This window comes from Urtica dioica, chromosome 8 (assembly GCF_054948205.1).
Source record: "Urtica dioica subsp. dioica isolate 48M chromosome 8, U.dioica_male_clone48M_v1_H2, whole genome shotgun sequence".
NCBI lineage: Eukaryota > Viridiplantae > Streptophyta > Magnoliopsida > Rosales > Urticaceae > Urtica > Urtica dioica.
In genome coordinates, this window is record NC_142763.1 from 44,013,484 (window position 1) to 44,074,431 (window position 60,948).

Here is a 60,948-nt window from a genome sequence, read left to right on the forward strand (position 1 = left end):
AAGCTTGGTACTTGATTGAGGGGAACAATCATGGCAACAAACCGGGTCTCTGTCTCCAAATCCCTGAGCACATCCACTCAGTATGCTAATAGGATTTTCCATTCTGCTGGATAGCATACAATTCGCATTGGAGTTTTCTTCAGCGACCAGACCAGGATTTATAGGCGGTTCTGATAAAATCCGTGAAACATGAATTGCTAGCTTCTTCCCATTCTCTTCTAGCTTTTCCTGATAGCAAATTGCCACGTATCACAAAATATAATAATATTTCAATAAACTTTAATTAGCGCAGTCGAAATTTCCAAAACATACTCTTATGGAAACAGCTCTCTCTGATTGAATTTGCCTCTTTATGTGGTTCATCTTCTGTGCAAAATTTCCCATCCCATCGCTTTGCTGTTTACAATAGGTTTGAGCAGATAACATAAAAGCTTCAATCCTTGAACAATTTCCTTAGAAACGTGATGAAATAGAATATCGAAAAAATTCAAAGAATCAAGCGTATACAAGTCCATCAGAGATTTGTAAAGATTGCAAATTAAACGACCATATTTTATACGGATTCCGTTGAAAATCACTAAAAGATTCTAAAGAACAGAGACGCGAAATGGAACTAGTTATAATTCGATGATGATCAAAAGCAATAATTTGTAAAGATTACAGAGACAGAGTCTAACTTTGAGTTTTGAGGTAGAGTCGGTTGACTTGGATACCATGACTGATTATCAGAGCTCTGCTCGGAAGAAGAGACCATGAAATTGAGTGAATCGTTCAGAGAGAGACTGACAAGTGAAGAGAGAGTTAATAAATAAAAATTAGAAATAGAAAAATCTTGGGCTTGACACGTGTGAGTGTCATCTGACGTGGATCCCGTGCTGACTGGATAATGAGAATATTATATGGTGTCTCGCACTGCACTGGAATCCTCACCTCTAAACGCCACTAAGATTGTTTTTTTTTTTATGTTCTTCGTCGCCTCTTTTTTTTTTTTTTTTTAAATTTTTTTTTAAGATAAGATCTGTAATTAGAGACGAGGATGTTGTTTGGTGGAGATTATAGACTCCATCAAAGTAGAGATTTCCTCCAATACGAGTTCATTGTCTATGATAAAAGCAAAAGTTGTCAATCTATGAGTAGTCATATTAACTTCTTTATAAATACGAGACAAATTAACTCCTGAAAAGACAAACAACAAATTAGACACTCCAGAAAAAATAGTTCCAACCTCATCATTAATAAAGAAGAGTGAATCTCCAAAGCTTGTATCATCGTCTTTGCATCTGACTTCATGTAGTAAATGAACAATCTCACATCTAAAGCCCACAATAAGGTAAGACGTAGAGCAAGCACCTCTGTTTCTTTGACTGAAAAACTACCACGTAGATTTTGTGCTAGCGCCGCTATGACAAAACTAGTGGAATTACGGATGATAGCTCCAATCCCAATGCAATTTGAAGAACGTTTGAGTGAAGCATCGACATTGAACCAGTAGTACTTGGATAGCGGCGGTACCTAACAAATGAGGGAGCGATCCTGTTTTTTAATAGGACCGCTCAACATGCCAATATTACTTATTTTTTGACTTGAGAAACTTTGTACTCTTGAACGTATCGTTCTCTCCAAGCGGCAACTTGATTTGCTGGCATGTTTATGTTTTTGTAGATTCTTTTGTTCCTATCATTCCAGATACACCCAAAAGATACAAAAAAAATCAGGTAAAATCTCGATACCCAATGAACTATATACCGAGTGGATTATATTTGCAAATCTTATAGTATAATATTTTTTGAACGGTAATTTAATGGAAGATGTTTTCCATATCTCTTTTACAAATTTGCAATGTATAAAAATATGAGACACTGATTCCCATGGACGTTGTGGGGGGTAAAAACCAATTCTTTTATTTAAAACAAATATCTTAGGTGGGCTTCAGATCAGCCAAAGCCCATTGTCTATTTTGCAGGTCGGCCTGCGGAGTCAATCTTGGGCCTAATTCGATCTCGACAGATCGGCCCAAGTCCAATCACATCTTCCAGCTTGACCACATCCTCCTGGTCAGAAGAATCGGTCAGTCAAAGAAAAGACCACGCTGTGAAGACCAGATCTAAGACGACTTCAGCCCTGACGAGGAGTACGGATCGAAGAACACGTGTCTTCGGCAAGGAAGCTCCATCTCGCCTATAAATAGAAGAGGAGACGACAATTTTCGCACATGCAAGCTTACAATTCTAGCTCTCAGCCAACCATTCTTTATATTCGTATATTTACAGTCTTGAGCTCGTCATATTGAGTTCGCCACTTCGTCCTACTTTGTAATTCAGTTTCAACAATAATAAAGTTTATTGTTGTTTTCCTTTCGTTAAAGCTTTCTATTTCTTTATTGTTTCTTATACGACGTCTTCTGAGACCCTTATAAAATAAATATCAAATATTAGCATATATTATTATTTGTGATTGTTGAACAATCCAAAAATCGGCATCAACAATTTGGCGCCGTCTATGGGAAAATTCAGAAAGACCAACCTCGAAAGAAACAGTTCTTAAAAAAAAAAACTTTCTATCATGTCTTCCACTCCGACTCATTATGAATCTGGAGAGGAGATCCCTCCGGAGATCAGGGCAATCTTGGATATGTTAACCAAAAAATTAGACGCACAAGCAGAGACCAACCGTGCTCTTAACGACCGGTTGAATACTCTCTCGACTCCTCAAAACACTCTGGACCCTCAGGCGGGATCCGGAGATACGACCGCCTCGGAATCTGCTCGTCAAGCAGCCTCGGCTGTGCAGACGAGCCGGGCTCTCCCTCCCGGAGTCCGTCTGAACTTCTCTGGGATCCAGGTCACCCAAGGAACAGACCAGTCTCCCGGCACAAGCTTCCAGCTTAGGGGGACTGCTGGCGAAGTCGCGACATAAGTCACGATCGACCCTTTCGGTCTCCTTACGCCCCCTAGGGGGAGCGCCATCCGGGTCTTTTCCGACTAATGCGGGACCTCGCCCTTCGGCCACCTATCGAATGTTCACCCCCAACATTTTGGTGGGATGAATCAGACCCGTCATAGCCCGGTCGAGGCAACCGCGGTCATACCTACCCGTACGGGACCTCGCCTCTTTCACGGGGCGAAACCAGCATGACCGAACTAGACCAATTTAAGGAGTCAATAACGGCCAAACTGAGAGCTGTTCGCTAAGAATTTCATTCCGCAACCAGTTCGGCCCCCGAAATAGATCGCCTCGTTGAAGAAACGAGGAGAACTCCTTTTGCCAGAAACATTACCGAAGTGCAGTTGGGAGATACCGAAAAGGTCCGCCTGCCGCGGTATAATGGTAGTTCGAGTCCGAAAGCTTTTATCTTGTCCTTCAGAGTCGCAATGGGACGGGTTATGCTCGCAGAGAGAGAATTGGAGGCGGGTTACTGCCAACTGTTCGCAGAAAGCTTATCTGGGTCCTCTTTAGAGTGGTTCTCCAAACTCGAGCCGAACTCTATCGATAGTTTTGACAAACTATCGGTTGCATTCCTGAAACACTATTCGATGTTCGTGGAGGACGATTTGACCATAGCAGATTTATGGGGAATTCAACAGAAAGAGAACGAATCCTTGAAGGATTTCATGATCCGTTACAAGGATGTGCTCTCAAAAATCTCTAACGTATATCACGAATCTGCCATAACCTCTCTTAGGAACGGGTTAAGGCACGACTCAAAGCTGAAACTAGAGATGACTGTTAACCGTCCCCTCACGTTGGAAGATGCGATTCACAAAGCCGCGAATTACGCAAAAGTCGAAGAGGAATTCGCTTCCTACGAGAGGCAACGTGCGGCTGAAAAGAAACCGCCCTCCAATACTTGGATAAGACCTGTAAATGCTGGGAGCAACCCTCGCATGGTTAACCCCCACGACGCTACGCCTCACGCCAGAAAGCAACACGCCTCTCCTAATTACACCTTCAACGTCAATGAAGATATTAAGGAGGGAAGTCCCCAGGCAAAGAAATGGACACGGGACCCCAATGCGTATTGTAGTTTCCATAAAGCTAACGGCCACGACACGGTTAATTGTGAAACCATGCGCAAGGCTCTAGCAGAAAAATATGCAAAAGGGGAACTAAAAGATGTTGATCTAGGATCCCCGCCAAAGAAGAAGGTCTTTAACAACAACAACAGAGGAAGGGGCAACCCATCCCCCAAGAGAGCAAGACCCGATGAGGAAAAGGAACCAAATTCCCCACCCACCATCGCAAAACACAGGGTTGACTTCATAATGGGTGGCTCGAAGTTCTGCAACGGATCGGTCAACTCAATCAAAGCATATCAACGTCAGTTGAGCAATCAGACCACTCGAATCAGACCAGAACAAGACGTCCAAATCTCGTTCTCCAAAAAAGAAGCCATAGGGACAACCGATCCGCACGACGACGCACTCGTAATCACGATTGACGTATCGAACTATGAGGTCGCAAGAGTCCTAATCGATGGAGGCAGCTCCGTAAATCTTATCTTCAAGGATACCCTGGCCAGGATGGGAATCAGCGAGGACGAGATTGAAAGAGAACAAACCCAATTGACAGGTTTCAATGGGTTAACTACTCCATCCTTAGGAAAGATCAGGTTGCCCGTAAAAACAAATGGAATTAATAAAATAGTAGAGTTCCAAGTACTAGACTGTCTCTCCCCCTACAATATTATCTTGGGAAGACCATGGATACATAGGATGAGGGCTGTGCCATCAACCTTTCATCAATGTATTCACTTCCCTACGCTTGAGGGGATAAAAGAGATCCGAGGCAATCAGGCGACCTCCCGCAGCTGTTATCTCACTAGTCACAGACATTGCGCTAAAGCAATTAAAGAAGAACAATAGCAATTAATGAACGTGGAGTCGGCCGACATCATTTTTGCACTGGAAGAACCCGACTCACTTGATGCGCCAAATACTGAGATGACAGTCCAAGTGCAGCTCGATGGCTCCGATCCTTCCAAGTGTGTTGGAATCGGAGCCGAGCTTAAAGGCGGTATCAGGCGAGAGCTGATCTGTTTCTTAAAACGAAACAAGTCGACCTTCGCCTGGTCAACCGAAGATATGCCAGGAATAAGCATCGACGTTACATCTCACCAACTTAACGTTGATCCCAGTTTCAAACCTGTAAAACAAAAAAGATGAAAGCTCGGTCCCGACAGGGCACGGGTCATCAACGGCGAAGTCGAAAGAGTGTTCAGTGCAGATTCAATCCGCGAAGTAAAATATCCGGATTGGCTGACAAACACCGTCGTCGTGAAGAAAAAGAATGGGAAATGGAGGGTATGCGTCGATTTCACCGATTTGAATAAAGCATGCCCCAATGACAGCTTCCCGTTGCCCCATATCGACCAGCTAGTCGAAGCAACTGCGGGACATAAGATCCTGTCGTTCATGGACGCATTCTCAGGATATAACCAAATCCTGATGCATCCGGACAACCAAGAAAAGATAGCTTTCATCACCGACCGAGACACGTATTGCTACAAGGTCATGCCTTTTGGACTAAAAAACGCTGGCGCCACCTACCAAATGTTAGTCAACAAAATGTTCAAAGAAAAGATAGGAAGAACGATGGAAGTATACATCGATGACATGCTCGTAAAATCCCTAAGGGAAAACGATCATATATGGCATTTGGAGGAATGTTTCGAAGTATAGAACAAGTACCAAATGAAACTTAACCCCACCAAATGTTCATTTGGAGTTTCATTCGCAAATTCCTTGGATATTTAGTTACCCAACGAGGAATTGAGGCTAATCCGGATCAATTACACGCCTTACGAGAGATGCCTTCACCCCGTAATAGGCGTGAAGTTCAAAGGTTAATGGGACGCATTGCTGCCCTTAACCGTTTCATCTCTCGATCCACGGACAAATGTCTCCCTTTCCATCGGCTCCTTAAAGGAAACAAGAAGCTCGAACGGGACGACAAGTGCGAGGAGGCATTCAAAAAATTGAAGGAGTATCTAGCGACACCCCCGATCTTGGAAAAACCCGTTGCGGGAGAGCCTCTCTGCCTATACGTCGCCGTCTCTCAAGCGGCCGTTAGTGGAGTACTCGTCAGAGAAGAACAAGGGGACAAACGACCGATCTTCTATACAAGCAAGTCGCTAGTCGACGTTGAAACTCAATATCCTGTTGTGTAAAAGTTGGCCTTGGCCATGGTTTCCGCCGTGTGGAAACTTTGGACATATTTCCAATCTCACACCATAATAGTAATGACGGCGCATCCACTCAGAAGTTTCCTACACAGCCCAATAAATCGAGAAGGTTAACTAAGTGGGCTGTTGAGGTGAACGAATACGATATTGAGTACCGAGTGAAGACATCCGCAAAATCGCAAGTTTTGGCAGACTTCATCATCGAACTCCCAATGGAAGACCCCGCCGTGACCGAAGTCGAAGGCACCTGGACACTTAAAGTGGATGTGGCATCGTCAAAGCAAGGGGCAGGAGTAGGAATAAAGCTGACGTCCCCTCACGGTGAGACCATAGAACAATCATTCAGGCTCGACTTCGTTGCATCAAACAATGAAGCCGAGTACGAAGCACTAATCGCCGGACTTAGGTTGGCCACTGCAGTCGGATCAAAGAAAGTGGAAGCTTTCTGCGATTCTCAACTCGTAGCAAACCAATACTCCGGGGAATACGAGACTAGGGATGAGCGAATGGAAGCTTACCTAAAAGTCGTAAAAGATCTTACAAAATATTTCGAAGAATTCTCTGTGACACGAATCCCTCGAGGCGAGAACACTTCAGCAGACGCGTTGGCTGCCTTGGCATCTACCTCGGATCCAGACCTCAGAAGGATCATACCAGTTGAAACAATCAAACAACCTTCTATAGCCATGACCATTGCTGCAATCATAATAATAGAAGAGGAGGATTGGAGGAATGAAATATTGCATTACATCACAACTGGTACGGTCCCATCCGACGAGATGGCTAAACGTAAACTCGTGCTGAGAAGCGCGAGATTTCGCATCGTAGATGGAAGTCTGTTTATGAGAAGCTTCGCAGGACCCTACCTCAAGTGCGTCGAGGTAGAGGAGTCTAAACGAATCTTGGAAGACGTACACAAAGGAGAATGCGGAAGTCACGCAGGCGGGCGAGCGCTCGCCATCAAAATAAAAAGGTAAGGCTACTTTTGGCCGACCATGCTGGCAGACGGCGAGGCACACTCACGCCGCTGCAACCAATGCCAATGCCAACGCCACGCCCCTAACATAAAAAGACCCGCTGAAGAGCTGTCCTCCATCTCAGCGCCATATCCATTCATGAAATGGTCTATTGACATTGTGGGACCAATGCCGGTCGCCCCTGGCGGACTAAGATTTTTGCTAATCTTAACAGATTATTTTTCCAAATGGGTCGAAGCAGGCGCCTTCGTCTTGATAAAAGATGTCAACGTCACAACATTCATTTGGAAAAATATAATCTGTCGACATGGAACTCCCCACGAGATCATAACGGACAACGGGTCACAGTTCATATCAAAAAAATTCAGGAACTTTTGCTTTCACAATAACATTGAGGTAAGGATGTCAACACCACGATATCCTCAAGGAAATGGACACGCAGAAGCTGTAAACAAAACCATAGTAGATTCCATAAAGAAAAGGCTCAATGCTAAGAAAGGACGGTGGGCAGAGGAGCTGCCAGGTGTGCTATGGGCTTACCAAACTAGTCCGCGGAGGCCGACAGGGGAAACCCCATTTTCCCTAGTCCATGGAGTCGAATCCGTCATCCCAATCGAACACCAGGTGCAAACCCTTAGGGTGATGCACGCACCTGAGGATGAGCCAAAAAACGATGAGGCACTATGCGATGCCTTAGATCTTGTAGAGGAAAAGCGGGATTCGGCCCCAGCACGGCTATCCCATTATAGACAATCCATCGCCAGATTCTACAATAAAGACGTTAACACGAGAAGATTTGACGTAGGGGACTTGGTCCTCCAAAAAATCTTCCAAAACACTGCCGAGGCAAACGCCGGAAAGCTTGGGGCGAAATGGGAAGGCCCCTAAAGGGTCACCAAAGTAGCATACCCCGACGTTTATGAACTTGAAACACTCAACGGAATCCCAGTTTTAAGATAATGGAACGTCTTGAAACTTAAAAAGTACTACTGCTAAAACTAGTAAGAATCGAACTACGCCCGACTTGATCCCTACATAAGGGTACGTAGGCAGCCTTTCTTTACAAAGGCACAATCCCCCACTTCTTAGAATCCCCTGACCCTCCTTTTTGCCAAAAATGGGAAGGGGAAAGAAAATATATATATATATATATATATATATATATATATATATATATATATATATAAAGATATTTCTGAGCTACGGAGCTCGCATCTCGGCCGACAACCCCGACCTCGGACTAGGCCAACAATGTAAATACCTCACGATGTCTCTGGCGAGATCCGACATCACACAGCGTCATCTATATTAGAGACCGGACTCCAAAAAGTCGACCTCTTCCAAAAATCTTAAGGGAAACTTTTTAGATCTCCGACGATCTAAAAAACTTAACGGAATCTTGATTAAATTCATTTGCGGACTTCGGCTTCAAATCTAAGGGGAAATGTTTCGGATCAGCGGTGATCCGAATGACTTGACAGATTTTGAACAAAGAACCGTTACAAAACCTCAACCTAAGGGAAACTTTTTAGATTTCTGACGATCTAAAAGACTTAGCGAATTCTCTGAAATAGTTAAGGGAAACATTTTAGGTCAAATACGGGCGATCTAAAAGGCTTAACGAATTTTGCGAGTCCAGGTTATCTCGGGGGCGAACTGAATAATACTGTGCACATTCAAATCGGCCGGACGGACTGAATATAAACATTCATGTATACAAAAGAAAATTTGGCGAGCTTAAAGACTTGGCAGAACTTAAGAAATGAAATTGCATTGCATAAAATATAATAATAAAAATAATCCAAATATAAAATAGGGGTACCGAAGCCCCATATAATTGTCTCAAAAATAATAAAAACTTCGCCCAAAACACACGGGCCCTAAAAATAAAGTAAACATTTTACTGAAATTAAAACAAAAAGAAAAATGGAATTATTGCTGACGACTGGAGAAGGCTTAAGCTTGATCCCGAGGTTCGACTTCGACGTCTCGACGCTCTGGAGTGGGCGTGAACGCCGTCACCTCTTCGTTCCCCTTCGGGATGGAATTGAGGACCTCGTCAGTTCGATCGAGCATCGAACCATTCTCGTTGATGGCTGCGGTCTTAACTTCGGTCACGGAGGCGTCGGCGGGAGACCGGTCCGAGTACGGGGTGAACGGGATGTCTTTGACCTCAAGAATGGCGATGGCCGCGTAGTCAGCCTCATACTGGGTGATGTCATCCCTAGTATCCTTCATCTCGACCGCCCAATCTGAGATCTCGCCCTTCAAGGCCTCCGAGATCAATTCCTTGTTCCCCCGACATTGTTCGAGTTTCTTTAGGACGAGGACGGCCTTGTCCATATTCTCCTTCTGCGCATGATGCTTATGTATCTGCTCTCGATACTTTAGTGAAGTCGCCTTCTTCGTCGCATGAACAACCCGGTCACGATCCGCCTTCGCTGCCCTCTTCGATCGGGCTCCTCGAGAGCGTCCTTTAGCTCTTTGTCCCGAGCTGCCTGATCGGCTGCCAACTTCTCTTTCTCCCTTTCAAAGCCTCCAGAACGAGCCACCCACCCCTTGATTTTCTCATTCTTGTCATCAAGGTCAACCAACAAGTATAGAACCTTGCCGTTGAGGCGTTCAATCTTGCCGTATGACCTCTCCAAGAGGGCGTCCTTAGCCAGGAGATCGTCTTGAAGAGTGGCGATCTTATTGTTCATCTGCTGGAGCTCGCTTTGAAGAGACTCCATCCCCTTCTAAACCTCGGGGATCTTTTCCTGCTCGACCTTCGCGTCGCAGAGGCGCTTTTCGTAGCGAAAGACACCTCGGTTCAGTTGAGTTGACAGCTGAAAGAACAAAATAATCGTTAGCTTGACCTCAATTACAAGTCCCTGAATTCTTACAAGAACAAAAGGTCAGCTAAACGCTTACCCCAATGATGGTCAAAGCCATCATTCGGTATCAACCCGATTCGGCGAGCTCAGGCACCTTTGGAAGGGCCATATCGGACCAGGTAAGCTGGCGCAAAAAACCCTCCGAGGAGTAGATGTCGTCGCACAACATATGATCTTGTGCATAATGGAAGTTGACGACATGCTTCTTCTTGCGAGAAGTGGCCGGGGTGGTCTCAGCTCGCCCGCTACTCCTCGACTTTGATTGGGCCCTACTGCCCTCGGCAACAGCTTTGCCCTTGTCGGCCTGAGCCACCTTGGCCACGGGGGCTCCAAGGGCGGGCTCTTCTTGTTGTCAATGGTGCCCACAAGAAGAGTTGTAGCATTTACTTTTGTACATTTGATGTAATAAAATCTCACGAAGACTCTTGCTTGTAATTACTTATTCATCAATAAAAAGTTGAAACGTTCATTCATTATTTCTTGTCTGTTTGAAGCTTTATGATAAAACCTTAGTCTTTAGTCCATAAACAAACTTAACAAATTACGAAGAGACAAATGTAGATTTGCATGAACAAACTCTTCGTAGTTTGCTTAAAACGATATATTCGCAATCTAAGGGTCAAATGACTGTTGAACTCAGTACGATTGTTAGGAGAATCTATGATGTCTGGTTATGGGGCATTGAGAGTTGGAGACTCTATAGTTCTTCTAGGTTCTTCCGAAGGTACTGAATTGACTAGTGCACTTCTAGAGACAAGATAAGAACAAACCATTTAACCTCTTATGTCTCGAAGTCACTACGTATGAATTGCATCATGCCTACCTTAATCCTGAAATGAGACATGCCATTTCACAGCTTACGTATTCTCATTTGAGAAAGTCAGAGTTCGGACTCACTATGTGATTCTGAACAAGGCCTACTAAGTTGTGAAGATGTCATGAGTAACTTTGTGAAGTTCTCATAGATATGGAATTCATGTACAAGATTGCTGAAATGCAATGTATATCACCTTATGCTTTGTTCCTTGGAATGTGAATAAATGAACTGGCCAGTGTCCAAATTGAGTCTTGACTCTTTTGGATGAAACAATGTGACTTGTTAGCTCCTCGTCAATACATTGTTTCTAACTTATTCACAAGCGACAAAGGAGTTGAGGAAATAACAGCTAGAAGGGTAAAATGGTAATTTTGTAAATCCCGACTAGCTGATGATATTCATGAAGGGTAAACATAGATAATATTCAGTAGATCCACTCATTACAATTAGGTTGAATTCTTGATTAGAAAATAAATTCATTTGAGCCGAGAGATTTTCAGTGTGAACTCTTTAGTGGAGTCAGTTGGCATTAAGCTGAAATTGGAAAAGGTTTGTGAACTTTTGTGTCCAAGTATTTAGCTCAAGCTATTTTCATTTGGATCCATGAGGTCACTGTCACAAATCACATCGAGTAGGAATAATTAAACTAGAAGCTAAGTCAAAACAAGAGCGAGACAAGTTTTACGAAAATTGTCGAAAGGGTAATTTTATCTTTTTGGACATAGCATGAAATGAATGTCAATAAATTTTTTGACATGGTCATATGATGACTAAAATCACTCGGCCATGATGTGTTCATTGGGCCTTGTGAATTAATTTCATTTCATAGAATTTTACTTGAAAATTCTTAATGGGCTTTTCTTATGTTGTCATGAACAAGTGAAGAAAAATCTAGAAAGCCTTTCTAGAAGCCTTTTGGTCGTCCCACCCAAGGGAATGGGAGACTAAAATGTGCATTAATGTATGAAAATACTTGCCAAAAGAAAAAGAGGAAACAAATTTCCTTTATGAGGAAGGTGGGAAATCGGCCAAGCAAGGCAAGGGAGCAAAAGAGGAAACAAATCCAAGCCTTCTAGAAGCTCTCTTGGATGCCCAAATGAGAAAGGGAAAGAGGAAATATTTTCTCATGAATATGTGATATTCCATAGAAGAGGAAACTACCTTATTGAAGGTATAGCCTCTCCTATAAATAGAGCCCTCATTCTTCACATTTCATTCATCCCAAGTTTTAGAGATTGAGAGTTTCTCTCTATAGACTTGGCCGAACTCCTCTCTCTCTCTCTCTCTCTCTCTCTAATTTTCTTTCGTTTTTGTTTTGGCACCTAGGTCCTCATTTGACTTAACTTTTTTAGCTCTTCGACTTTGAGACTTGTTCTCGAGTCGTCGTGTTTAAAAGTGACCACTCACTAATTCCTTTTCTCTCTAGTGATTATAGTGATAGAAACTTTCGTGGTTGCTCGAGTTGCCGAGGAAAGAAGAGAGACGTGCTGCGAGGGGAGACGAACGTTTCAACTTTTCGAAGGCTCATCAACGTTCAAGCTTCTCAAAGGATAGTAAATTATTTTATGCTCATAATAGTTTTTATTTATATGTACTCGCTCTTTGTCTAGGTTAGTAAAATCGTTTTACTTGTCAAAAGAATTTTTTTTAAATTCCCCCGCTTACCCGAAGCGTTAAATGTTTCTTAAACCCTAGATCAATTCCAACACTTCTCCGTCCCTGCCGGCGAGGTCAGGGGCTTGATCTTTCTTCTTCTTCTTCTTCCATTTCTCCCCTTCTCCAGAGGCTCTGTCCTCAGAGACCCGATTCGCCGGCATCTTCCTTTATTTGGGTGCCGCCACGACCTTGGCCCTTTCTGGGGCACGGCCTTCTTCGGTCCTGGGGGCTTCGGCTTCCTAGACGTCTGTCGGAGCGACCTCAGCTGTCTCAGGTACCTCGTCAGAAGGCACCAGGACGACCGAGATCTTGGACGTCAAATGAACCCCGGTCACTTCGACCTCGGGATCGTTGACGGAAACCGACGGGGTTGGGGTCGAACTCGAGGCAGCACCCCCTTCTTGTTTTTCCTCGCTTTGCGAGCACTGACCGAGGTGTTCATATTATCCCCTACGTCTAAAAAAGAAGAAAGAAAATTTTTTAGCATAAACGCAATTGACCGCAAGAAAGAGGACGAAATCGAACTTGTCGAACTAACCTTCTTCAAAGTCCTCTAAAACAGCTGGTGGGCGAGGCCAAAGTTTGGCCGAAATAAATCTATGAGAAGTAAAGTTTGACCACTCTACTTCGCCCTCCTGCAATATCGAGAGCTTCTCGGCGAACTCTACTCCTTGAGAAGGCGCCTTGATCTATTCTGAAAAACAGAATAGATAAATGTTAGTTTATCTCGCTTGCCTATAAAAGTAAATAAAAGAATAGAGTAAAATAAAATTTTCATGCATACTCGGCGAGCTCGCCCACTTCGAGGAGAAAGAACGAGCTCGATCCCCGAGGGAATGCTCGTTTACGGCGAAGTAAAAATATCGCCTCCCCCAAAATTTATCCTTCGATGGCAGGCCCAAGATCACTCCCTTGCCTGTAGCCCTCGAAAGATAGAAACACTTAGAATCGTATTTCGAATTTTCATTAACAACACAAAGACGGACTAAATCCATCAATGTGAGTTCGACTTTTTCCTCATGGGCCACTACTATCAGACCTATCACCATCCTGACAAAATTCGGACACATCTGGGACAAGGTTAACCCTAAAGTCTGAACGAAGTCAAACAGGAGAGGGTGAATAGGAAATCTCAGGCCGCACTTCTCTAACCCAATTTCATATATACAACAAAAACCCTCCACAACAGTATCGACAGTGGCTCCGGGAGGGGGAAGAAGGATCTTTATTTCTGAGGGAATCTGAAATTTTTCGTGGATTCTCCTAATATCGGTCGAGGTCACGGCAGAAGGTAATAAGATGTCTTTGTTTCCTAAAGGTTGGGATCCTGATGGACGAAGTCCTGAGCTCGACATTTTAAAACTAAGGTTTCTAGGGGCGAAGTGTTTAAAGATTTGAACTTCCTTGAGTTCGCTGGTCGAACTGAGAATAAGAAATGGTCGAAGTCTAACCAAAATCGAAGAACTTAGAGATAGAGCTTAATGAATAGAGAGAGAACTTCATAAGAGAAAGTTACCTTTTAACCACGGATGATGAGAATATAAGTGGGAAGAAGTAACTCTTCGGCACGCTTATTTATATATTTCATTATTAACCAAAATCCCGAAAAAATCAAATGATTCAGGAAACAAATCAAATCAAAGATATTTTCTTGATATCTGCAAAGATATCAACAGACTCCCCGACTTTTCGACTTCGACCTACGAAGTGCAGTCATGTCACGCCACGTATGAAGATGACGCATTTTCGCGCGATGCCACGTGGCCCCAAATATTTGATTTCCCCTCTTTTTTGTTAATTCGAGGCGGTTCGAATTCTCCGCGAAAAATATTTCAAAAAATATTCGAGATATTTTAAAAATATTTGGGGGCTAATTGTGGGGGGTAAAAACCAATTCTTTTATTTAAAAAAAATATCTTAGGTGGGCTTCAGATCAGCCAAAGCCCATTGTCTATTTTGCAGGTCGGCCCGCAAAGTCAATCTTGGGCCTAATTCGATCTCGACAGATCGGCCCGATTCCAATCACATCTTCCAGCTCGACCACATCCTCCTGGTCAGAAGAATCGGTCAGTCAAAGAAAAGACCACGCCGTGAAGACCGGATCTAAGACGACTTCAGCCCTGACGAGGATTATGGATCGAAGAACACGTGTCTTCGGCAAGGAAGCTCAATCTCGCCTATAAATAGAAGAGGAGACTACAATTTTCGCACATGCAAGCTTACAATTCCAGCTCTCAGCCAACCATTCTTTATATTTGTATATTTACAGTCTTGAGCTCGTCATATTGAGTTTGCCACTTCGTCATACTTTGTAATTCAGTTTCAACAATAATAAAGTTTATTGTTGTTTCCATTTCGTTAAAGCTTTCTATTTCTTTATTGTTTCTTATACGACATCTTCTGAGACCCTTATAAAATAAATATCAAATATTAGCATATATTATTATTTGTGATTGCTGAACGATCCAAAAATCGGCATCAACAAATGTAAATGTTGTCGGTCGTTTTTAGAAAACCCGAAACGCCGAGAAGACACGCCGCTCAAAGGGCCGATGGTCAGGCCGGAGGTCCTGAAGAGTGGCAAGCCTTCCGTCATGAGTCGACTGGAAAGTCCTCGTGCCAAACTCTCGGCCCCTCAAGTCAAGCCTCGCTCCTTGAGTTGAGTCATTCTCTTCGAGTCAAGCCTCGAGTCGTTCTCCTCGAGTCGAGCTTCACTCCTCGAGTCGAGCCTCAAGTCGTTCTCCTCGAGTCGAGCCTTGAGTCGTTCTCCTCGAGTCGAGCCTCGAGTCGTTCTCCTCGAGTCGAGCCGCGAGTCGTTCTCCTCGAGTCGAGCCTCGAGTCGTTCTCCTCGAGTCGTCCTCCCCGAGTCGAGCCTCGAGTCGTTCTCCTTGGGTCGAGCTTCGCTCCCCGAGTCGACCCTGGAGTCGTTCTCCTCGAGTCGAGCCTCTAGTCACTCTCGTCGAGCCTTGCTCATCGAATCGAGTCACTCTCGTCAAGTAGAGACCTTCATATTTTGCGTGACAAGCGTGGTATCTGAAGACCCCTAAGGCCCACAAGAGTCCGACGAGACGGGCCATGCACCGCTCGCGCAGCACGCCGAGCCGGCCAGCCACGCACAGCAAGCCGCGTGCCGCATCGGGCAAGCCGTGCGCCGCGCCAGACAGACCGTGCGCCGCACCAAGACAAGCCCGCGCCGCGCCCAATGACTCTCGCGACGCGCGCCCTACGCTGCGCGCCGCGTGTTGTGCGCTGCGCTTTGTGCGCCGCGTGCGCCGTACGCCTCCACTTGACGGCGCGCGCGACCCCAGTCCCACATGGACGAAAAAGGGACCTTCTAAGGCTCTCAAACACCTATAAATACCCCCTCTCATCGAGGGGAAAACCATTCCATTCATTCTCAAAGAACTTGAGACCTCTCTCTGCTTCTCTGGATGCCATCCTTGGCCTGAAGCGGATTCTCCTCGATTTCTCGTTCTCGGAGATTCTGCAGCGCTTTTCGGGGACTCCCGAGTGCCGTCTCTCTTGATCGAACGATTAATCTTGGGCCCACGAGTGCTCTAACGGTTTTCGACTGAAAATTACCTATGCATCTAGCACCCTAGACGCGTCCACCATTTCTGACAAGAAGTCGCCTACGCGTCCGGAATCTCCGTCACAACAAGGAACTCTTGACTTAGAGTCTTCCACGTCTCCAAAAGAGAGAAAATACACATTCTCTCTCGGATCACTCGATCCCCGCGATCTCCGAAGTTCTGAGACGTCGCCGAGGACTCCTCCGCGCTCCGTCTCCTACGTCGAGTACGCTTCTCCATTAAGGCTCCGTGCCTCACACTGCATTACGTACGCCTTGAACTACGTTATGACCTAATCCCACACACGGGTACGTAGGTAGCCGACGCACAAGTCACGGTCACTCCTCCTCCCCACCTTTACCCTCTTCCGAGAGGCGGGTTGATCGGAGAAAACCTTGCTCGAGACTTTCGAGTTCACACTTTTGGCCCGGGTGCGATCACTTGGTCCGGCCTTGGATCGAGTTCACACTTTTGGCCCTAGAATTTTGATATAACTTATACGTACTCTCACACATATAATTTCAGCTTTTATACTACTATATAACCTATGTAGTAGTGACAATTTGTTTCTTATAATATGAGTCAATTTTTTTATTAAAAAAAGCGGGTTAACGGGTTAACGCGTGCATATTTTTGGCACCCGTCACCCATCGGGTATACCCGTTACCCGCCCCGTTTAAATAGACGGGTTAACGGGTATGGGCTAACGGGTATTTTTTTTGGCGGGTACCGGTCTCGATGTGATCACAATGATCCACAATCTTCGAAATGAAGTACGAGATCTCCGAGAACATGGAATAGGCAGAAGTGCCTATGGGGTTGTTGAAGAGAATTCCTCGCCTTTCACGGCTCAGATATTGGCCAAGATATGTACAGGAAATTTCAAACTCCCGAACCTCGCTCCCTATGATGGGAAAATGGATCCCGCTTACCATATCCAGCACTATGAAACCTGGATGACGATGCAGGGTATCGCTCCCGGTGCCATGTGCCAAGCTTTTAGTCTTACCCTCACCGGACCCGGCTTCGAGTGGTTCAAGAACTTAAGGCCGGGAAGCATCTGATCGTTCAAAGACGTGAAGGACATGTTCCTAGCACGCTTCGCTACATCTATGGTCCAAAAGAAGACCAAGATGTACCTGTGGTCAATCAGGCAAGAAAGTGGCAAGTCTCTTAGACGATACCTCGCCCAACTCATTGAAGAATAGAATAAGGTCGACCGCTTTGACGACAAAGACGCAATCACTGCCATCATTGAAGGCTTGCGCACAAGTGACTTCCTTAAGTCCATCGTCGGCCGTGTCCCTTCTACCATGGCGGAGTTAATGACTCGAGCCAAGACCTTCATGGGAGTCGAAGATTACCTCGATGGCCGCAAGGGCAATAATCAAAGCCCTCACCGCCGAGACGAGCCTAGCAACGAGCAAGGCAACTCCCGTAAAAGACGAAACAGAGGGGTTCAGACTTTTAATAGCCGACCTCCGATGCCCCAAAAGCCGCGACTTGCGGAAGACTTTAAGGGCTACTCGTCGTTCACGCCATTGAACATGACGCCGGATCAAATCCTAGCTTTGTCACGTGACAAATTCACCCCCGGCTCCAATGAGCAAAGATCCCGCGACTCGCGATCGATCTAAATATTGCGAGTTCCATCAGGAATACGGTCACTTGACCTCTGAATGCTAGTCTTAAAAGGCAGATCGAGGCATTGATCCAACGGGGTGAGTTGAAAGAGTTCGTGTTGCGCATGATCAGCGCTGTGGGCCCTACCACAAACAGACCACAGTCTGGCAAGGGAGGAGGAACAGCCGCTTCTGCCGACCGAACCACAGCTACTGCCAATGCCAATCCACAGCTCCACATTGTAACCACCATACTGGGTGGCCCAGAAGATGGATATTCAGCCCGACAACGGAAAAAATTCCTAAGGGCCGTAGCTCAAGAAGACGCTGCTATGCACGTCAACCTCACCTATGAAGAACCTCCGTCCGTGCCTCACGAGACGATGTACTTCACCAACGAAGAGGCCAAGCGAGTTGTGCATCCACACAATGACGCGATTGTGCTCAAAACCCAAGTGGCTAATAACTTGGTGAAAAGAGTTCTCGTCGACAACGGCAGTGCTGCAGACATAATTTTCAAGTCCACCTTAGAGCGCATGAAGCTCGGGGGGCTACGCCCAACTCCGACCCAAACGCCTCTATTCGGGTTCACTGGGGAGAGAGTCATGACCGAAGGCATCATCGATCTGCCAGTCACGTTCGGAACTCCCGGAGGCGTTGAAGTCGTTCGCATGGTCCCATTCCTAGTGGTTGATCAGGAGTCGCCATATAATGTCATCATTGGGCGACCCACGCTGAACCGACTTAGGGCTATTACTTCTACATACCACCTACTGGTGAAGTTCCCTACCAAGGATGGAATCGGCATCATGGCTGGAGATCAATCCCAAGCCAGAATATGATGTATCCAAGGAATCGATGGAAACACCGCTAGAAAGACGGTTAACACGATCTCCAAAATAAGAGATAGCGTCGAGTCGACCAAGGTCCTCCGCAAAGTCCACGAAGACTCCTGCATGACACCCAAGTGCAAGGTGCCGACGTCCTCATCCCAAACAGGGAGAGACCCCACAAAAACTGCCAAATCATATATGACGAGACATACTACATCAAATACACGGACGAGACACCGATCCGTCGCCTGTGGAATACGGAACACTTGAGACAGTACTACCAATAGCCAGCGCTTCCCCCATTTTATTTCTTTGCTTTCCAACATTCAATAAGGCCTACGAGCCAATGTTTTAGGATTTCAAATTTTTGCAAATATTAATAAAGTTCGAGGTTTTTCTTTCAAAATCCACTTTTTCAAAGTTTTTCGGTCATCAAAATACGATTGTAAACCCAAAAACCAGGGGGCTAGTGACATAGGCAACGGTCAGTACGCGCAAAATCCTCAAGAAAGTACGCTCCACAAAAAGAAAGAACGCTCCACCAAAACAAAACACCCGAAAATAAAACGGGAATGAGCATTCACCTAAGACGCCTCCGCGGCGCGCCATAAGACATCCCAGAGATACAGGCTGAAGATGCCTCCACGGCGCGCCATAAGACATCCCGGAGATGTAGGCTGAAGAGGCCTCCGCGGCGCGTAATAAGACATCCCAGAGATGCAGGCTGAAGACGCCTCCGCGGCGCGCCATAAGACATCCCGAAGATGCATGCTGAAGACGCCTCCGCGGCGCGCCATAAGACATCCCAGAGATGCAGGCTGAAGACGCCTCCGCGGCGCGCCATAAGACATCCCAGAGATGCAGGCTGAAGACGCCTCCGCGGTGCGCCATAAGACATCCCAGAGATGAAGGCTGAAGACGCCTCCGCGGCGCGCCATAAGACATCCCAGAGATGCAGGCTGAAGACGCCTCCGTGGCGCGCCATAAGACATCCCAGAGATGCAGGCTGAAGACGCCTCTGAGCTAATTGAAGCTGCTCACAAAGACTCGCGAACTCCGCCTCTGAGCAAGAACTTCGCTCGGCCTGAGCTAGCCGAGACTTCGCTTGATCAAGCTCCTCCTGGAAGAGTCCCAGGCGACGAATGAGGTCGTGTAGAATCTCCTCGAGTCGAGTCACTCTCCTCGAGTCAAGTCTTGCTCTTAGGGATGGCAACGGGTACGGGTAAGGCCGGGTACACCTATTCCGTTACCCGTACCCGTTATAATTTTTTACCCGTTACCCGGACCCGTTTACTCGAATTTTGAGACGGGCCGGGTAACGGGGATACCCGCCGGGTAAGCGGGTTAAAAATATTAGACCCGTTACCCGTTTACCCGGTTTAAAAAAAGGGTAGCGGGTCGGGTAGACCCGCTTACCCGTTTATAAAATAAAAATCTCTCAACAATATAAAGTTTAAAAATAATAAAATTTAGGTGAAAAATATTAAAGTGCTATATGAAAGATTGGTTGTAGTCTATATGAAAGAACCAACTTTTTTTTTTATTCTTATGTATAAAAACAATGTTTAAAATATATCATCTAATTAGGTAAACATATGATTTATTATATTTTTAAATATTTAAAAGTTAACGGGTCGGGTCCCGGGTAACCGGGTACGGGATGGCTATTCCGTTACCCGTACCCGGACCCGTTAAAACCTTAACGGGTATTACCCGTTTACCCGTTTACCCAAAAAGAACGGGTATTACCCGACCCGAATAAATCGGGTAACGGGCCGGAACGCGGGTAACGGGTCAAATTGCCATCCCTACTTGCTCTTCGAGTCGAGTCATTCTCCTCGAGTCGAGCCTCGCTCCTCGAGTCGAGTCATCCTCCTCGAGTCGAGCTTCGCTCCTCGAGTCGAGTCATTCTCCTCGAGTCGAGTCATTCTCCTCGAGTCGAGCTTCGCTCCTTGAGTCGAGTCATTCTCCTCGAGTCGAGCTTCGCTACTTGAGTCGAGTCATTCTCCTCAAGTCGAGCCTCGCTCCTCGAGTCGAGTCATTCTCCTCGAGTCGTGCTTCGCTCCTTGAGTGAGTCATTCTCCTCGAGTCGAGCCTCTCTCCTCGAGTCGAGTCATTCTCCTCGAGTCGAACTTCGCTCCTCGAATTGAGTCATTCTCCTCGAGTCGAGCCTCGCTCCTCGAGTCGAGTCATTCTCATCGAGTCGAGCTTCGCTCCTCGAGACGAGTCATTCTCCTCGAGTCGAGCCTCGCTCCTCGAGTCGAGTCATTCTCCTCGAGTCGAGCCTCGCTCCTCGAGTTGAGTCATTCTCCTCGAGTCGAGCCTCGCTCCTCGAGTCGAGTCATTCTCATCGAGTCGAGCCTCGCTCCTCGAGTCGAGTCATTCTCCTCGAGTCGAACTTCGCTCCTCGAGTCGAGTCATTCCCCTCGAGTTGAGCCTCGCTCCTTGAGTCGTGTCATTCCCCTCGAGTCGAGCCTCGCTCCTTGAGTCGAGTCATTCTCCTCCAGTCGAGCCTTGCTCCTCGAGTCGAGTCATTCTCCTCGAGTCGAGCCTTGCTCCTCGAGTCGATTCACTCTCCTCGGGTTAAGTCTTGCGCCTCGAGTCGAGTCATTCTCCTTGAGTCGAGCCTTGCTCCTCGAGCTGAGTTACTCTCCTGGAGTTGAGTCTTGCTCTTCGAGTCGAGTCACTATCCTCGGGTTGAGTGTTGCTCCTCGAGTCGAGTCATTCTCCTCGAGTCGTGTCATTCTCCTCGAGTCGAGCCTTGCTCCTCGAGTCGAGTCATTCTCCTCGAGTCGAGTCCCGCTCCTCGAGCAAGCGCCTGAAACGATTTGAAGAACATGCTAGCCAAAGCGAGACTATTGCAAAACAAAACAAACAAATGGAGGGAAACTTACCCTTTGGGCATCGAAAATGCCATGACAGAAGAAGTCCACATCACTACTCGTTACGATGTCCCTTCGCGTCTTTAACAGAGACTCGTGCTCACGCCTGGGGAATATGGGCCAATCTTCCGAATGCAGACGGAGAAGCATCACCAAAGCTGGAATGGCGGATGCCCCGTGAGACCGACTTATGCTTGATGCGTGATCGAACTTTGAGCGTTGATCCTCGAGCAGTCGAAGCCCTCCGGTGCGGCAGAGCCTCCCACCAAGTACCACCCCGCCTTCTCGAAGCATCAGCCCGCAACATCAACCTCCGTCTCCGAGACCTCGGAATGAGCACGCCTTTCCAAAACGCAAAAGTGCAGTCGCCTTCCAAGCTGGCCGAGATGGACACCATGATCTTCCCCTAATAGGTCATGATTACATAATCGTCGCCCTGCTAGTCACCATCGAGTCCTACAAACTCCGCTTGAAAATATCATCAAACAAAACGCCATCGAAGAAAGACTTGGGCATGACCTCGCCCAAAGATCAACTAGCCGTAATACGCCGGTCCGCCTCTGCGCACACGCATGCCCTACCTGTGCACGCATGTCCCCGTTGCTCCGGGGCTAGAGCGATGGATGCGATCGCGTCCTCCTCGCCCACGTTGAGCTACGCCTCCTATTCGCTTGGATCCTCCTCCACGTGTTGAACACACAATCGTGTTGAGAGAGACGGAAAAGCGAAAGAGAGCACATGCAATTATGAAAATTATCCTTTATAATCACAAAGGCTTCGCGACGGCGAAGCCCGGGGAAATAAATTTTCCTCAAACACCCGGCGGAAACATCTAAAAGTTCACCGCCCGGGACCTCCCGAGCGCTGAACTTGGGGGGCTAATGTTGTCGGTCGTTTTCGGAAAACCCGGAACGCCGAGAAGACACGCCGCTCAAAGGGCCGATGGTCAGGCCGGAGGTCTTGAAGAGTGGCAAGCCTTCCGTCATGAGTCGACTGGAAAGTCCTCGTGCCAAACTCTCGGCCCCTCAAGTCGAGCCTTGCTCCTTGAGTTGAGTTATTCTCCGCGAGTCAAGCTTCGAGTCGTTCTCCTCGAGTCGAGCCTCGAGTCGTTCTCCTCGAGTCGAGCCTCGAGTCGTTCTCCTCGAGTCGTCCTCCCCGAGTCGAGCCTCGAGTCGTCCTCCCCGAGTCGAGCCTCGAGTCGTTCTCCTCGAGTCGAGTCTCGAGTCGTTCTCCTCTCGTCGAGCCTTGCTCATCGAATTGAGTCACTCTTGTCAAGTAGAGACCTTCATATTTTGCGTGACAAGCGTGGTATCTGAAGACCCCTAAGGCCCACAAGAGTCTGACGAGACGGGCCATGCACCGCGCGCGCAGCACGCCGCGCCGGCCAGCCACGCACAGCAAGCCGCGCGCTGCGCCGGGCAGGCCACGCACCGCGCCAGACAGACCGTGCGCCGCGCCAAGACAAGCCCGCGCCGCGCACCCCATGCGCCGCGCATCCCGCGCTGCGCCCAATGACCCGCGCGCCGCACGCCGCGTTCGTCGTGCGCCTTCACTTGACAGCGCGCGCGCCCCCAGTCCCACATGGACGAAAAAGGGACCTTCTAAGGCCCTCAAACACCTATAAATACCCCCTCTCATCGAGGGGAAAGCCATCCCATTCATTCTCAAGGAACTTGAGACTTCTCTCTGCTTCTCTGGATGCCATCCTTGGCCTGAAGCGGATTCTCCTCGATTTCTCGTTCTCGGAGATTCTGAAGCACTTTCCGGGGACTCCCGAGTGCCGTCTCTCTTGATCGAACGATTAATCTTGGACCCACGAGTGCTCTAATCAGTGTTTACGTCCATGGGAATCAGTGCGTCATATTTTTATACATTGCAAATTTGTAAAAGAGATATGAAAAACATCAAATTTACAAATATTACAAACGTTGGTTATATAACAAACGTTCTGTTTGGAATGACCTACTAAGTTACAAATTTCTTTATTTTATTTTCTCTAACGCCTATACATATTACACAACATGGTTTTTTGTTTTATATATGTATATATATCCTGGTTGATAAAAGGGGAAAAAAACATACATTTTGATCAAGACAAAACCTTGATCTCTGTTGACAAAAAAGGGACATTTTTTTTGTCTTTCTCTTTGCATGTAGTGTTCTTACGCTGTTTTTTTTTTTGTTTAAGAGTTTTTATTTTTATTTTTATTTTTATTTTTGTTATCACCATATTTTTTTGGACGTTTTGTGTTATTAGGCTGATATGTAGAGTCTTTATTACTCTTTAATTGTCATTGCACTACTACAAAATACCTATTAGAAGTCGCTATATTTGCGTTGGGTACATTTTTGAGCGACGCATAACATTATTTTTTGGAGCTCGTTTGACGTGGAAAAGATTAAAATTAAGCCATTTTAATTTTATTGGGCCACGTGACCTGGCGTCGCTCAAAAAGCAAGCGACGTGGGCAGTCGCTCGTTTTTTGAGCGACGCCAGGCCACGTGGCAGGGGCGTCACTCGCTTTTTGAGCGACGCCAGCGACACGTGGCGTGGCGTCGCTCAAAAAACGAGCGACGCCCCCCTTTTTTTTTAAAAAAAAATGCATAAGTATTTCGCACAGCAGTTATTTCACACTTCATCTTCTTCATTCGACATTTTCTCTCCTAAACCCCCAAATACCTCCATTGAAACCCACCTCCACCACCATTACACATCTCCACCGACCACCTCCACCACCATTACATATTTCTAGCACTCTACTCCAGCCGGCGTCGTGGTTTTGGTGAACGTTTTCGGTCGTGACGCACGGGTAAGAGGTTAGTTTTAGGGTTTTTTTAGGTTTTTTTTGTTTTTTTTTTTAATTTTTTTTATTTCATGATATTATGAGTAAAGATTCTTTGGTTATTTTTTATTGATTTCGGTGTGAAGGATGTGCATTTGTTGTTATTTACGGCCGTCTCCGCGCCCGTAGTCGCCGCCGGTCCCTCCGCCCCTCTTTCGTCCGGTCGCCGTCGTCGGCTTAGGTAGAGTTTTTTTTTTTTTTTAATAAACATTTTATTAAATTTGTTGTTACATATTTTCAGCCTCTCATTAGCTGGTGGACGCCTTTAATCCGGTTTTCACTCGCCGTCGCCGCCGCCGTCCGTGTTAGCATCCAAGTAAGTTTTTTATTTTATTTTATAAAATGTCAATTTTTTTTTGTACATATTATATTGGGCGTCGCTTGAAAATTGTGTGTCACTAGATAATATAAAATGATTATTTTTTGTGTTTTTGATATATGTATCGATATGTTCTGTTTACTAGTAGTTTATAGACTTTAGACGTCGCTTTTTCTTTGTTGGACATGAATTGTGTGTGAATTGTGTGCGAATTTTGTTGTTTTGTAATGATTAAATAAGTTATGTTTAGCTAGTAGGTTAGACTTTAGATGTCGCTTTTTTTTTGCACGTGAATTGTGTGTGATTTTGTTGTGTTGAGATGATCATATATGTTATGTAGTTTAGATGTCTTTTTTTTTTTTTTTTTTTTTTTTTTTTTTTTTTTTAAATTGGGTTTAATTTTTGTGTATAGCTTTATTATGGATAAGTTATGGATGTCGGCTCGTAGAGATTCAAATCAATATGTGGATGGTGTGAGAAAGTTCTTGGACCATTGTCTTAGTGTATGTGAAAACATAGAGAGAATTCCATGTCCGTGTGTCAAATGTGGGAATTTAAGCTTTGGTAACATTACTACCCTAAAAGAACATTTGATATGTAAGGGTATCGATCAAAGCTATAAGATATGGATACACCATGGAGAAAATTATGTGACAGAACATAATGTTTTCGTTCAAGATAATTCCAATGAAGAAGACGTTGATGCCCCTTACATCGCTGAGATGGTTAATGATTTGCAAGATGAACTTCAAGACAATCCCGACGAGCTTTATTCTCTTTTAAGTGACGCCGAAACTCCTCTATATCCTGGTTGTGTCAAGTTCACCAAACTTTCAACCTTAATAAGGTTATTCAACTTAAAAGCCAAATACGGATCGAGCGATGTTATGTTCTCAGAACTTCTTGGCTTGCTAAGAGATATATTGCCAGAAAATAATCAGATACCCTCGTCTGTATATGTTGCAAAAAAAACTCTAGCGGCTATTGGTTTGGGATATAAGAAAATTCATGCATGTCCAAATGATTGCATCCTTTACCGTAATGAGTATGAAACTCTTGAGCAGTGTCCCATGTGTGAAGCTTCTAGGTGTTGTCAATGGTGCCCACAAGAAGAGTAGTAGTGTCTATTTATGTACATTTGATGTCATATAGTCTTACGAAGACTCTTGCTTGTAATAGCTTATTCATTAATAAAAAGTTGAAACGTTCATTCAATCTTCTTTGTTTGAAGCTTTATGATAAAACCTTAGTCTTTTAGTCCATAAACAAACTTAACAACTTACGAAGAGACAAATGTAGATTTGCATGAACAAACTCTTCGTAGTTTGCTTAAAACGATATATTCGCAATCTTAAGGTCAAAGGACTATTGACCTCAGTATGATTGTTAGAAGAATCTATGATGTCTGGTTATGAGGCATTGAGAGTTGGAGACTCTATAGTTCTTCTAGGTATCTTCCGAAGGTACTGAATTGACCAGTGCACTTCTAGAGACAATATAAGAACAAACCATTTAACCTCTTATGTCTCGAAGTCACTATGTATGAATTGCATCATGCTTACCTTAATCCTGAAATGAGACATGCCATTTCACACCTTAGTATTCTCATTTGAGAAAGTCAAAGTTCGGACTCACTATGTGATTCCGAACAAGGCCAATTGGTGAAGTACTAAGTTGTGAGTCTGTCATGAGTAACTTTGTGAAGTTCTCATAGATATGGAATTCATGTACAAGATTGTTGAAATGCAATGTATGTCACCTCATGCTTTGTTCCTTGGAGTGTGAATAAATGAACTGGCCAGTGTCCAAATTGAGTCCTGACTCTTTTGGATGAAACAATGTGACTTGTTAGCTCCTCGTCAATACATTGTTTCTAACTTATTCACAAGCGACAAAGGAGTTGAGGAAATAACAGCTAGAAGGGTAAAATGGTAATTTTGTAAATCCCGACTAGCTGATGACATTCATGAAGGGTAAACATAGATAATATTCAGTGGATCCGCTCATCATAATTAGGTCGAATTCTTGAGTAGAAAATAAATTCATTTGAACCGAGAGATTTTCAGTGTCAGCTCTTTAGTGGAGTCAGTTGGCATTAAGCTAAACTTGGAAAAGGTTTGTGAACTTTTGAGTCCAAGTGTTTAGCTCAAGCTTTGTTCATTTGGGTCCATGAGGTCACTGTCACGAATCACATCGATAGGAATAGTTAAACTGGAAGCTAAGTCAAAACAAGAACGAAAATTGTCGAAAGGGTATTTTTGTCTTTTGAGACATAAGGATGAAATGGATGTCAATAAATTTTGACAAGTTCATTTGATGACTTAATGTCACTCGGCCACAATATGATTAACTGGGCCTTGTGAATTAATTTCATTTCATGAGAATTTTATTGAAAATTCTTAATGGGCCTTTCTCATGTTGTCATGAACAAATGAAGAAGCTTCTAGAAGCTCCTTCTAGAGAGACTTGGGCGCCTACCCTAATAGAGAAATAGGAGAGTTTATTTTGTGCATAAATGTATTTAGATACTTGCCAAAAGAAAAAGCGGAAACAAATTTCCTCCAAGAGGAAAGTGGGAATCGGCCAAGTGAGAGACAAGGCAAGGCCTTGAACAAAATTGGAAACAAATCAAGGCTTCTAGAAGCCTTGAGTTGGCCGAGTGTCTCAAAGGGAAAAAAGAGGAAATTGCTCATGAATATGTGATATTCTATAGAAGAGGAAACTACCTTATTGAAGGTGAGACCTCTCCTATAAATAGGAGCCTCATTTCCTCACATTTCATTCATCCAAGTTTAAGAGATTTGAGAGACTCTCTCTCTAGAACTTTGGCCGAAAATCCTCTCTCTCTCTCTCTAGTTTATTTTCGATTTTTTCTTGTCTTGGCACCTAGGTCCTCACTTGACCTAGTGTTTAGCTCTGCGACTTCGAGACTCGTTCTTAAGTCGTAGTGTTTAAAAGTGCCCACTCACTGATTCCTTCTTTTCGAGTGATTTAGTGATAGAAACTTTCGTGGTTGCTCGAGGTGCCGAGGAAAGGAAGAGAGACGTGCTGCGAGGGGAGACGAGCGTTGCAACTTTCTAAGAGCTTCTCAAAGATCAAGCTTCAAGAAAGGTTAGTAAACTTCTAGCTCATATTGGTTTTTAATTACATGTACTTGCACTTGTCTAGGTTAGTAAAAACCGTTTTTACTTGTAAAAGAAAATTTTTAAAATTCCGCCGCTTACCGAAGCGTTAATTATTTTCTTAAACCCTAGATCGATTCTAACAAATGGTATCAGAGCTATGGTCAAAGATTAGCATGTACATGTTTTTAATATTATGAGCTTGAAAATCGTTTTCGAAAGTTTACTAATTTTGTGACAAGTTAGAATTGTAATAAAACACAAATAAAAGCTTTAAACAACATCTTAAAACGTTCCGTTACACTCGATTCTTTTTCGCACTTAAAAAGGACCAAGCTTTAATTTATTTCTTTTTCTTCGAGCTGGAGTAAACCCGCATTAAAAGTGGCATAACTCTCTGCTCAGAAATCGAAATTTAATTATTCTTGACTCAAATTAAAGCTCTGTCTGTCCTCTGTCCAATGCCACCGGTTTCGGCTCAAAAGGACATCGGAGCCGCCAGATATGGCGATTTTACTCCGAGGTGCGCGGCTGTCTGAAACTCTAGGTTTTTAGAAATCCGGATTTTCAAACCCCACTACCATGAGTTATAGAACTCTAATGAGAAAATTTTCTTGAGCAAAAATGTTTTTCATATGATTATAAACATGATGTGTAAGATTAAAATGTTTTGATTTTGAAAGTTTAATTGAAATTGAATTTTTACAAAACTAGTTTGAATTTTGAAAAACCGTTTTCACTTTCAAACTTGAAAATATTTTGTCATCCAAATCAAATAAATTTTCAAAATGTTTTCAAAACTATATCTATATCACATATGTTCAAAATCTATATGCTCTTGAAAATTTGTGTGGGAGGTCTCCTTGTAGACAAGCCGAAAAATAAAAAGATGTGTAATCTCAAACTTTCAAGTGTTCGAGTGAGTTGAAGTTCACACTTCCCTCACGCACTTTCCCGAAATAGAAAATAGGAAAAGATCGAGTATGTACCTTGTGCCTTTATGCACTAATACTGCTATGAACATGTCGATCTAGGATTCTCTTCTAGTTGTCCACTCTGTCGCTCTCTAACTAGGAAATTTGTTTCCGAACTTAAAAGAGTCGATGAACCAACTCCAAAAACTAAGTGGGAGGGTTATACTTGTTGTTTGTAACCCACGATCCCCAACACTAATGAAAGATGCAATAACGTGGGACTAAGAGCCGCTCTTGCGACCCTCACTTAAATGTGAGTACTCCAAGGCGTTATTGCTTCGATCATTGCTCAATGAGCTACGTCCGAGAGTGATGCAATGATGACAAGGCCTCCCCTTGGGGGATTGTTTTTCAAAGCTGATCTTTTGGACTAAGTGGTTGGTTGCACACTTAGGCTCAATCCCTAGTAATCCTCCCTTGAGGCTCTGCGAAAGGATGTGAGTGATCAAACCAATTTACAAGGTGGCTAGTCAAAATAGATGTATTGACATCTTGGCTTAGCATTAATGATGTGTCATTTACTTATAAAAGGAGATTTTTTGCGGCCTTCTCTTGAGGGAGTAAATTATCGTTTGGTTTATAACACCTTTGGATTTTTATAAAAGTCTTAATAAAACTTAAATCCTAAACCAAAGACTAATCATAAACTTGTTTCAACTTTCATAGGCAACATGTCTCTCAACCTTCTCTCGTTCATCTTTTCCTCGAACAAACTCGAAAACGAAAACTACGTAGATTCGAAACGTAACCTCGACATAATACCTACGGTTAACAAGCACAAATGGGTACTCACCACCCCGTGTCCTCCTCTGACGAATGATGATTCAACTCAAGAGGACAAAGACGCCTTGGCGGCCTGGCTCTGCTCCGATGAGATTGTGAGGTGCTATATATTGGCATCTATGAACAATGTGCTGAAAGAGCAACATCGTGACATCGAGACTGCCGCTGACATGCTCTACAATCACCTTGAGATGTTTGGAGGGCAAAGGCGTCAAACAAGGCTACAAGCAGTCCGACAGTTTATGAACTGTCATATGCAGGCTAGGACTCCTGTTGGAGACTTCATGATACTGATCATTACTTTTATGAATAAAATGGAAATCCTAGGATCTGAGATTGATGGGAAGAATATCATAGATATGATCTTAGAAACTCTCCCCGCATCTCTTGATAACTTCAAGATGAACTACTTCATAAACAAGCTAGAGTACACTGTTACCAAGCTTATGAAAGGACTTCACACTGCTGTAGGTCTCACTATGAGAAAGAGGAATCAAGGAGAGGCACATGCTACTAAGCAAAAAGCCTCCGCCTCTGGAACTAAGAACAGACCTTACAAAGCCGATAAAAAGAACTGTCCTGCCTATCTCAAAACAAAGGAACATAGTATTGTACCAGTTACCGAAGCATGCTTAGTAGCTGATAATGTATCAACGTGGATTCTTGACTCCGCTGCTACTAACCATATTTGTTGTTCCTTGAATGGTTTCAAGAAAACCAAAAGCTTAGAGGAAGGCGAGTTCTGTTTCAAATGGGGTGATGGGAGCCTGGTGTCCGCGGAGGCTATGGGATCCGTGACGCTATCTTTTGAAGACCGCACTTTAACTTGAATAATGTTTATTCTGTTCCTACCTTTGGGAAGAACTTAATATCCGTTGCTCGTCTTCGTGAGCAAGATTATTGTTTAAAGTTCATTAAGAATGGAATTCGTATTTCCTTTTCTAATTCTTTTGTCACTGATGCATGTATGAAGAATGGTCTTTTTTACATCTATCCCACTCAACATTCTCTTTTAGACACCGAAATAGATAACGATCTAATTAGGGAGCCAAAGAGGATCAAACTTTCTGAATCCTCCGATCTAACAAAATCAACATACCTCTGGCACTTAAGACTTGGTCATATCAGTCTAGATAGGATTAAGAGACTTGTGAGGGATGGTCCACTCCAAGCCTCTGCAATAGGCTCACTACCTACTTGTGAATCCTGCATAGAAGGAAAAATGACTAAGCGACCTTTCTCCGATAAGGGTCGAAGAGCCACTGAGTTGCTGGAACTAATACATTCTGATGTATGTGGTCCGCTCAACCAACAGGCACGTGGAGGATACGAATACTTCGTTACCTTCACTGATGATTACTCAAGATATGGGTTTGTCTATTTGCTTAAACACAAATCCGAGACCTTTAACGTATTTAAGGTCTTTAGGGCTTTAGTGGAAAAGCAAACTGGCAAAGTGATCAAAACCCTTCGATCTGATCGAGGTGGTGAGTATATGTCTGGAGAGTTCGATGACTTTCTTAAAGAAGAAGGTATCGCTTCTCAGCTTACCGCACCTGGCACACCTCAACAAAACGGAGTGTCAGAGAGAAGAAACCGAACTCTTATGGAGATGGTTAGATCGATGATGAGTTACTCATCACTCCCGCTTTCCTTTTGGGGATATGCCCTCGAAACAGCCGCTTACATTCTGAACCAAGTTCCGTCTAAAACGGTTCCTGGTACTCCTTATGAAAGATGGACTGGCCGTAAAGTAAGTTTGGGCCACATCCGAATTTGGGGTTGCCCTGCACACGTGCTGAGGCAAAAGACTAGCAAGTTGGCTAGTAGGTCAGAATTGTGCCTGTTTGTAGGATATCCGAAGGAAACCAAAGGTTTTACTTTCTATAGTCCCGAGGACGATAAGACTTTCGTTAGCACGAATGCTCGTTTCCTTGAGGAGGACTTTATGAAGGATGCGAAACCTAGAAGCAAGATTGTGCTTGAAGAAAAGTTGGGTGAGGAAGCTTCTACCTCATCTGTAAGAACTGTTCTTACCCCAACTGAAACACAACCTAACTCATCAGAATCTCATCAAGTAGTACTTAGACGTAGTGGGAGGGCTACTCAAAAGCCTGACAGGTACATGTCTTATGGAGACTCTCTTGTAGCCGTCTCCGACATGGATGACCCTGTTTCCTATAGCCAAGCAATGGCTTGTTCTGAATCAAACCTTTGGCTTGACGCCATGAAAGTTGAAATGCACTCGATGTATGTCAACAAAGTCTGGAAACTTGTAGACCTTCCTGAAGGGATTAAACCCGTAGGGTGTAAGGGGATATACAAGAAGAAAATGGGTCCTGATGGGAACGTCGAGACGTTCAAAGCACGACTTGTGGCGAAGGGTTATACCCAACAAGAAGGGATTGACTATGAAGAAACCTTCTCGCCAGTCGCGATGCTTAAATCCATCCGCATACTCCTATCCATAGCTGCAGCTCTCGACTATGAGATCTGGCAAATGGATGTCAAGACAGCCTTTCTGAATGGCAATCTTGACGAGCGCATTTACATGGCTCAACCAGACGGTTTCGTGGATAAAGGTCAAGAGACCAAGGTTTGTGAGTTGCTTAAATCCATTTATGGACTAAAGCAAGCATCTAGGTCATGGAATATTAGATTCGATGAAACTGTAAAGAGCTTCGGCTTTGAACAGTCAATAGATGAGCCTTGTGTTTACAAGTTAATACACGAAGGCAAAGTTGTGTTTCTGGTACTATATGTCGATGATATACTACTCATTGGTAATGACGTGGGTAAGTTATCTGAGGTTAAGGTCTGGCTAGCAAAGCAATTCGATATGAAGGATCTAGGAGAAGCCGCATACATTCTGGGAATCCAAATCTTTCGAGATAGGAAAAACCGGACCCTGTCGCTCTCTCAAGCATCTTATATTGATAAGGTGATGGATCGCTTCTCGATGCAAGACTGCAAGAGGGGTCAAACACCCTTTAGGCATGGAGTTTCACTCTCTAAGGACCAGTCTCCCAAGACTGCACAAGAGATTGAAGACATGAGGAAAATTCCTTACGCCTCTGCCCGTAGGAAGCCTCATGTATGCTATGCTTTGCACTAGACCTGATATATGTTTCGCCGTTGGCGTAGTTAGCCGTTTCCAATCCAACACTGGACCCGAGCACTGGATTGCTGTTAAGCATGTTCTTAAGTATCTTTGAAGAACTAGGAACTTGATGCTTACATACTCAGGTACTGACCTGACTATGACGGGATATACCGACTCCGATTTTCAAGCGGATAAGGATTCCAGGAAATCCACTTCGGGATCTGTGTTCATCCTTAATGGTGGAGCTGTTGTGTGGAGAAGTATTAAGCAATCTTGCATTGCTGACTCCACAATGGAAGCAGAATATGTGGCTGCTTGTGAAGCATCCAAAGAGGCTATATGGCTTAGAAAATTCCTTAAGTATTTGGAAGTTGTTCCAAACGTCGACAAGCCCATGACCCTTTATTGTGATAATAGTGGGGCTGTCGCTAACTCAAAGGAACCTAGAAGCCATAAGCGCTCTAAACATATTGAGAGGGAATACCATTTGATTCGAGAGATCGCGCAACGCGGAGACGTGGAGGTGAAGTAGATCTCTTGAAGATCCATTCACCAAGGCCCTAGCGAACATGGTCTTCGACCAACTTCGAGAGGGATTAGGCATGTAGGACTACTCACATCTTCTTTGAGTCAAGTGGGAGTTTGTTGTCAATGGTGCCCACAAGAAGAGTAGTAGTGTCTATTTATGTACATTTGATGTCATATAGTCTTACGAAGACTCTTGCTTGTAATTGCTTATTCATTAATAAAAAGTTGAAACGTTCATTCAATCTTCTTTGTTTGAAGCTTTATGATAAAACCTTAGTCTTTTAGTTCATAAACAAACTTAACAACTTACGAAGAGACAAATGTAGATTTGCATGAACAAACTCTTCGTAGTTTGCTTAAAACGATATATTCGCAATCTTAAGGTCAAAGGACTATTGACCTCAGTATGATTGTTAGAAGAATCTATGATGTCTGGTTATGAGGCATTGAGAGTTGGAGACTCTATAGTTCTTCTAGGTATCTTCCGAAGGTACTGAATTGACCAGTGCACTTCTAGAGACAATATAAGAACAAACCATTTAACCTCTTATGTCTCGAAGTCACTATGTATGAATTGCATCATGCTTACCTTAATCCTGAAATGAGACATGCCATTTCACACCTTAGTATTCTCATTTGAGAAAGTCAAAGTTCGGACTCACTATGTGATTCCGAACAAGGCCTATTGGTGAAGTACTAAGTTGTGAGTCTGTCATGAGTAACTTTGTGAAGTTCTCATAGATATGGAATTCATGTACAAGATTGCTGAAATGCAATGTATGTCACCTCATGCTTTGTTCCTTGGAGTGTGAATAAATGAACTGGCCAGTGTCCAAATTGAGTCCTGACTCTTTTGGATGAAACAATGTGACTTGTTAGCTCCTCGTCAATACATTGTTTCTAACTTATTCACAAGCGACAAAGGAGTTGAGGAAATAACAGCTAGAAGGGTAAAATGGTAATTTTGTAAATCCCGACTAGCTGATGACATTCATGAAGGGTAAACATAGATAATATTCAGTGGATCCGCTCATCATAATTAGGTCGAATTCTTGAGTAGAAAATAAATTCATTTGAACCGAGAGATTTTCAGTGTCAGCTCTTTAGTGGAGTCAGTTGGCATTAAGCTAAACTTGGAAAAGGTTTGTGAACTTTTGAGTCCAAGTGTTTAGCTCAAGCTTTGTTCATTTGGGTCCATGAGGTCACTGTCACGAATCACATCGATAGGAATAGTTAAACTGGAAGCTAAGTCAAAACAAGAACGAAAATTGTCGAAAGGGTATTTTTGTCTTTTGAGACATAAGGATGAAATGGATGTCAATAAATTTTGACAAGTTCATTTGATGACTTAATGTCACTCGGCCACAATATGATTAACTGGGCCTTGTGAATTAATTTCATTTCATGAGAATTTTATTGAAAATTCTTAATGGGCCTTTCTCATGTTGTCATGAACAAATGAAGAAGCTTCTAGAAGCTCCTTCTAGAGAGACTTGGGCGCCTACCCTAATAGAGAAATAGGAGAGTTTATTTTGTGCATAAATGTATTTAGATACTTGCCAAAAGAAAAAGCGGAAACAAATTTCCTCCAAGAGGAAAGTGGGAATCGGCCAAGTGAGAGACAAGGCAAGGCCTTGAACAAAATTGGAAACAAATCAAGGCTTCTAGAAGCCTTGAGTTGGCCGAGTGTCTCAAAGGGAAAAAAGAGGAAATTGCTCATGAATATGTGATATTCTATAGAAGAGGAAACTACCTTATTGAAGGTGAGACCTCTCCTATAAATAGGAGCCTCATTTCCTCACATTTCATTCATCCAAGTTTAAGAGATTTGAGAGACTCTCTCTCTAGAACTTTGGCCGAAAATCCTCTCTCTCTCTCTAGTTTATTTTCGATTTTTTCTTGTCTTGGCACCTAGGTCCTCACTTGACCTAGTGTTTAGCTCTGCGACTTCGAGACTCGTTCTTAAGTCGTAGTGTTTAAAAGTGCCCACTCACTGATTCCTTCTTTTCGAGTGATTTAGTGATAGAAACTTTCGTGGTTGCTCGAGGTGCCGAGGAAAGGAAGAGAGACGTGCTGCGAGGGGAGACGAGCGTTGCAACTTTCTAAGAGCTTCTCAAAGATCAAGCTTCAAGAAAGGTTAGTAAACTTCTAGCTCATATTGGTTTTTAATTACATGTACTTGCACTTGTCTAGGTTAGTAAAAACCGTTTTTACTTGTAAAAGAAAATTTTTAAAATTCCGCCGCTTACCGAAGCGTTAATTATTTTCTTAAACCCTAGATCGATTCCAACACTAGGTGGAAGCAGAAAAATGATACAGAAAAGCAATCTAAAATCCTTGTAAAACTATTGTGGCACCTACCAATCATTCCGCGTTTTCGTCGATTATTACGAAATCCTAAGCACGCTCAAAGTTTGACTTGGCATGCTAACCAAAGGATCGATGATGGAAAGCTTCGACACCCCGCAGATTCGCCTGCCTGGAAACATGTTGACTCAAAGTGGCCGACGTTCGGCAAAGAGTCTAGAAATCTTCGTCTCACTCTCTCATCCGATGGTATTAATCCACATAGTCTACAAAGCAGTAGATACAGTGTTTGGCCCGTGGTTCTTGTGACGTATAATCTACCGCCTTGGTTGTCCATGAAACGCAAATTCATGATGTTATCTCTACTTATCTCTGGTCCCAAACAACCAGGTAATGACATTGATGTGTTTTTGGCTCCATTGATAGACGAACTGAAGTTGTTGTGGGAAAATGGTGTCCAAGCTTTTGATGGACATCTTAAAGAGGAATTCACACTTCGGGCTGTTCTGTTATGGACCATAAATGATTTCCCGGCTTATGGAAATTTATCTGGTTATTCTGTCAAAGGCTTTAAGGGATGTCTGATTTGTGCAGACGATACTGAAGGTGAAGACCTGAAATATGGGCAAAAAGTTGTGTATATGAATCATAGACGCTTTTTACCATTAAATCATCGTTTTCGCAGATTTCAAGCGGCGTTTAATGGCAAAAAAGAGTTTCGTACAGTTAAAAAGCCATTGTCAGGAGTTGAAACCTTTAATATGTTGTCGAAGATGAAACTTAGGCCTCTCGGAAAAATTGTGAAAAAGCCGAAGAGTGATACGTCTGTAAAGAGGAAAAGAGGGGAGAAAGTAGTCTACGACGAAGGAAGTTGGAAGAAGAAATCGATATTCTTCGAGTTAGAGTATTGGAAGCATCTACTTGTGCGTCATAATCTTGATGTCATGCATATTGAAAAGAATGTGTGCGATAGTGTCATTTCTACACTGCTTAACATTCCGGGAAAAACAAAAGATGGTATATCGTCGCGGCGAGACTTGGTTCATATGGGAATTAGAACTGAATTTGCTCCGAAGGAGAATGGAAATCGTACATATCTACCACCATGTTCTTTTACTCTAACGAGAGAGGAGAAAAAGAAGTTCTGTCAAACATTGTTTGATATTAAGGTGCCGAGGGATATGCAGCTAACATCCGAAGTTATGTTTCTTTGGAGGAGTTGAAAGTCTTTGGACTCAAGTCTCATGATTATCATGTTTTGATGCAACATATTTTGCCCGTGGCCATTGAGTCGATGCTCCCAGACGGATTGAGAGATGCCGTTATACGACTCTGTGTGTTTTTTAACATTCTTTGTTCCAAGGTTGTTGATACATCGATACTTGACGAGCTTCAATCTGACATTGTGACCACGTTGTGTAAATTGGAGCAATATTTTCCGCCATCATTCTTCGACGTAATGATTCATCTTACATTGCATTTGGTGAGAGAACTGCAATTGTGCGGACCTGTGTATCTTCGATGGATGTATCCTTTTAAGAGATTCATGCAAGTGTTAAAAGGATATGTAAGAAATCGAAATCGGCCTGAAGGATGTATCGTTGAAGGGTACTTGGCTGAAGAATCTGTGGAATGTTGTTCTGAATACTTGCACGATTTGGAAGATATTGGACTTCGCACTGATGTTGTTTGAGATAGTGTTACAAGTAAAGGCTTAAACAATGGGGTCGTTTGTTCGATTTCCTATACACAGCTTTTGCAAGCGCATCATACGATCTTAGAGAACTCCGATTTAGTTCAGCCATTTATCGAGTAAGTTATCAAACTTTATATTTTCCTATATTTTTAGTCTTCTATATATAATAACTTCTTATCTGAAAAAATGCAGAGAACACATGAATTTATTGCAACATACGTCGACAAATAAAACTCCGAAATGGATACAAAATGAGCACGTGCGCAGATTTTCAAAATGGTTAGAAGAGAGAGTTTTGACAAAGAACGATGCTATTTGTACACTTCGTTGTTTATCAAAAATACCGAGTACAGAAGTTATCAAGCATTCAGGTTACATCATTAATGGTGTACGGTTCAGCACAGAGGAACGTGATCGTAAGAGAGTCACGCAAAATAGCGGGGTGAGTTTGGTTGCGAAGACTATGCAGATATCGAGTGCAAAAGACACAAATCCCATATATTCAGATATGATATACTACGGAATTATCAAAGAGATATGGGAAATCGATTACGTGTCCTTTCGTCAGCCGGTTTTTTTGTGTGATTGGGTTGAGAGTAATAATGGTGTTAAAGTGAACAAGAATGGATTTACAGTGGTAGATCTAAATAGAATCGGTCATCGTAAAGAACCGTTCGTGATGGCGACAAACGTAGAACAAGTCTTCTATGTTCGTAGTCAGAGCAAGTCAAGATGGTCATGTTGGAATCGATCTAGGGTTTGAGAAAATAATTAACGCTTCGGTAAGCGGCGGAATTTTAAAAATTTTCTTTTACAAGTAAAACAATTTTTACTAACCTAGACAAGTGCAAGTACATGTAATTAAAAACCAATATGAGCTAGAAGTTTACTAACCTTTCTTGAAGCTTGAACTTTGAAGAAGCTTTTGGAAAGTTTGCAACGCTCGTTTCCCCTCGCAGCACGTCTCTCTTTCTTTCCTCGGCACCTCGAGCAACCACGAAAGTTTCTATCACTAAATCACTCGAAATAAAGGAATCAGTGAGTGGGCACTTTTAAACACTACGACTTAAGAACGAGTCTTGAAGTCGCAGAGCTAAACACTAGGTCGAGTGAGGACCTAGGTGCCAAGACAAGAAAAAATCGAAAATAAACTAGAGAGAGAGAGAGAGGGGATTTTCGGCCACAATGTCTAGAGAGAGAGTCTCTCAATCTCTAACTTGTGTTGAATGAATGGAATGAGAGGAATGAGGGTCCTATTTATAGGAGAAGGGTTGGCCTTGGAAGGAAGTAGTTTCCTCTTATTTTCCAAGCCTTTTTGAGCAATCTTTTATTGCCCAAATCCCCTAAATGGGCGCCCACATCAAACACATCCCCAAGGGATTAGTTTCCTCTTTTATTCCATGCCTTGCCTTTGACTTTCTCTTGGCTTGTTTGGCCGAACATCTACTTTCCTCATAGAGGAGATTTGTTTCCTCTTTTTCTTTTGGCAAGTATCTTGATACATTTATGCACAAAATAATCTCTCTTTTCCTTGGGTACTTGGGCGCCTATCCTCATCTAGAAGGAGCTTCTAGAAGCTTCTTCATTTGTTCATAACAATATGAGAAAAGCCCATTAAGAATTTTCAATAAAATTCTTATGAAACGAAATTAATTCACAAGGCCCAATTAATCATATTATGGCCGAGTGACATTAAGTCATCAAATGAACTTGTCAAAAAATTTATTGACATTCACTTCATCCTTTGTCTCAAAAGACAAAAATACCCTTTCGACAATTTTCGTTCTTGTTTTGACTTAGCTTCCAGTTTAACTATTCCTATCGATGTGATTCGTGACAGTGACCTCATGGACCCAAATGAACAAAGCTTGAGCTAAACACTTGGACTCAAAAGTTCACAAACCTTTTCCAAGTTTAGCTTAATGCCAACTGACTCCACTAAAGAGCTGACACTGAAAATCTCTCGGTTCAAATGAATTTATTTTCTACTCAAGAATTCGACCTAATTATGATGAGCGGATCCACTGAATATTATCTATGTTTACCCTTCATGAATGTCATCAGCTAGTCGGGATTTACTAAATTACCAATTTACCCTTCTAGCTGTTATTTCCTCAACTCCTTTGTCGCTTGTGAATAAGTTAGAAACAATGTTTTGACGAGGAGCTAACAAGTCACATTGTTTCATCCAAAAGAGTCAGGACTCAATTTGGACACTGGCCAGTTCATTTATTCACACTCCAAGGAACAAAGCATGAGGTGACATACATTGCATTTCAGCAATCTTGTACATGAATTCCATATCTATGAGAACTTCACAAAGTTACTCATGACAGACTCACAACTTAGTACTTCACCAATAGGCCTTGTTCGGAATCACATAGTGAGTCCGAACTTTGACTTTCTCAAATGAGAATACTAAGGTGTGAAATGGCATGTCTCATTTTAGGATTAAGGTAAGCATGATGCAATTCATACATAGTGACTTCGAGACATAAGAGGTTAAATGGTTTGTTCTTATATTGTCTCTAGAAGTGCACTGGTCAATTCAGTACCTTCGGAAGATACCTAGAAGAACTATAGAGTCCCCAACTCTCAATGCCTCATAACCAGACATCATAGATTCTTCTAACAATCATACTGAGGTCAATAGTCCTTTGACCCTAAGATTGCGAATATATCGTTTTAAGCAAACTACGAAGAGTTTGTTCATGCAAATCTACATTTGTCTCTTCATAAGTTGTTAAGTTTGTTTATGGACTAAAAGACTAAGGTTTTATCATAAAGCTTCAAACAAAGAAAGAATGAATGAACGTTTCAACTTTATTAATGAATAGATAGGCAATTACAAGCAAGAGTCTTCATGAGACTTTATTACATCAAATGTACAAAATAAAGACTACAACTCTTCTTGTGGGCACCATTGACAACAGGTCATACGTATTCGCTACGCAGAGTAAAGATTACGCAAATGAACTTCAGGATGAATTGCATGATAATGATTTTTTTAGCTAAAACGTTAACTCCTATCAAAGGTCTATGTTCAGATGATGATATCCTTGTTGACAACGAGGAGTTATTGTATCTACGTGAGAATGGAGAGGGCATTTATGTAGATTAAAAATATGATGAAGTAAGTTAATTTGTTTAAGAGAATCGTGAACAGTATGATGTTATTATAGAGTTATTATCGATTAATAATTATTTGATTGTTTGTGCAGGTTTAAAATGTCCGACAATGAAGCTTCCGGTTCCGATGATGCTACGCCTAGTGAGAGAGCAAAAAGAGGTCCAACAAAACTCCCGGCAATAGTACATGCGAGGAGTCAAGGAACTAGACTCGAAGTTGACGTGGATGAGTATGGAGCGCCTATCGGTGATAAGGCAAGAAGCTTTGCAAGCTTTTTGGGTGTTCAAGCTAGAAGAGTGTCCATTCTTTACGATGATTCGCGCGAAGTTCCTCTCCACCTTAAGAACATAATGTGGAACGATATTCATGTAAGTTTTTCTTTTAGTATAAAACTATTTGTATGATGTTTACATAATTGTTTAGTATCTAACACTCGTTTTTCAGACAACCTTTGAAATCGACGATATTTACCGACATGAGGCAATGAAAAAAATTGGAAAAATGTGGCGTAATTTCAAGAATAGGTTGACACGCGAGATCTACGATAACGTTAAAGAAGACATTAATCCGGAAAGTTTTGCAGAGTCTCACGAAGATGAGTACGGTATTCCAAAAGATGATTGGATCAAATATGTGAAGAAGCGGCTAAGTTCAGAATTTGCGGTAAGTTATTATGTAACCATTTTTCTTAAATACAATCTAGTTCTAAAAATTTATGTTTTGACTTAGGAACTTCGAAAAGTGCAACAAGTGAGAAAGAAGACAGACACTACTCCACATCGACTAGGGCAAACATCATACGCGGAGTTACGAGAGAAAATGGTATCTTATTTTTCATTAATAGTATATGTATCGTCCCATTTTTTATATATTTACTATAATTCATGTTCTTAACATAGAGGAAGAAGAATCCAGAGGGAGCTATACCGGATCGTGCCTCGGTTTGGATAGAGTCACATAGAAATGCCAAAGGAGAGCTTGTAGATGATGCACTAGGCGTTCAAAAAGAAATTGTGAGTAAACTGTGAACTTTATTCGAATGATTTATTGAAATGATAATATGTGTTAATAATATACGTTTTGTAGGCTCGGCTAAATGCACTAAAAGAAGGGTGAGGTTTACAAGAAGTTGGAAGGGCTGATATTTTGTCAATGGCTATTAACAAGCCCGAGTACAGCGGACGTGTGCGAGGTGTTGCGGGAACCACAACACCGACTAGCTATTGGGGAAAATCCTCACAAAGTAGAAAGGAAGTAGAACTTCAAAGTCAAAAACATCACATGGCGATTCTAGAGCAAAATAAGCTTCTCGCCGAGCAAGTTCGACAATACGCAGAAGAAAGAAAGATTTTTGAAGAGAGACTACGAAATTTAGAGCAAGAGAGGCAAGAAGGTTGGAGCAGGGGACCGTCTTTTCAGTTCCCCCCAGATTTCAGTACTCCTTTTCAACAATGGCAACAAGCTCCTTCCTATCATGGAGATTTCAGTTCTCAGTTTCATATGCCTCAACCACACTACACTCCCCAACCTACTCCGTTTCAGGTGCCGCAACAACATGATACTCCACATCCTCATCAGGTAATAAAATCAAGTAGTTTTGGTACATCATATTATTATATATCAAATAATAATATAAATTTTACTATCGTTAAACTAGGAGATGTTTGTGGAAGAACCCGAAGCCTCAGTCGGGCACGGACAAAAGGCAAGCAAAGGATCGAAAAAGGGTCGAAGAGCCACTGAGTTGCTGGAGCTAGTACATTCTGATGTATGTGGTCCGCTCAGCCAACAGGCACATGGAGGATACAAATACTTCGTTACCTTCACCGATGATTACTCACAATATCGTTTTGTCTATTTGCTCAAACACAAATTCGAGACCTTTAACGTATTTAAGGTATTTAGGGCTTTAGTGGAAAAGCAAACTGGCAAAGTGATCAAAACACTTCGATCTGATCGAGGTGGTGAGTATATGTCTGGAGAGTTCGATGACTTTCTTAAAGAAGAAGGTATTGCTTCTCAGCTTACCGCACCTAGCACACCTCAACAAAACGGAGTGTCAGAGAGAAGAAACCGAACTCTTATGGAGATGGTTAGATCAATGATGAGTTACTCATCACTCCCTCTTTCCTTTTGGGGATATGCCCTCGAAACAACCGCTTATATTCTAAACCAAGTTCCATCCAAAACGGTTCCTGGTACTCCTTATGAACGATGGACTGGCCGTAAAGTTAGTTTGGGCCACATCCGAATTTGGGGTTGCCCTGCACATGTGCTAAGGCAAAAGACTAGCAAGTTGGCTAGTAGGTCAGAATTGTGCTTGTTTGTGGGATATCCAAAGGAAACTAAAGGTTTCATTTTCTATAGTCCCGAGGACGATAAGACTTTCGTTAGCACGAATGCTCGTTTCCTCGAGGAGGACTTCATGAAGGATGCGAAACCTAGAAGCAAAATTGTGCTTGAAGAAAAGTTGGGTGAGGAAGCTTCTACCTCATCTGTAAGAACTGTTCTTACCCCAACTGAAACACAACCTAACTCATCAGAATCTCGTCAAGTAGTACCTAGACGTAGTGGGAGGGCTACTCAAAAGCCTGACAGGTACATGTCTTATGGAGACTCTCTTGTAGCCGTCTCTGACATGGATGATTTTGTTTGCTATAGCCAAGCGATGGCTTGTTCTGAATCAAACCTTTGGCTTGACGCCATGAAAGTTGAAATGCACTCGATGTATGTCAACAATGTCTGGAAACTTGTAGACCTTCCTGAAGGGATTAAACCCGTAGGGTGTAAGTGGATATACAAGAAGAAAAGGGGTCCTGATGGGAACGTCGAGACGTTCAAAGCACGACTTGTGGCAAAGGGTTATACCCAACAAGAAGGGATTGACTATGAAGAAACCTTCTCGCCAGTCGCGATGCTTAAATCCATCCGCATACTCCTATCCATAGCTGCAGCTCTCGACTATGAGATCTGGCAAATGGATGTCAAGACAGCCTTTCTGAATGGCAATCTTGACGAGCGCATTTACATGGCTCAACCAGACGGTTTCGTGGAAGAAGGTCAAGAGACCAAGGTTTGTGAGTTGCTTAAGTCCATTTATGGATTAACGCAAGCATCTAGGTCATGGAATATTAGATTCGATGAAACTGTAAAGAGCTTTGGCTTTGAACAGTCAATAGATGAGCCTTGTGTTTACAAGTTAATACACGAAGGCAAAGTTGTGTTTCTGGTACTATATGTCGATGATATACTACTCATTGGTAATGACGTGGGTAAGTTATCTGAGGTTAAGGTCTGGCTGGCAAAGCAATTCGATATGAAGGATCTAGGAGAAGCCGCGTACATAATGGGGATCCAAATCTTTCGAGATAGGAAAAACCGGACCCTGTCGCTCTCTCAAGCATCTTATATTGATAAGGTAATGGATCGCTTCTCGATGCAAGACTCCAAGAAGGGCCAAACACCCTTTAGGCATGGAGTTTCACTCTCTAAGGACCAGTCTCCCAAGACTGCACAAGAGATTGAAGACATGAGGAAAATTCCTTACGCCTCTGCCGTAGGAAGCCTCATGTATGCCATGCTTTGCACTAGACCTGACATTTGTTTCGCCGTTGGCGTAGTTAGCCGTTTCCAATCCAACCCTGGACCCGAGCACTGGATTGCTGTTAAGCATGTTCTTAAGTATCTTCGAAGAACTAGGAACTTGATGCTTACATACTCAGGTACTGACCTGACTAGGATGGGATATACCGACTCCGATTTTCAAGCGGATAAGGATTCCAGGAAATCCACTTCGGGATCTGTGTTCATCCTTAATGGTGGAGCTGTTGTGTGGAGAAGTATTAAGCAATCTTGCATTGCTGACTCCACAATGGAAGCAGAATATGTGGCTGCTTGTGAAGCATCCAAAGAGGCTGTATGGCTTAGAAAATTCCTTAAGTATTTGGAAGTTGTTCCGAACGTCGACGAGCCCATGACCCTTTATTGTGATAATAGTAGGGCTGTCGCTAACTCAAAGGAACCTCGAAGCCATAAGCGCTCTACACATATTGAGAGGAAATACCATTTGATTCGAGAGATCGCGCAACGCGGAGACGTGGAGGTGAAGTAGATCTCTGGCAGATCTATTCACCAAGGCCCTAGCGAACATGGTCTTCGACCAACTTCGAGAGGGATTAGGCATGTAGGACTACTCACATCTTCTTTGAGTCAAGTGGGAGTTTATTGTCAATGGTGCCCACAAGAAGAGTAGTAGTGTCTATTTATGTACATTTGATGTCATATAGTCTTACGAAGACTCTTGCTTGTAATTGCTTATTCATTAATAAAAAGTTGAAACGTTCATTCAATCTTCTTTCTTTGTTTGAAGCTTTATGATAAAACCTTAGTCTTTTAGTCCATAAACAAAGTTAACAACGTACGAAGAGACAAATGTAGATTTGCATGAACAAACTCTTCGTAGTTTGCTTAAAACGATATATTCGCAATCTTAGGGTCAAAGGACTATTGACCTCAGTATGATTATTAGAAGAATCTATGATGTCAAGTTATGGGGCATTGAGAGTTGGGGACTCTATAGTTCTTCTAGGTATCTTCCGAAGGTACTGAATTGACCAGTGCACTTCTAGAGACAAGATAAGAACAAACCATTTAACCTCTTATGTCTCGAAGTCACTATGTATGAATTGCATCATGCTTACCTTAATCCTGAAATGAGACATGCCATTTCACACCTTTGTATTCTCATTTGAGAAAGTCAGAGTTCGGACTCACTATGTGATTCCGAACAGGGCCTATTGGTGAAGTACTAAGTTGTGAGTATGTCATGAGTAACTTTGTGAAGTTCTCATAGATATGGATTTCATGTACAAGATTGCTGAAATGCAATGTATGTCACCTCATGCTTTGTTCCTTGGAGTGTGAATAAATGAACTGGCCAGTGTCCAAATTGAGTCCTGACTCTTTTGGATGAAACAATGTGACTTGTTAGCTCCTCGTCAATACATTGTTTCTAACTTATTCACAAGCGACAAAGGAGTTGAGGAAATAACAGCTAGAAGGGTAAAATGGTAATTTAGTAAATCCCGACTAGCTGATGACATTCATGAAGGGTAGCATAGATAATATTCAGTGGATCCGCTCATTATAATTATGTGAATTCTTGAGTAGAAAATAAATTCATTTGAACCGAGAGATTTTCAGTGTCAGCTCTTTAGTGGAGTCAGTTGGCATTAAGCTAAACTTGGAAAATGTTTGTGAACTTTTGAGTCCAAGTGTTTAGCTCAAGCTTTGTTCATTTGGGTCCATGAGGTCACTGTCACGAATCAGATCGATAAGAATAGTTAAACTGGAAGCTAAGTCAAAACGAGAACGAAAACAGTCAAAAGGGTATTTTTGTCTTTTGAGACAAAGGATGAAATGAATGTCAATAAATTTTTTGACAAGTTCATTTGATGACTTAATAATACTCGGCCATGACTTGATCATTGGGCCTTGTGGATTAATTTCATTTCATAAGAATTTTATTGAAAATTCTTAATGGGCCTTTCTCATGTTGTTATGAACAAATGAAGAAGCTTCTAGAAGCTCCTTCTAGAGAAAATATGGGCGCCCAAATACCTAAGAGAAAGAGAGTTTATTTTGTGCATAAATGTATTTAGATACTTGCTAAAAGAAAAAGAGGAAACAAATTTGCATGTAGATGCACTAGGGTAATCGGCCAAGTAAGAGAAAGGCAAGGCAAGGAAAAAAAAAGGAAACAAATCCAAGCCTTCTAGAAGGCTGCCTTGGCCGTGTGGAATAAGAGGGAAATGGGCAATATTTGCTCATGAATATGTGATATTCTATAGAAGAGGAAACTACCTTATTGAAGGTGAGACCTCTCCTATAAATAGGAGCCTCATTCCACAGATTTCATTCATCCAAGTTTAAGAGATTTGAGAGACTCTCTCTCTAGAACTTGGCCGAACTCCTCTCTCTCTCTCTCTTTCTAGTTTATTTTCGATTTTTCTTGTTTTGGCACCTAGGTCCTCACTCGACCTAGTGTTTAGCTCTGCGACTTCAAGACTCGTTCTTAAGTCGTAGTGTTTAAAAGTGCCCACTCCCTAATTCTTTTATTTCGAGTGATTTAGTGATAGAAACTTTCGTGGTTGCTCGAGGTGCCGAGGAAAGAAAGAGAGACGTGCTGCGAGGGGAGACGAGCGTTGCAAACTTTCCAAAAGCTTCTTCAAGGTTCAAGCTTCAAGAAAGGTTAGTAAACATCTTAGCTTATAATAGTTTTTAATTACATGTACTTGCTCTTTTGTCTAGGTTAGTAAAAACCGTTTTACTTGTAAAAGAAAATTTTTAAAATTCCGCCGCTTACCGAAGCGTTAATTATTTTCTGAAACCCTAGATCGATTCCAACAGTCACCTCCGAAATCAAAGCTCTCTTGGAAAATCTGGTCGCTGGAACGACAGAAAATCGCGAATTCTAGCACTCTATACGGACGGCTCTGGAATCTATAACTACCGAACAAGCCGCGCTCAGGGCCGCTTTTTGACGCCGATAAGGCCGCAACTCTTGCTGCGAGATCATCAGCTCACCTTGTCGAGGTGCCAAGTGAAGGTCGCTCTATGCCGATCGTGACTAGTTTGGATTTCTCAAGAATCCGTGTCACCCCGTCAGGAGGCGATCTTCCTACCCAGTGTTCCAGCCCGGAATGTACGCACATTCCGGGTTATTCACCCCGACCTCTCTGCCAAGCTCGAGCAGGCTTCCTCCTCCTCCCCCGGGAGGACCCTCAGCTCAAACCGAGCAGAGACCAATTCCCACGGGAATCACAAATCCTAGCGAGCCTAACTCGTTGGGCGCAGACGGGACTTCAGCCCGTTTAGAGGAATATCCGGCACCTCCTAGCCCATAGCAGGATCGACCGGACTCCCAGCCAGGTTTCAGTCCGCCCTCGTCAGGGGAAATGCCGCCGATGCTCCTACGGCGGAAAGAGCTGAACCTCAGGTTACCCCACCTAGCTGACCAAAATGGAAGCTTTTCGTAGGATGGTTGATGACAGATTCGAGATGTCCACTCCAGAATACATTCTGCCATCAGCTTGGCTCCTAAGATCGATTGTTTGGTCGCAGAAACTGGTCGAACTCCCTTTGCTCCATGCATAAGCAAAATTAAGATCAGGGACGCCGGAAAGGTTAGACTCCCAAAATATTTTGGGACAACTAATCCAAAATCCCACATGACAACTTTCCGCATCGCCATGGGCCGGGCTCATCTTCTTGAACACGAGTTAGAGGCGGGCTATTGCCAATTTTTTGCTGAAAACTTGGGTAGCACCGCATTGGATTAGTTCTCAAGGCTCGAGGAAGGATCGATTGGAAATTTTCAAAAAATTTCCACCAAATTCCTCAAGCACTATTCAATGTTGGTTGAAGACGAGGCCACCATGGAACACCTATGGAATAGGCAATCCACCATCGAAGATGCAATCCATTGAGCATCGAATTTTGCTAGAGCCGAGGAAGAGAGAAACCTCCTGGCCAAAAAGCATAATGATGACAAAGTCCTCCCAGGAAATTCTAATCCTAGAGGATCACAGTCCCAAGGAATTGGATGCCAAAAGAAAGGAAAAGGAAATGTGATTCCCAAAAAGCTAGATGCCCCGCCAGGATTCGCATTCAATTTGAATGACGGAGATCGCGCTGAGAACACCAATAAAAAATGGACTCGAGACCCGAAGCTTATTGTGAATTTCACAAAAGTAACCGACATGCCACCCTCAATTGTGAAACAATGAGAGGGTTCTAGCAGAAAAATTTACTAAAGGTGAACTAAAAGGAGTCGTTTTGGGACCGCCACCCAAAAATAAAACTTTTAGCTCGCATCCCAGGGGAAATACTTCTCCGGGTAAAAGAGGAAGAAATAGTGAGGAGGATGCTCTACGGGACTCTCAAACAAAACCAAGAATCGACTGCATAATAGGCGGTTCAAAGTTTTGCAAAGATTCGATCAACTCCATAAAAGCGCACCAGCACAAGCTGAAACACACCCCATAAACGCCCGAAATAGTTGAACAAGAAGAAACCTTCATCACCTTCAACGAAACAGAAGCAAAAAGACTGTTTGCACTACACGACTACGCTTTGGTAGTCTAATTAGACGTATCCAACTGTGTCGTGACACGAATCCTAATCGATGGAGGAAGTTCAATAGATGCTATATTTAGAAACACTCTGAAGAGGATGAACATCGATGAGTCCAACATCGAAAAGGAATCTACAGAGCTGACCGGTTTTAACGGATTCGTAACTCCATCAATGGGTATAATAAAGTTACCCGTCAAAACAGCCGGAGTCAACAGACTGGTCAAATTCGTAGTCCTCGATTGCCCCTCCCCATTTAACATAATACTGGGGCACCCATGGATTCATGTCATGAAAGCCGTCCTATCCACTTACCACCAATGCATTCGCTTCCTGACGCTAGAGGGTGTCAAGGAAATCAGAGGCAGCCAAGAGGCATCAAGAATATGCTATATGAGTAATCACAAAATGAACGCAAGCTCGACCAGTGATACCCAATAGCAATTAATGACTATCGAAGACAACACACCAAAGCAGGACAAATTGACAGAAGAGGAATGCCTCGAAGAACGAGACTCCCCCTGTCTTGAGTTAATAATCCAAATACAACTCGATGGAACCTACCCCGATCATTGTGTAGGAATTGGGTCCGAATTAAGAGGAAAACAAAGGAGGGAAATTATAACCTTCTTAAAAAGAAATAAGAACACATTCGCTTGGACAACGGAAGATATGCCAAGTATAGACATCAACATTGCGTCTCACCAACTCAACGTCGATCCAAGCTTCAAACTTGCCAAGCAAAAAAGAAGAAAGCTAGGCCCGGAATGGGCCAACATTATAAAAGATGAAGTAGAACGAATTTTGAAAGCAGGATCAATCCGAGAGGTAAAATACCCGGATTGGTTGGCTAACACGGTCGTGGTAAAGAAAAAAACGGTAAATGGCGAGTCTGCATCGATTTTACCGATCTCAATAAAGCCTGCCCCAAGGACAGCTTCCCCTATAAATCAACTCGTTGAAGCTATGGAAGGACACAAAATGCTACGGCAGGACACAAAATGCTCTCGTTCATGATTCTCAGATATAATCAAATCTTAATGCACCCAGACGACCGAGAGAAAACGGCTTTCATAACTGATCGAGGAATTTACAGCTACAAAGTAATGCCCTTCGGTCTGAAGAACGCCGGTGCCACTTATCAACGACTCGTAAATGAAATGTTCACCGAAAAGATCGGTAGAAATATGGAAGTTTACATCGAAGATATGTGGTAAAATCCCTGCGCAAAACAGATCGCGTAGCACATTTGGAGGAATGCTTCGAAATACTAAATATGTACCAAATGAAGTTAAACTCGGCTAAATGTTCTTTTGGCGTCTCTTCGGGGAAAATTCCTTGGATATCTGGTCACACAGCGAGGAATAGAAGCCAGCCCCGATCAAATCCATGCATTGCAAGAAATGCCGTCACCCCAAAACTGAAGAGAAGTGCAAAGGTTAACCGGTCGCATAGCCGCCCTCAACCGTTTCATTTCTCAATCCCGACAAGTGTTTGCCATTTTATAAGCTCTTAAAAGCAAACAGACTGTCAGAATGGAATGAAGAATGTGAAAAATCATTCTTACAAAACCAGTAGTAGAAGAGCTGTTCTACCTTTACGTTGCCGTGTCAAACGCAGCCATAAGCGGTGTAATGGTTAAAGAAGATCAAGGAGACCAAAAGCCAGTGTTCTACATAAGCAAATCGCTCGTCGATGCGGAAACATGATATCCAGCAATAGAAAAATTAGCACTAACTATAGTCACTTCAGCTAGGAAACTAAGACCATATTTCCAATCACATACAATCATCGTAATGATGACCCAAATGTTGCGAACATTTCTCCACAGTCCAAATCAATCGGGAAGATTGACTAAGTGGACGGTCGAGCTTAGTGAATACGACATTGAATATCGAGCCAGGACTTGTGGAAAATCGCAAGTCTTGGCCGATTTACTCATAGAACTACCAAGGGACACAAAAGAAACAACAACTGAAATACACGGTGAATGGAGTTTAAATGTAGATGGCGCTTCTTCAAAACAAGGATCGGGAATAGGAATACACATGACTTCACCCATGGCGAAGTCATTGAACTATCATTTCGACTCAATTTTATCGCCTCAAACAATGAAGCCGAGTATGAAGCTCTTATTGCAGGAATGTGATTGGCAAAAGCATGCAGAGCGAAAAAAGTAAGAAATTACTGCGACTCGTTACTCGTCGCTAATCAATATAGCGGAGAATTCGAGGCAAGAGACGAACGCATGGAAGCCTATGTAAAAATTGTACAAGATTCAGTCAAAGATTTTGAGACTTTCGAGCTCACAAGAATCCCTGGAGGAGATAATACCTCAGTTGACGCTCTAGCATCATTGGCTTCAACGTCAAACCCAGAAATAACTAGAGTTATCCCGGTTGAAGTCATAAAACAACCTTCTATTACCATTAGCCACGACTCAATAATGACAATAGAAGTGGGGGACTGGAGAGACAGGATTTTAAAGTACATCATGAATGGAGATGCCCCCAACGATAAATTAGAAAGACGCAAGTTAAAGAAAATCTGTGCCAGATTATGCATCCTCGACGACATTATTTTCAAAAGAAGTTTCACTAGACCCTATTTAGGATGCGTATCCAGATACGAAGCCACCCAAATTCTCTCAGAGATTCACGAAGGAGAATGCGGAAACCATGCAGGAGGAAAATCTCTAGCTATTAAAGTTAAAAGACAGGGCTATTTCTGGCCCACGATGGTTGAGAAATGCGAAAAGCATTCTAGGAACTGTGATAGGTGCCAGAAAGCACGCCCTAAAACATCAAAAGACCTTCCGAGAATCATCCTCAATCTCGACACCCTATCCGTTCATGAAATGGTCAATGGACATAGTCGAATCTGTTGGGGAATCGAGCGCGTATCAGACACGAACAATCGTTCTGATGCGACTCGTTTGAGATGATTCCATCATATAACTATATTAATGCGGAAAAATAATTAATTACGCTGATCATAAGCGAATTAAATTATGGTTATAATTAACAAGATCTAGTTATGTTTAATTAATTTAATTCACGAGAGCATATTTATCAAGCAACCGATTTGAGCAAAACAAAACGAGTACTTACATTGATTTTCGGTTCAGCTACAGAACGCTCCTAGACCAATCGCGTACTCCTTGCGTCGTCTTGATGAAGGACTCGAGTATGACACCTTAGTCTTCCGAAACGTAATCTCCGAGACGAATAAGAAAGATGAGTGGGCACAGTCTTTATCTCACTAGATCACGAAACTAGGTGTTTCGAGATCTCGCTCTTATTTTACTAAGAATGGAAACGAATTTCCGAGGGGGAGGAGAGGCAGAAGTGCATGGCCAAGGAGGCTAGAATGCACGAAATTTTTCACAAAATAATTGCTTCAAAATCCTTAATTTTTGCCTTCTCATGAACCCCTATTTATAGTAGTAAAAGGAGATATTCATGGAATCTTCCAGAATATTTTATTTCTTTTTATTTTGTTCACACTGGTGGATTAAATCTAGGCCCTTGGATCTCAACAAGTGAATCCTACTTTTTCTCTCATCCATCAGATCAATATCTATGAGATATTATTCTCTATTTAAATAGAGAATATTTTATTTAGTGAGAGAATAAAGGAGAATATATTATTTCCCTTTAAATATATTCTCATATATTCTCCTAAATACTTTCCTTTAAATAAGGAGAAAATATAGGACAATATCTTATATTATTCTCTCTCCTTTATTTAAACAACTAAAGAGAAAATATTGGTAAATACCAATTATGTAAAAATCGGTTTTAGGCACACGGCCAAGGGGGATTTGCGCAACTCCCATGCCAAAATTCCCAAATCCGATTTTCATATTTTGTGCAAGGCCCAATTGCTAAAAAACCCAATTAATCATTTATTTACTTGGTCCAACAATAAACAAATAATTAATAATTGTTTATTTACTTGATCAAACAATAAATAAACAATTCTGAAATTCTGCCATAAATATTTATTTAATTCTGCGAATACCCGTTTTCCAGAATTAATGCTGTCAATCACAATTACAGCAAGTGAGATTAATAATGATAAACATTATTATACGAAAGTTCTTATCCGCCTTTATCAGAGCCAAATCGGGGACTATGGACCTAGTAATAGAAGCTTAACGAATCCGATGAAATAGACGAAATAGTCCTTTCTCTTTTTCCATCAATTCGTTTAATCTTGGTCAAATACTCCACTTTGTAAGCCAAGACTGAACTCTCCTTTATACTAGAATTATATTTACTCATCGTGACGAGTGCCCACTGATATAATCAGTTCGTGATCAAGATCCTCCAGGTTCAACCCGTGTCAAGAGAAGTCAATTTTTCTGTTATACTTCTCTTGATACATATCAGCCCTAAGCATTGTTGCTTCCCCAGCGAAAGATTCTTTCGAACGTTACTTACTTCGAAAGTGCTAGCAATCTATCGATTCTGGAATCAACCCTTAGGTGAGTGAACATTAACCTTCTTTTAGGAAGGATGGATTCCGTATCTGTAAATCACTTCCCACTCGAATTATGCTCTGAGAAAACTCCCAAGACATAAGCTGTGATTAGCATGAATAGCCTTTTAGCGAATGAGTCAAAGAGCTCAGTAACATAACCCAGTGTCCATGATCACTTCAGGATTTAGATCAAGTCTCACTGTGACCATCACAGTGACCTCGGTTAGTATGTCGTAACGGTCCTTAAACGACACATCTACACCAAGACATGTCCAAGTCGTACACTTACCACAAGTGTAGAATGCTCCCACATAGTGATCAGCCTTCACCTATGTGTTTCACATATATGACTTTAGATATAGCTTTCCAGGCGTATATCAGTCATCGACCTCGTTTTAGCTCACCGCCCGAACTCAGATGCCCAGCACGTGACTCAGTTTAATACGGAGGCTATGGAAGATAGTTGTTATTGATTCTAATTGTTTAGAACTCAACCCACTAATCATATAATGCTAATAAAGTAATCTTATTATCGAATTTAGTAATAATTTATTCATTATCTTCAAGTGGGCAATATTATTCCTAACAATCTCCCACTTTGACCAGAGAATATAAGTTTCCTTCAGCCAATTTGATTCTTTGCCATCATTATAGACGGTTTAGACCTTGACCCAGGATTGAGATTCCCATCATATGGATTCCCACTTTTATCTATACTCTATCATTTATGTCGATCTGACGTATGTCCCATTTTCATATTATTCTAGTTCATGCATTTTTGTAAGTGATCTTTGACTTACCATTTAAGGTCAAGTCAAATTGTTCATAGTAAATAAATTCACTTTAGAACAAATTAACACTTCGCATACCTTTAGATTATACACCAGACTTTATATCTAAAGATAACAAGTCTCCCTATCAAGATGTACATCCTTTGGTGCCAAAACAGGTTGCACCATTGCATGGTTTGATCTCATCACCACTTACTATAGAGTGATTTATTGAACGTGTTTATATAAGAAGTTTATTGACCTATTTCCATTACTTGGTTATTTATAGTTCATCCTTGTTTGTCGTGTTCATATTCAATATATACACATGACTTTAAGGATCTACTGTATTTAAATAACTAAGTATCTCACTATTTCCATAAATTACAGTGTTTACAACACATGTAGTTATTATCGAAAATACGACATTGTCTAAGGTCTAATTATTAGTCCTTTTAAAGGCAATGTCAATGGGCTCAACATTGAGCTCATACCTTATGTCAATAAGTATGTTTGAGACATAATGGAACGAGCATGTCATTTCTAAATTTAATTTTAGAAATAGTTAGCTCAGTCAATCTACTTGTGTCATAAGGAGGTCTAGAACTATAATAGTAATAACTTTATTCGTGACACTTGTTTAGGAGCTACACTTATCGATCATTCTCAAAATATCGATTATAACAAACATCCATGTACAATTATGATTAGTTTGTTAAGCACTTAGGATCTACCTTTCATATTTTAAAAAGGTTTAGTAGTATAACTACTTCGATCCATGTCTTTATGTTATTGGAACTTCATCCTCAAAGGATAGTTCATCTTCAATTTTGAAGATCCCAAATGAAGTGGTTCGTGGTATTAGAAAGAAGAATATCATTGATGATAATGTCTCTCCTTAAGGGCTCAATCCCTTACCTTATAGCTTACTAAAGCTTAAACCATTTCATTAATCCTTTTATAGATCTCTCTATTCCTTTAAGCTAATAGCTTAACAGGTAGATCTATTAAATATGGGCTAATAACTTTCAGACAAGTTAGTTTGATCGAGAGTGATATCCCAAGATCATGTCTTTCCATTTAAGGAAATTTTATTGTTGATGAGAGTGACAAGGATCCATTCTAGGATGCTCCCACTAGGTAATTGATTTTAACGACAAGATAATTCAAAATTATCCTTCCTTTCAATTCATTGATTTATGTGGCAAGGTAATCATTGATTACTCTTCCACTTTAATTATTGAATAATAGCATATACATTCCGGTTAAGGATGCCATCTTCAATGATGGGTTTAATCCTATGAAGGATGTTGCTATTTATTGAACAACAAGTGGCCAGATTTCATTAAAGAAAGCTCCCACTCTTTTATTGAATAATAGTGACTAGAATCCAATTAAGGATACTCCCACTCAATAATATTGGTTATTTAGTGGCTAGGTTCCATTTATGGATGCTCCCACTAAGTCAATGAATAAGAGTAGCTAGGTTCCAGCTAAGGATGCTCCTACTCGATTATTGAATTTTAGACTAGCTAGGTTCCAATTAAGGATGCTCCCACTCAATCAATAAATCTAGAGTGGCTAGGTTCCATTCAAGGATGCTCCTACTCAATCAATACGAATATTAGTGACTAGGTTCCAATTAAGGAAGCTCCCACTAATTTAATTCATCATCAATACTAACTTTTAGTTGTGTCTCCTTTATTACTTTTTATTCGCACAAGTCATTGTCGAATAATGGTAATAATTATTTAGACGTTTTCAAAGCTCTAAATAGTTCTTAAACAATAAAACATATTCAACATAAGAATTTAATGAAGCAATAAAAGCTAATTAAATTCTAACAGAGATAATAACTTAGAAAATATTTATATTTATTTATTGTGCTTCTATATAGCATACGAACGGAAAAACGTGACCTTCATATTCTATATCTTTTTCATAAGGACATAAGCATTCATGCATATTCAAATATCATAAAAGCAATCAAGGCATTCAATTATAGAAGGAAATATTTAAAGACACAACCATGTGTTCATAAATAAGGTAATAAAACATAAAGAAAGAAAGATTCATCCTTTCTGGAATAACCATAAAGGCTACAATCCAGAAAACCTTGGATTATTAAATGACACATCTCATGTTCAAAAATAAATCCAAAAATTAAAGTAATAAAACTAGCGGGAAATTAGATCTTCAAACGGAGCATGAGCTTCTCTACAATTCGGGCTTGAATCCGACGTTGTTCAGCAAGCTCGTCTACACACGTGTGCTCCATCAGATCTGCTCTGCAACAAGAAAAGAAGTATTCTCATGAATAATTATCCTCAAAACATTTTTAGGATATCTTTAATCATGAATTTTAAGGTACCATACCAGCATTCTTCTTGTTTTTCTCAAGCTCAGCCAAGTACAAAGGACAATGCCTATTCCAATGGCCATCAGTGTTGCAGTTGTTGTCAATGGTGCCCACAAGAAGAGTAGTAGTGTCTATTTATGTACATTTGATGTCATATAGTCTTACGAAGACTCTTGCTTGTAATTGCCTATCTATTCATTAATAAAGTTGAAACGTTCATTCATTCTTTCTTTGTTTGAAGCTTTATGATAAAACCTTAGTCTTTTAGTCCATAAACAAACTTAACAACTTACGAAGAGACAAATGTAGATTTGCATGAACAAACTCTTCGTAGTTTGCTTAAAACGATATATTCGCAATCTTAGGGTCAAAGGACTATTAACCTCAGTATGATTGTTAGAAGAATCTATGATGTCTGGTTATGAGGCATTGAGAGTTGGGGACTCTATAGTTCTTCTAGGTATCTTCCGAAGGTACTGAATTGACCAGTGCACTTCTAGAGACAATATAAGAACAAACCATTTAACCTCTTATGTCTCGAAGTCACTATGTATGAATTGCATCATGCTTACCTTAATCCTGAAATGAGACATGCCATTTCACACCTTAGTATTCTCATTTGAGAAAGTCAAAGTTCGGACTCACTATGTGATTCCGAACAAGGCCTATTGGTGAAGTACTAAGTTGTGAGTCTGTCATGAGTAACTTTGTGAAGATCTCATAGATATGGAATTCATGTACAAGATTGCTGAAATGCAATGTATGTCACCTCATGCTTTGTTCCTTGGAGTGTGAATAAATGAAATGGCCAGTGTCCAAATTGAGTCCTGACTCTTTTGGATGAAACAATGTGACTTGTTAGCTCCTCGTCAATACATTGTTTCTAACTTATTCACAAGCGACAAAGGAGTTGAGGAAATAACAGCTAGAAGGGTAAAATGGTAATTTAGTAAATCCCGACTAGCTGATGACATTCATGAAGGGTAAACATTGATAATATTTTGTGGATCCGCTCATTACAATTAGGTTGAATTCTTGAGTAGAAAATAAATTCATTTGAACCGAGAGATTTTCAGTGTCAACTCTTTAGTGGAGTCAGTTGACATTAAGCTAAACTTGGAAAAGGTTTGTGAACTTTTGAGTCCAAGTGTTTAGCTCAAGCTTTGTTCATTTGGGTCCATGAGGTCACTGTCACGAATCACATCGAGTAGGAATAGTTAAACTGGAAGCTAAGCCAAAACAAAAACGAGACAAGTTTTTCGAAAATTGTCAAAAGGGTATTTTTGTCTTTTGGGACATAGGACGAAATGAATGTCAATAAATTATTTTTGACATTGTCATATGATGACAAATGAAATAAATATTGCTCAGCCATATTAGTGTAATTGGGCCTTGAGGATTAATTTCATTTCATAGAATTTTACTTGAAAATTCTTAATGGGCTTTTCTTATGTTGTCATGAACAATTGAAGAAACATCTAGAAGCTCCTTCTAGAAGCTCAAATTTCGTCCAACCCAAGGAAAATAAGGCTGAATTTCGTTCATGCCATAGTGGGAAAGAGAGTTTATTTTGTGCATTGATGTATGAAGATACTTGCCAAAAGAAAAAGAGGAAACAAATTTCCTTTAGAAGGAAAGTGCATTTTCGGCCAACTAAGAGAGAACAAATGAGGAAACAAATCCAAGGACTTGCATGACATGTCATGAACGTCCAACATGGGTAGAAAAGAGGAAATAAGATTTGCTCATGCCTCCCCTATAAATAGAGGCCTCATTCCTCTCATTCTAGTCATCCCACATAAGTTAGAGATTGAGAGCTTCTCTCTCTAGACCTTGTGGCCGATCCTCTCTCTCTCTCTCCCTCTAGTTATTTTCGGTTTTTGTTTTGGCACCTAGGTCCTCATTTGACCTAGTGGTTTTAGCTCTTCGACTCCGAGACTTGTTCTCGAGTCGTCGTGTTTAAAAGTGCCCACTCACTAATTCCTTTTATTTCGAGTGATTTAGTGATAGAAACTTTCGTGGTTGCTCGAGGTGCCGAGGAAAGGAAGAGAGACATGCTGCGAGGTAGACGAGCGTTGCAACTTTCCAAAAGCTTCTCAAAGTTCAAGCTTCATGAAAGGTTAGTAAACTTCTATGCTCATATTGGTTTTAATTACATGTACTTGCTCTTTGTCTAGGTTAGTAAAAACTGGTTTTACTTGTAAAGAATTTTTTTAAAATTCCGCCGCTTACCGAAGCGTTAATTATTTTCTTAAACCCTAGATCGATTCCAACAAATGGTATCAGAGCTATGGTCAAAGATTAGCATGTACATGTTTTTAAAATTATGAGCTTGAAAATCGTTTTCGAAAGTTTACTAATTTTGTGACAAGTTAGAATTGTTATCTTAGATTTTTTTAATTTATTGCTCATGTCTTTAAATTAAAAAGCATGTTGATTTTCTATGAGTTTGAGATGTTTTTAAAACACATTAGAATCAGTTCTAAAAGTTTTTAATTTTTTATATTGAAAAACGTGTTTTAAAGGTTTGAGAAATTTCGGTAAATTTTGTGACTAGTTACTTTGTCTTTCTAGTTTCTTTTATTTACCGTATTCGTTTTATGCTTGTTGTTATTTCTTTTATTCTATGTTATTACCCTGCTAATAAAACACAAATAAAAGCTTTAAACAACATCTTAAAACGTTCCGTTACACTCGATTCTTTTTCGCACCTAAAAAGGACCAAGCTTTAATTTATTTCTTTTTCTTCGAGCTGGAGTAAACCCGCATTAAAAGTGGCATAACTCTCTGCTCAGAAATCGAAATTTAATTATTCTTGACTCAAATTAAAGCTCTGTCTGTCCTCTGTCCAATGCCACCGGTTTCGGCTCAAAAGGACATTGGAGCCGCCAGATATGGCGATTTTACTCCAAGGTGCGCGGCTGTCTGAAACTCCAGTTTTTTAGAAATCCGGATTTTCAAACCCCACTACCATGAGTTATAGAACTCTAATGAGAAAATTTTCTTGAGCAAAAATGTTTTTCATATGATTATAAACATGATGTGTAAAGATTAAAATGTTTTGATTTTTGAAAGTTTAATTGAAATTGAATTTTTACAAAACTAGTTTGAATTTTGAAAAACCGTTTTCACTTTCAAACTTGAAAATATTTTGTCATCCAAATCAAATAAATTTTCAAAATGTTTTCAAAACTATATCTATATCACATATGTTCAAAATCTATATGCTCTTGAAAATTTGAGTGGGAGGTCTCCTTGTAGACAAGCCGAAAAATAAAAAGATGTGTAATCTCAAACTTTCAAGTGTTCGAGTGAGTTGAAGTTCACACTTCCCTCACGCACTTTCCCGAAATAGAAAATAGGAAAAGATCGAGTATGTACCTTGTGCCTTTATGCACTAATACTGCTCTGAACATGTCGATCTAGGATTCTCTTCTAGTTGTCCGCTCTGTCGCTCTCTAACTAGGAAATTTGTTTCCGAACTTATAAGAGTCGATGAACCAACTCCAAAAACTAAGTGGGAGGGTTATACTTGTTGTTTGTAACCCACGATCCCCAACACTAATGAAAAGTGCAAGTGTCGCCGGACTAAGAGTCACCCTCGTGGCCCTCTCTTAAATGAGAGTACTCAAGGGCGCTTTGCTCTGATCATTGCTCAATGAGCGACGTCCGAGAGTGAGACGATGAGGACAAGGCCTCCCCTCGGCGGATTGTTTTTCAAAGTCAATCTTTTGGACTAAGTGGTTGGTTATACACTTAGACTCAATCCCTAGTAATCCTCCCTCGAGGCCCTGCGAAAGGATGTGAGTGATCAAACCAATTTACAAGGTGGCTAGTCAAAATTGATGTATTGACATCTTGGCTATGCATTAATGATGAGTCATTTACTTATGAAAGGAGACTCGTTGCGGCCTTCCCTCGAAGGAGTAAAGTGTCATTTCGTTCATAACACCTTTGGATTTTATAAAGTCTTAAACAAACTTAAATCCTAAACCAAAGACTAATCATAAACTTGTTTCAACTTATATAGGCAATATGTCTCTCAACCATCTCTCTATCTTTCTTTCCTCGATCAAACTCGAAAACGAAAACTACGTAGATTCGAAACGTAACCTCGACATAATACCTACCATTAACAAGCACAAATGGGTACTCACCACCCCGTGTCCTCCTCTGACGAATGATGATTCAACTCAAGAGGACAATGACGCCTTAGCGGCCAGGCTTCGATCCGATGAGATTGTGAGGTGCTATATCTTGGCATCTATGAACAATATGCTGAAAGAGCAACATCGTGACATCGAGACTGCCGCTGACATGCTCTATAATCTCCTTGAGATGTTTGGAGGGCAAAGGCGTCAAACAAGGCTACAAGCAGTCCGACAGTTTATGAACTGTCATATGCAGGCTAGGACTCCTGTTGGAGACTTCATGATACTGATCATTAGTTTTCTGAATAAAATGGAAATCCTAGGATCTGAGATTGATGGGAAGAATATCATAGATATAATCTTAGAAACTCTCCCCGCATCTCTTGATAACTCCAAGATGAACTACTCTATAAACAAGCTAGAGTACACTGTTACCAAGCTTATGGAGGAACTTCATACTGCTGTAGGTCTCACTAAGAGAAAGAGGAATCAAGGAGAGGCACATGCTACTGAGCAAAAAGCCTCCGCCTCTAGAACTAAGAAGAGACCTCACAACGCCGATAAAAAGAACTGTCCTGCCTATCTCAAAGCAAAGGAACATAGTATTGTACTAGTTACCGAAGCATGCTTAGTAGCTGATAATGTATCAACGTGGATTCTTGACTCTGCTGCTACTAACCATATTTGTTGTTCCTTGAATGGTTTCAAGAAAACCAAAAGCTTAGAGGAAGGCGAGTTCTGTTTCAAATGGGGTGATGGGAGCCTGGTGTCTGCAAAGGCTAAGGGATCCGTGACGCTGTCTTTTGAAGACCGCACTTTAAACTTGAAT

General features: G+C 41.9%; 2 protein-coding genes and 1 pseudogene across 3 annotated transcripts in view; 2 read left to right on the top strand and 1 right to left on the bottom strand.

Moving 5' to 3' along the window:
- Positions 1-789, bottom strand: part of SWN (SET domain-containing protein) — a 5,437-nt gene extending 4,648 nt beyond the window's left edge. The window contains exons 1-3 of one of the 2 annotated variants that reach the window (XM_089623015.1): positions 678-789; positions 313-396; positions 1-228 (exon numbers count right to left, since the gene is read on the bottom strand). The exon at positions 1-228 is cut by the window's left edge and continues 50 nt beyond it. In XM_089623015.1, the coding sequence (XP_089479141.1) occupies positions 1-228; positions 313-396; positions 678-716 (351 nt within the window). In that variant the 5' untranslated portion in view covers positions 717-789. Of the gene's footprint in view, positions 229-312; positions 397-677 lie in introns of those variants that run through there. The other variant, XM_089623016.1, reaches the window with a different exon arrangement.
- A 2,582-nt stretch (positions 790-3,371) lies between these two features.
- Positions 3,372-4,862, top strand: LOC149389907 (uncharacterized). Its single transcript, XM_089622759.1, has one exon. The coding sequence runs from the start codon at positions 3,372-3,374 to the stop codon at positions 4,860-4,862; it is 1,491 nt and encodes a 496-aa protein (XP_089478885.1).
- A 20,441-nt stretch (positions 4,863-25,303) lies between these two features.
- Positions 25,304-41,337, top strand: LOC149389908 (uncharacterized; annotated as a pseudogene).
- Positions 41,338-60,948: the final 19,611 nt, after the last annotated feature.

Bases quoted from the DNA above. Each gene is read 5' to 3' on its own strand.
- LOC149389907 (XM_089622759.1), top strand. From the start codon at position 3,372: ATGGGACGGGTTATGCTCGCAGAGAGAGAATTGGAGGCGGGTTACTGC.